General features: G+C 33.4%; 5 protein-coding genes across 6 annotated transcripts; 4 read left to right on the forward strand and 1 right to left on the reverse strand.

Annotated features, from left to right (window-relative positions):
- Positions 1-10,583: 10,583 nt before the first annotated feature.
- On the forward strand, positions 10,584-33,270 carry LOC144835992 (integrin-linked kinase-associated serine/threonine phosphatase 2C-like). Of its 2 annotated transcripts, none has more exons than XM_078691154.1 (9): positions 10,584-10,707; positions 11,256-11,465; positions 12,284-12,401; positions 12,907-13,107; positions 13,592-13,679; positions 30,318-30,439; positions 31,056-31,175; positions 31,386-31,467; positions 31,567-33,270. In XM_078691154.1, exons 1-9 carry the CDS (start codon positions 10,671-10,673, stop codon positions 31,702-31,704), a joined length of 1,116 nt encoding a protein of 371 aa, XP_078547280.1. In that variant the 5' UTR covers positions 10,584-10,670; the 3' UTR covers positions 31,705-33,270. The 2 variants fall into 2 exon arrangements, with proteins under 2 accessions (XP_078547280.1, XP_078547281.1); XM_078691155.1 differs by having other exon boundaries at positions 10,653-10,707; positions 11,262-11,465.
- A 463-nt stretch (positions 33,271-33,733) lies between these two features.
- LOC144835360 (uncharacterized) lies at positions 33,734-42,316 on the forward strand. Its single transcript, XM_078690445.1, has 8 exons — positions 33,734-33,809; positions 35,957-36,118; positions 39,666-39,935; positions 40,294-40,562; positions 40,718-40,885; positions 41,130-41,300; positions 41,634-41,738; positions 42,149-42,316. The coding sequence occupies exons 1-8, from the start codon at positions 33,734-33,736 to the stop codon at positions 42,314-42,316; spliced, it is 1,389 nt and encodes a 462-aa protein (XP_078546571.1).
- A 499-nt stretch (positions 42,317-42,815) lies between these two features.
- Positions 42,816-46,891, forward strand: LOC144835021 (glutamate receptor 2-like). Its single transcript, XM_078690031.1, has 8 exons — positions 42,816-42,854; positions 43,099-43,270; positions 43,869-44,047; positions 44,208-44,340; positions 44,431-44,711; positions 44,891-45,029; positions 45,441-45,601; positions 46,146-46,891. Exons 1-8 carry the CDS (start codon positions 42,831-42,833, stop codon positions 46,395-46,397), a joined length of 1,341 nt encoding a protein of 446 aa, XP_078546157.1. The 5' UTR covers positions 42,816-42,830; the 3' UTR covers positions 46,398-46,891.
- A 1,142-nt stretch (positions 46,892-48,033) lies between these two features.
- Positions 48,034-53,632, reverse strand: LOC144835988 (translocation protein SEC62-like). The gene is made up of 8 exons (XM_078691147.1): positions 53,540-53,632; positions 53,059-53,173; positions 52,329-52,434; positions 51,517-51,817; positions 51,324-51,404; positions 51,135-51,195; positions 50,537-50,656; positions 48,034-49,727 (listed from the first exon to the last, which is right to left on the reverse strand). The coding sequence occupies exons 1-8, from the start codon at positions 53,582-53,584 to the stop codon at positions 49,309-49,311; spliced, it is 1,248 nt and encodes a 415-aa protein (XP_078547273.1). The 5' UTR covers positions 53,585-53,632; the 3' UTR covers positions 48,034-49,308.
- An 11,386-nt stretch (positions 53,633-65,018) lies between these two features.
- Positions 65,019-68,867, forward strand: LOC144835990 (antigen WC1.1-like). The gene is made up of 4 exons (XM_078691153.1): positions 65,019-65,315; positions 65,895-66,221; positions 66,882-67,202; positions 67,533-68,867. The coding sequence occupies exons 1-4, from the start codon at positions 65,204-65,206 to the stop codon at positions 67,982-67,984; spliced, it is 1,212 nt and encodes a 403-aa protein (XP_078547279.1). The 5' UTR covers positions 65,019-65,203; the 3' UTR covers positions 67,985-68,867.
- The last annotated feature ends 3,222 nt before the right edge of the window (positions 68,868-72,089 follow it).

A 72,089-nucleotide genomic window follows, 5' to 3' on the forward strand; every position in this document is an offset into this window, starting at 1 on the left:
CACGCACATATTTACAGAGTATCATAATAAAAGTGGGACGAACTCACACAAGACAAAAAAATAATAATGTGATTTGATATATTATATAAAATACACAGTTATTAAACAAATAATAAGATAAGATAGAAATCTTACACAAAAATTAATACATTATTTAGCCGATTGGATATAACAATAAAAATACATACAGTAGAAATCAATAAAAAGAAAAAACCAAATAATCATAATTATTATTATCGTTAATAATTAATACAAAATGGATATCATACAAAATGGATATCATAATAATTATGATAATATATATTATTCAGGGAACACCCATATTAAGGGAACACTGTTTTAGGTCCCAAAGGTGTAGCGGTTCTACTGTATTCGAGAACCATCTATGGGGACGACCTAGATGGTACGTCTAGTTTACATAATTAAATGAGTTAATTTACATAATATGTAGCCGAAGTGTTACTTTTAAAATTCTGTTCTCAAATGTGTATACTTATCTAGAGACTAAAATAAATTCTTTGCCTACAGTAGTTATGGAGACATGTAAATCATGTGGAAATTATCGAAACCATTTGAAAATAAGGTCACCGGGTCAAATGGCGTTTTCGGTAATTTGTTGAAAGGTTCTTGTTATATTAGAAGAATTAGACTTTGAGTTATTTTATGAGCTACATTTATCTAAAAAAAATGAATATTGCAGCTAATACTGCAACACCAATAACTTCTATAATTAGTCTTCCGTCGAAGGAAGTAGAAGAGTTATTATCCGACGAACGGTTATAACTGTAATTAGGTGGTGGTTGGTTCGAAGAGGAAGAATTAGTATTCGAAGAATAAGAAGAAGAAGAGCTATGCATACTTGTTAAATATGGGTTATTGTAAGGTGGTTGATTTGAAGAGTGACTTACTGAAAATGGGGTACTGTATACATGATACGGTAAAATGGTATAAGTAATAAGATATTCTGGATAACTCTGATCGTTATCAAACACTACAAAAATACTTGGATTAGCGACATTATCAACACAAGAATCATAGAACCCCTTAGACTTATCTGCCGGGTCTTTAAATGGCGGCCGGGGCATATCTTTTTTACCAACTGTGTAGCTACCAACAAGAACTCTTGCAACAAATATCCTCTGTCCACCAACACTGTCTTGTTGAGCATAATCGTTGGAATACTTTGCTGACGTTGCAAAATAAGCTCCTTTTCCATAAATATGACCAACTCGTGTCCCGCTCAATCGAAAGTCAAAATTATCACGACAAATGTCTTCAAATTTATTCGGCGGTGTTCCGTGAAACAGTCGACGCTCTTCAACCTTTCTACCAGACTTTTCCTTTTCCATGGCTCTCTTTTTCCTTGTAAGATTAAAAATAAATGTTTTAGTTAGTTACACAAATAGAGGTGGATTTATCTTTACCAACACCAACGTAAAGTCACCGTAGGCTTATGTCGACCATGAACTGAAAGTAACTCAACTGAAAGTGCACGGACCCTTATCGACTTTCCAGCAACTTAAATGGAACGAGCTGAACAGATCTAGTACGTACGAATATGTTAAATAAACTCATTATTAGATAAGAATTTACAATTGCCTTTTAGATGAAAATATGAAATTGTAAATTGAAAGAAGTTTTAAAAATAATAAGAGAAGATACGGTATTAATAATAAAAGAATATATTAGGTGTACTCAGTACGGTGGCCTATAATTGTCAAGCAGGATACAAACGAGTATATGTACACAATCGCAAAACTAAAAACGATTGCGTATTTTAAAAAGCTCCGCAACAAATTCAAACGGACTCGCACAATAAAGAGCTCCCCAACAAACTAAAAAAGGCTCGGACACGTACGCTTCGTAACACTTTCAAAAGGGCTTCTACAATTTATTGTGGAGCTCCGTAACAAATTCAAAGGGTCTTGCATTATTTATTTGAAGAGCTCCGCAACACATTTAAACTGGCTCGCACAATTTGAAGAGCTTACGCATCAAATTCAAAAGGGCTCGCACAATATTGAAGAGCCCCGTAACAAATACCAATAATATAATAATTAAAATGATATATTAAGAACCTTATCTTGCATTTTACTAATATGAACATTTCATTATACAAAACCAAATCAGGTTTTCACATTACAGTATATAGCGAATGTCAACTTTGAGATATCATGCAAATTTTCTTGAAACTAGATGATCTGCTTTTTAAAGATCGTGCTACTCAAAACAAATACAAATAACCAAGTGTATAGTTTAAGATATATATCGTAGTAAGTAATACATCACAGTAAAAACAATAATATCAGATATATTTCAAAATACCTTGCAAATGCTTTACTGCATCTCGAATTTTTAACCCGCTCAATCGTTGTTATTGCTCCTTCTGGAAGAGTTGCTCTAAACATTTCTGATATTTCTTTATATTCTTTATTATCTGTTCTCTTACTAACAGTCGTAAGTCGATACCGTCTTGTGTTATTTGACCTGCAATGCAAGATGATAATTAAAAGGTGAGACATTCATGGGCTAATGATCGTCCAAAACACCAATAATTCAGGTTTATTTCCATTGGAGTCCTTGAAGTAATACAACCATTTAAAATGTAGATTTAAATTTAGATGATATGTCATAAGATGCACGATTGTTTTTGACTAATTTCTGACATTTTATACACTCTCAGAAAAATCCTCCAAGAGGGCGTCCAAAATGGCTGCCATTTTATTAGTATATAACTTGGTAACCGCTTGTTGTCATAGAGTATTGGTTTTGGTGTCATATAGTTCACAATATGTACATTCCTATTCGTTATAACAGAAAATGTTGTCACAAAATGGCTGCTACTTCAGTTTCTGACAATTTGACCTTTGACCTGGTCTTATCATATCTCGGTGATTGCTTGTCATAGACCAGGGGCGGACGCAGGGGGATTGCCCCCGTTACCCTTAACTTCATGCTAAATGTTTTTTTCTGTCACTAAATTAAAATTTAGATCCCATGTTATCATATTTTTAAATTAACCAGCATTACAATACCGCGCACAATTTACCGCCGGCGTATTATTTTGTGTGTATATTATTTCTGAACATGCTCAGATTGAATTTCTGACTGTTTGGATTGCGTGTGTGCGTCATGAGATTTGTCCATAATTATTGCATTTTGCGGGAGATTCCCTATCATTTAAGTATATCCGTAGTACCTTATTTATCTTCATCTCATGTCCGTAATATTGGGCCACATTTCCGTAGTAATTTCCAAACTGTGAAATAACAGTGTTTAACTTTTTGTAAATTTCGATCATAGTTTCTTTTCTGAAGTGTAGTTTAAGCAACACTGTTGTACAGTTTATAGTGGATAATTGAAAATGAATTTTGGAAATTGTGGTCATATGGCCGAGCGGTTAAGGCAGGGGCGCCGTTTATCGTACCTAAAGAGCCAACTAACATCGGCAAGGGTTCGAGGCCGACTCGCTCCTAGTTCTGGTGGTGGAACAAGTCTTCTCGGATAAGGACTATAAACCGTAGGTCCAGTGTACACAGTTATAACCTGTGTGTACTTTAAAGAACCCAGTTCATTATTCGAAAAAGAGTAGGGGGTTACCCCGGTGAACTGGTTCACACAATAGCCTCTGTATCAGGGGGATTACCACCTATCTGATAGGACAGTGATTAATTCACTATTGGTAATCCTTGGCCACAGTGCCTAAAGACATAAAATAAATAAAAATAAAAAATATTACTGACTTTTTGATCCAAATAATACAATTTAACGTTTTGCTCTATATTTATAGCAGCAGCTTCATATTTTGTTGTCTAACTTTTTAAAATTATTAATTGATAATAATTAATTAAACAATGTGCTACCATTTCAGACTTTAAAGCTCAACTCACCAAACATTTGATCTCAAAATATTGAACTATTTTATATTGTTTATTCAATGCACCTTATTCTTAATTGGTGTATTTCATTATAAAGCTCTTTCTACACTATCAAATATATATATATGGTCATGATGATGTCATATCACTACCATAGTTGGGCACATCACTCTTTGTTTGTCAAACTAGTTTGATAAGACAGGCCTGGCCTAAAGACCCCTTCCCTGCAATTTTGGACGTTTTTTGGAAAATAATACATATATATCACTTTAAAAACATTAAACCATGTCATTCCTTGTCTTAAATGTACGTTTTATGGTAAATTTATTATGATAAAAAGTGAGAAACAATGCACTACCTAAGTAGCTCGCGGCGATCGACCTCTCGTGGACGGTCTTAGGCCTAGTCTAGCTAGGCTTAGTTTTGTAGGCCTAGCTGGTAAACATCGGTAACGTACGAACATCGTACACCAGCTATATACCTAGCCTGACGTTGTATAGTTGCTGCATTAATTGTCTTTCTATTTTTGCCAGACTCCGTTGATACAAATTGGGGAAAACCCGGTATTTTCGCTGAAAAGTTAGGAGTCTTCCATTTGTTTTGGTCTCACGATCGATCGAAAAGTGGGCGAATTACAGGTGAAAAACAAAAATATCAATCCGCGCGCAATGCATTTTGGGATTTATAGCGGGCCGCTATAATTATTAGAATCGACTTATTTTTCACATTACCGTTTAAAGACGAAAAAAGTTATCGCAATAGGACCATATAGTATTATTTTTACATTAAATATAGTTTGTGATCTTAAATTAGATCTAAAAAACGTAGGGAAGGGGGTTTTAACTTTGTTTTGTTTTTAATTAATTTGTACTACTTAGTTTTTTGTATTGTATAATAATAATGGAGTAAGAGCAGTTTTTTTGTTTGGGCTCATGCCTATTCTTGCTCCTGGCAAGATGAAATGTAAAACGTACTTTTAAGAACTTTTGCCGAATATAATAAATATATAGTATTATTTATAGAATTTATTAGCTTACCGGAAGTACCTTCGTCGGGGACTCTGACGTTAAAAATGTCCGGCCGAAAAAATAGGCGGGATACGATGGTATTACTATTTGGTAGCCCGATATAGAGTGTCATTTATCGTGAATTTTACGTGCGAGAGTACCATTTCCGGCCATCTGGGAGTGTCATTTAGCAAAATTCGCTTCGCCACAGACCCCACCATGGCGGGCATGTGGCGCAAAAACTCGTTATGTGCAGTGGGAAACCCCCTTAAAATAGTTCTGCGACCGCCCCTGATAGAGATTGAGATTAGGCCCAAAAACATGTATATTTTTATTTGGTGTATGTAATGAAATATTGTATCCCAATATGACCGGAAGTGATGTTATTGACCTCTTATTGACCTATCTATATATCTTTTACCGTATCTCAAAAATATTTACCAATACTCTCTGTCGCCGCTTCGGACAAGATAGGTCATGGTTATGTATACTTACATTTTTCCTATCGAAACACTTGCAGCACGTAGTAGTTTGTCACGGTACCCTGTAAGTTCACTTCAATGTTATTTTGCTCACGAAAATAATATAGTTGTTTACGGCATTAACTTAAAACCGGCAAATGTGACACATACACATCACGATCTTATAGGCACACAAGTATCTCTATAATTAACTTATTTGTATCCAAAGTTTGGTCTATATAAATGATAAGATAAAGGGGTGACGATGAGCTACTTCTGTAGGCATACAAATAACATGACATAATCAACAAAGATATTAACAATGGATTTTTTAAAGAAGATCAACACAACTATCTTATCTGACTTATCTCTCCATGATATAAATATAGGGTTTTTCCAAAATTGTATTTGTAAATCATAATGATAGGCCTAACTAATATATAATAACATTTTTATAAATAAGCATATATGATATCAGAACTAGAGGTTAGTTCATTATTTAAAAAAATATATATAGCCATACAAAATAGAAATTTTAAAGATGAAACAAAGTAATGTGATAATAGTAATATTGATGTGAGTTATGTTGAGGATTCCAGCAGAAACGAATCAACCTGAACTGCTCCGTCGTCATGGGCCCAATTCCAGTCTGATTCCGTCAAGATTTTAAGTAGTAGCGACAGCACCCGTTATGTTTCACCTCCTGGATTCCACTGAATCGTCCCAGTAAGCTTGGGTCTACTAGTCCCAGTCCTGCTGTGTAGTACCCCAGGTTTGGTCGGGTTGAGTATCCGAGGGGGTAACTGTTGAGAGCTAAAGCCGGGCTCCTGATAGGAAATGAAGAGGTCACCGTAAACTCTGTACCTGAACAGCAAAGCATTTATCTTATGTTCAGATTGCAGAGGTAGTAGAGTAGAAATAAGGTTTCACCTCAAAAAAATTGCAACAAAAGGTTTTTCAACGGATTTTGGTAGTATTGAGTGTACTAAATAACAGAAAAAAAGTCTCAAGAATTTCGACCACCGGAAAGTGTTTTTTTTCAAGATGGCCGCCAAAATAGATAAAAAGTTAAAATGTCCATACCTCCTAAACTACTTGGTCTATTGATATGATTTTGGTACCAACATACTCAGAACATACATATTTATATTCGCTATAATAGAACATTTTGGCCAAAAATGACCGGAAATACCATTTCTGACAATTTGACCTTTGACCTTGATATGTTGTATCTTGGTAACAACTGACCGTAGGGAAACAAATGATGGCTCAAATTGTTCAGAATGTACATATTTACATTTATTGTAATGAGACATTTTGTCAAAAAATGGTTGGAAGTAAAGGTTATTGACCTTTAACTTTATCTGTGTATAATTTCCATATCTCGGCAACTATGTGTGGTAGAGATTTAAAATTGGGCTCTAAATACTGAGAATATACTTATTTATATTTACTCTAATGAAACAGTTTGACAAAAAATGACCAGAAACGACATGTTTGACCATTGACCTTGATATGCTATATTTCGATAATGACTGACTGAGATACACCTTTTATGGCTCAATTTGTTCAGAATATAATTATTTTTTATTTCGTATAATGGTCTAATCTACTTATGAAATAGAGAGCTTTCCTGGGAATCAAATAACTGTAATATTTATAAAGACCTTCAGAATATGAGTTCAAGTTCAAATTGTTCAGAACATACTGTATACAATCTTAATAATAATAGTAAATAAAAAACCGAAAAGTAAACAAAAACAAATATAATAATAACTTTTAAATTTCTAATTATGGTATAGCAGCAATTGATTAGATATTGTGCATGTATTTAGTATGGCATCTTAAACAACTGTTCCAACTTCGTCTTCATCATCGTCATCAATCTCTCTATCTACGTTGTTCCATTCTTCTAGTTGACACACTCCCCAAACTGAAGTACATGCCAATCCATAGCTTCTACAACTGCAACATACATCCAGTAGTTACAATGGATGATTTTATATCCTAAAACAGATTTCAATCTGGTTACATTAATCACTCTAGTAGGCCCATCTTTTCCTTTGTCTAATCTGAAGTACATTTCTCGGTTTGTTGTATTTACATGATACAGTAAAAGTACCAGTAAGTCCATGTCTTCTCCAATCAAAGTTACTGTATTATGTTCAGAGACTTCAACTGTTGCCAGAGCAATGTCAACATCGTTTTTTTTGGTTTTTTTTAAACCATATTTAATGAGGGTGATCCATCCAGCTATTGCTGATCATTAGGGACCCTCAGAGGTTCACAAGACAAACATATACACAAGATGCTCTACGTAAACAAAGTCTTATTACAAGTCTTTGGGAGTGGAGTAATTTGGTCCTTAGAAAAAATCCTGACATGTGACGGGACTTGAACTCAGGACCCTTGGAGTGGTAGCCAAGCATCATAACCATCAAGCCACAACTCCACTCTTTTTTCTATAGCTCATATGAAAGCATGTTGATAAATTTGTGTTTGTTCTCATGCCTTGACAGGAATTCTTCTTTCTTTCCATCAAATTCAGTTAGGACAAATCTCTCTAGACGATGTAATGAAATATGAAGTCCGTTTCCACCCTCACTCTTCAAAGCCTAAAGACATCTTTAGGAAGGCAAATAAATCAATAAATTGATAGAAAGTAACCTAGAATATGACACTGATGTGTGCCGATAGTTTCACTCAACCGCATCAGAAACTTCAAACTATCGAGGAGTTTGGATTAAAGGCCATGTCTATTCGTTTTGGAGCCAAGTCACTGGATTTCCCAAATAGCTACAGATGCAAGCTGTTTAATAAGAAAGTTGCTGAGGGTAAATAATTTATCAAACCTCAACAACTACTACCACCAACCTCATCTGCTACAAAATGTCACAGTCTTAGAGTATACTATCAAATCATGCAATGGATAAAGAAAGATAATACCATGGATGCTACTAAGTCGGGGAAGTTTTTAATAAAACATTTGTGCCAATAATGACGATTGAAACTGCTGCTTCAGAAGAACTTTTGAAAATCATCCATTGTAACTGTACTACTGGATGTAAAACTGTATGTTGCAGTTGTAGATGCTATGGATTGGCATGTACTTCAGTTTGGGGAGTGTGTCAACTAGAAGAATGGAACAACGTAGATAGAGAGATTGATGACGATGATGAAGACGAAGTTAAAAAAGTTGTTTAGGAAGCCGTACTAAATACATGCACAATATCCAATCAACTGCTGCTATACCGTAATTAGAAATTAAAAATTATTATTATATTTGTTTTTGTTTACTTTTCGGGTTTTTTATTCACTATTATTATTAAGAATGTATACAGTATGTTCTGAACAATTTGAACTTGAACTCATATTCTAAAAGTCTTTATAAATATTACAGTTACCCAGGAAAGCTCTTAATTCCATGGGTAGATTAGACCATTATACGAAATAAAAATAATTATATTCTGAACAAATTGAGCCATAAATAGTATGTCTTAGTCAGTCATTATCGAAATATAGCATATCAAGGTCAATCATCAAAAAATGTCGTTTCTGGTCATTTTTTGTCAAACTGTTTCATTAGAGTAAATATAAATAAGCATATGCTCAGTATTTAGAGCCCAATTTTAAATCTCTACCACACATAGTTGCCGAGATATGGACATTCTACATAGATAAAGGTTAAAGGTCAATAACCTTTACTTCTAACCATTTTTTGACAAAATGTCTCATTACAATAAATGTAAATATGTACATTCTGAACAATTTGAGTCACAATTTGTTTCCCTACGGTCAGTTGTTACCAAGATACAACATATCAAGGTCAAAGGTCAAACATGCAAGAAATAGCATTTCCGGTCATTTTTGGCCAAAATGTTCTATTAGGGCAAATATAAATATGTATGTTCTGAGTATTTTGGTACCAAAATCATATCAATAGACCAAGTAGTTTAGGAGGTATTGACATTTTAACGTTTTATCTATTTTGGCGGCCATCTTGAAAAAAAACCACTTTCCGGTGGTCAAAATTCTTGAGACTTTTTTTCTGTTATTTAGTACACCCAATACTACCAAAATCCGTTGAAAAACCTTTTGTTGCAATTTTTTTGAGGTTGGCCCCTTTTTTTCATTAGTTCTACTCTACTAAGGGTACTTCAGTTATCACCTTAACCTAACGTTGGTCCGTCAATTCTGTAGTAGTAGTAATCTCCGCTCTAGTCGACCCCAAATCTCTTGCAGCCTGTTTACAAATAGCTCGATCAGATCCAGTTGTGACTGACGTCACTGGACTGTTACATACTCCAAAACTGGCAGATCGGATATCAGCAACAGGAAGGGCGGATACCACAGCTGGTCTTTCTTTCGAATAATAATATTGATTGTTGTGAATTATGCAATATTACTGTATAATAATCTTGTATGGTATGGCAAGCAGAATACACCAGTGATGTTCCATAGACATCGGCACCTAGTCGGGGTTCCAGACGTTTTGACTTAATATTAGTAAAGAAATTTTGGCACATATGACGTTTCATACGTATACTACTTGAGTATTTCAGAAACTTCATCGAAAAGCATCGAAATAACAACATACTTAGGGAAAGTTTAATCGGGAGCCAAAAATTGTTGGTTAGCTCAATCACGAAATAATAATATTAATTTATTCATGGTTCAATTAATGTGGTGTATCCTTCTACTAGCGTCACATCCAAAATATCAAGGCATATTATAGACAATTTTATCATATTTCAATGACATTTATATTTATTTTCTTTGTAATAATTAAAAAATAAAGATAATTGAGGAATTTAATGAAGACAGAAATTATGTTACTATTCTTGAACAGAAGAAAAAAACTGTTCTTAATTATCAGATGAAGGTGATCTTAGTTAAGTACCGTATGCTACGACTCGATCAGCATTCACCTAATATAAACCTGGACGGCCGGTAGAGTTTTCATCATATTGTTATAAACTACACGTTACATGTTAAATACTATTTCGATATTTTAATTGTTCGTTTTATCCAATTTATTTATACATATAGTAAAAAACTGCCGACTAGACAGTCCGCGTCCACCGGGCGCCAGCGCTAGCGGGCGCGTTTTTGTTGACGAAGGATGCTATAATATTTGTTTCTGGTAGAAACCGAATTTAACATTTTAATTATTTTTATTTAATGGGATTTGTGTATCTTATCCGCTCGTGTGAGGGCGGGCATCCATGCTCTGTTGAAAATGTGATACACTGCTGTGTAAATGTCTAAATGTAGGCCTACTGTAGGCTAGTTTTATATTTAAAAAGAATAAAAGCTTTGCAGAAATGGATTTGTTTTCAGATCTGCCAGATCCAGATAGAGGTATAGTTTTAGCTAATACTAGCTTACTAGACTAGGCCTAGCTAGTAGGGTTTTAGTGTTAATAATCAATAGGCCTCTATCTAGGCCTATCTAGCTAGGCTCTCTAGGCTAGGCTTACCTCTAGGCCTAGTAGTAGACTAGTCCATGGAGGGCCGGCCAGGCCAAATGCCAATCCTCACTTCTGTTCTGATTCATTTTTCACGCAACACATGCCCACATATGAATGCCATACATACAGGCCTGAATCGGGGACGTTTCGGCCCACAAGCGGACAAAATGTCCACTTTTGATATACGTAACATGTTAGTTCATCAAGTTTTCAAAGATGTTTGAACTGAACAATTATGTGTTCTGAATGTAAATTTTTCATCCATAACAAAACATAAGTGCTTATTTATTACTTATTATATTTATAAGTAGGCCTATAGGTTATAGTATAATATAGATAAAAAATAACCATACATGTACAAATATGATATATTAATAGGCCTAGATTATTTAGTGTTGTCTGTTTCATGTATACATATTGTGATTTTTTTTTATTCCAGCTGAAGTTAATGTTAAGCCTAGTTGTAGTTCTGTTACAAGTACAACAAATAATACATGTCGGACAGAACAAGACAGACTAAATGAACAAGTTGTACCTTCTACAGAAATCAACCAGAAAACACCAGAGGAAAGAAAACGAAAATTAGAATGCAAGACTGTAAGAAAAGAAGATGCATCTACAGATAAAAAGACAATAAAATTAGAACATGGTAATTAGGCTGGGAAGAAATAATTATGTGGTTCAGACTCGTCAGCGCCCTCTAAAAATTGTCATTACCAGAGAGATTTTAATCGACCGATCATGCATGCAAACTGTCTCAGCGCGTTACATCTGTCAGTCGTTGTCATGTGTATTTCACATGACTTTTTTAAAATTTTGATTTTCCAAATGACTGATTGTTTATTTTTGAGTGATGTGTTGTAAAAATATACATTAAGAAATGAAAAGATTTATTTAATTTCACCGATCAGTTAGATATAATTGCAACATATGAAAAAGGGGGTGCCAGGAGAAGTTTGAGGCTGTTTCTTTATTTCTTCTTTAAAACTATGATGAAAGATTTTTTGTTCGAGCGCACATAAGCAGCTAACGTGAACCTATTTCATCAATATACCATGGCCATACAGTGACAAATAGATCGGTTTTTAGAATTTCATATCATAAAGTGTAAATAACATTTTGTATTTATTATTGAACTTATTCTCACAAGTGAACTTAATTTGTTACCTTTTAATCCTTAGGTTAGGTGTAATGGCAACATATGAAAAAGGAGGAGGGAAGAATTAGTTTTTTTGTGAATATAGCACCACCTACCAACATGTTACCATGTCGACTGGGTGTCTTCCCCGGATGAACATTGATGATATTGTAATATTTGTTATATAATGGTTTCATTCCCAAAGACTTTTTGCTCTATCTTCTAAGCTTATTTCTAAACGATGGTCTAAATAAATGGATGAGCATTGGCTAGTTTTTTAAAATATAATCTGCTATGACTGGACCAGTAATTCATTCTTATTTTTGCAGGGATTCACAAGTTGAAAGGTCATATAAAGGAGATGAAAGGTGAACGTGAAGAAATGCAGGATGCACATGTGATCATTGATGACATGACCTCTCAGTTTGATAGCCTCCCCTCCAGCATGTTAGTATTGACACCAGTATCGTTTATTCAACTAGTGTTTTAAAAAAGGGGAATATATGTAACAGGGTTAGGTGTCTTAGAAATGTTTTAAAGAATATATTAGCTGGACAAAATTTTAAAAAGCATGAAGCAGATTGCAAATTACAGTATAGTGTGTCCAGAAAACTCAGATCCACCCTGCTAAATGGATCATTCCATTATTAATCCGAGGGGAATTTCCTAAAATATTAATTAGGGTACAGCTTCTATAAAATTGTTTACCAAATGGAAAATTACATTACCATTAATTAGATTGAATGGGAAAAAAGTTTTTGGGCGAAGATTCACTTTCAGGCTAAAAATAATCAAATTTGACAGCTGGACATTTACGAACTCCCTGCAGAGCATGGATCCATCTGAGATCTGGCGTTTCTTAATACTCTAAATTGTTCTCCATTATCATTCCTTCTTATAACCCCTTCTTTTCTTGTTATCTATTGTTTCTTTTATTATCTGTTTTTTATAGATCACGGATAGCCTACTATGCTGTGTTCGATGGCCATGGGGGCGCTAGAGCTTCAACGTTCGCTGCAAGCAAGCTCCACAGCCATATTATTCAGAAATTTCCAAAAACAGATGTCACCAGTTTGGATAAAGAGGTTAAACGATGTCTTATTGATTCTTTCAAATTGACGGATGAACAGTTTCTCAAAGAGGCATCGGCACAGTGTGTATTATTTAATATACTTTATTAATCTTCCTATGACAAACTACAGTAGATCCCCTATTAAGGGGACACCTTAGGGAACCATGAAAGATAATTACTTTTTTATCTACTAGCAAACCTTTGATAATTAAAAAAAAAAAAATCAAACTAGCAAAATGAGCAACCCAACTAGCATGAAAAAAAATTATTTTGTTAATTAATTAATTAATTCTACAAAAAGTTTACAGATATTAGATCAAGTCTCAAGTACTGTACCTTTGCTAGACTAAAAGTAATTTTTTTTGGTCAAAAATTAAAACCAGTAAACATTTAATTAGCTAGTTTTGAAATTTTCAACTAGAAAATTATGAAAATTCCATCCATCCAATCCATATGATACCAGAGTCTTGTGGAAGCTAAGTTAGGAATCATATTTGTTGACTATCAAAATGAAAAAACCGAAGTCGAGTTAGAAATAATTTGTCATCTTTTTTTTTTTTAATAGAAAACCAATTTGGAAAGATGGATCAACAGCAATCTGCATTCTCGTTGTGGACAGCGCCCTCTATATTGCCAACTTAGGAGATAGTAAGGTTCTCATTTTTTATAAATTCATTTTGAATATTAATTGTAGAAATGGAGAAAAAGTATGGTCGCCATATTGGTGGTCTTCCTCCACCCCTTTTATTTTTGGTTTCTATAGAAGAAACCGTTGCAATATTTGGCGTTTGTGTTTTTGGTTTGTTGTGATTCAATTCTTAATTAATTTATTTAACAGCGGAAATCGTTTATGAAGCTTGATTCCCACTAGCGACACAACGTAAGCCAACCATGGCAACATAAGAAAATGCCCTTCCAATAATTGTGTTTTCCTCAGCAGTGTTTGCAGCACTTTTGCCATGTTGGTTCGCACTTTTGATTACGTAATACAGCACTTTGCGTCAATACGTCGTTGCATTGTTGAAAAAGTGCGATGCTAACGCACGAAACGTTGGTAAGTTTCAACGTTTATCTTTACCTTCACTAAAAACGAAAATTTGATACCAAAAATATTTTGGGAAGGAGATGAATTTTTTTAAATTTTAATAAGATACAGTAGTTGAAAGTAGAATAGGCAGGGCCGTAGCCACCAGTACTGTTAGTAAGGTTTGAACCTGACCACTTTTTCACAGCGGCCTTTGACAACCCAGTGGCTTGAACAGAGATTGTTCCCTTTTCTTGCGATCACTTTATTTCTTGTGGCTACATCACTGATGTTAAAAGTCAACCATATCCAGTATTCACCGGGCTACAGATTCCACTTAATCTTAGAGACGATAGATAATTATCTCTATTTATATACAGTGTATTTTTAAGTTATAAGCAAAGTTCAGAGTTCATCACTTTGACCCCCTTCGCTGTTTCCATTTACTGGTAAAGAATGACAATGCATAAAATATAATACGCGTTTGATTCCATTCCTCAACTCTGGAATGCGCCACCAGTATACGATGGGATTTAAAGCCGAATTCATCATCAGAAGCGGTAAAGAAATGTTATAGCAATGTCCCTCCCAGTAACAACTGTAGAACCTATAAGATAAATGTTGAAATTCTAAATGAATAAGCATCAATATCTGGTTTGGTATTAAACACAGGAACAGAGAAAAGACCAGAATGCTAAACGTGATAAATACTGATCGTAATCGTTTCTGTTTAGCACATGCGGCTGATGAGTGTCCACGGTTAGTTGCATATTTTAAAATAAAGTACATCAAAATATACACCAATCCCACAATGATTGTCAATGTGAGGCTCAGCTTTACAACAAACATATATGTCCAAAATTGAACGATTACAACACACAAAACAGATACCCATAAGAAAGTACATAGTATTGCTAATCTTCTTCCTGTAACAATGTATCGGTATTTTATCGGAGCAGCAATAGCTATGAAGCGTTCCATACTCACAGCTAGGACAAATACTAACGAACAAGTCATTATGATTATCATCATTAATACAATGCTTGCAATAAACCCATCTAGCCATAAAAAAAGAAAATATAAACTGACAAAGGCACCCAAAAAATCAGCGACTGCCAAGTTAACAATTAAAACATTAGATTTCTTCCTTAGTTGACGGATACAGCAAACAGCCAAGATAACAATCAGGTTTTCAAATATTCCTGCCACACTAATGATGCTAGTAACAAAAACAGTGATAACATTAATATCGATATCATCAAAATTGCTTGAGTTATCCATCTCTGTTCATTTTGTCGATCTATAGATTAAATTTTAAATAATGTAGAGAAGGTTCCAGGATTACAAATATAGATTATTGGTACCAGCTCATTTGCCAAATTGTATAAACTAAATGCTATAGGCTCTTGCAAAAAACATATTCACATTATATATGTATTATTGCAGTTAAAGATTGTTGCATCAAACTTGTTTCCACGATTTCACAACAAAGTTTGCCGCAATGTGTACATGGTTTCCTTTATATTGTCTGATTCAGTGTTTAATGAAGTTATTTTAAAAGAAACTAGGTATTCAATTACTTTATTAAAGAGGCTATACATTTTAACATTGGCATCCTTGTACATTTTTCCAATTTACCATACTATTTATAGGTTAATGCATAAAGTATTTGATGAACAATATTCTATCATCAATTTTTAATGGTGTAAAACTGTAATAGAAACTTGGTACCATGTTATTCAGTAATAAACTGCTGGTACAATTGTTGTTTCAAAACACCACATTAATTGCTTGTTTTCTGATACCACATAAATTCAAACCTAACATGCTAAATAGTAAATGAATTTTTGCGACGTGCCTTTGGGCAGTTTATATTCAAGAGGACGAAAAGAATTAGGAAACTGTATCACGAGAAACCTATAGTACTACGGCTTGACAGGAATGAGAATTTGTAAACACGGACTGGTAATGCAATGTACTGGTTTTTGTTGGGCACTGATTTATTACGCCTATGGAAATTGACACTTGAAATTGGAATGTTCCATTCATCGCCAAAAAATATGTTTGCATAAACGTATATTAAATATATTAAAATAGTACTTTTTAAATAAAGTTGGTTTGTTTTCAACATTATGATGCTGTACTCGAGCTGTTTAATCGGTTTTCAGCAATTTAAAAAAAATTTTGTTGAAGGAGATAGATACAGCCTCGTATTCTTGCGTGCAAGTATGTTTCAGCATCGACAACCATTAGACAGTGTATAACACATTTGGAAAACATCCCTTTTCAGGGCAAATCGTTTATCCTAAATTCATTTTATTCGTCAATAACTAAACTTAATTAGTAAAGAAGGTTACATTAGGTACCGAAAATAACTACAAACTTTACTATGCAGTACCATTGAGTAAGCATTTTGAAAGTTATGCGCGATTTACCAAATTTTACCATTAAGTAAATTTATATAGAAACTAAATCAACTACAGAAAGACACTGAATCTAATCATAATCTACATCCTCAAAACAATATGTATTTAATAATATTTAATAGGCCCTGCTTTATAATTAAATAGAGCATTTTAGACTATATTTTATGTTACATTAAATGTTAGCCTACTGATTGACAAAAATAAATGATAATAAATCATTATTTTCTTAAAGTATTAAATAGAATATCAATTTTATAAAAAAACATCATTTAATGAAGAAAGAACAATAATTAAAACTGTTACGTCAAAAAGTCGAGCGGCATTTTTTGTAAGAAATATATCTTGTTTAAATAATGGCATACGATAAGTATGGTATGAATTTTGTTATATGGCTAATGACATGTTACTCGTCCATATAACAAGTGTTTTTATGCCTGGAATTTTAATGTTAATACCATATCCTCGGGTGTAATCCCACTTCTAGTCTAATCCCACCCTCTACTTTATGTCTGCTTTCACAAAGAACAGTCATATCCCCGGGTATAGTCCCAGTATTTTGGTCTGTATGTAGGCCTCTCTCTAGCAAGTTCAAATGAGTGTTCACAAGAAATGCTTAGGCCTACCAATCATTTTTTCCCCTGAATTAGGACAGATGTTTTCCACTTAACGACAAAAGATAATTATTTCTATTTATATACAGTGTATTTTTAAGTTGTAAGCAAAGTTCAGAGTTCATAGGTTTCAGCAGTTTGACCCCCTTCGTTGTTTCTATTTTCTGGTAAATAACGACAACACACAAAATATAATATGCGTTTGATTCCATTCCTCAACTCTGGAATACGCCACCAGTATACGATGGGATTCAAAGCAGAATTCATCATCAGAAGCGGTAAAGAAATATTATAGCAATGTCCCTCCCAGTAGCAACTGTAGAACAAATAAGATAAGTGTCTATATTTTAAATGAGTTAACAGCAATATCTGGTTTGGTATCAAACACAGGAACAGAGAAAGGAGCAGAATGCTAAACGTGACAAATACTGATCGTAATCGTTTCTTTTTAGCACATCCGGCTGATGAGTGTCCTTGGTTACTTGTATATTTTAAAATAAAGTACAACAAAATATATAGAAATCCCACAATGATAGTCAATGTAAAACTGAGCTTTACAACAAAAATAGAGGAGGGTGTCAAGAACTGAACGATTACAACGCACAAGACAGATACCCATAAGAAAGTACATAGTATTGCTAATCTTCTTCCTGTAACAATGTATCGGTATTTTATCGGAGCAGCAATAGCTACGAAGCGTTCCATACTCACAGCTAGGACAAATACTAACGAACAAGTCATTATGATTATCATTATTAATACGACGTTTACAATAAACCCAAATGAATACTGCCATGCAAAAAGCAAATATAAATTAAAAACGGCACTTAAAAAATCAGCGACGGCCAAGTTAACAATTAAAATATTTGATTTCCTCCGTAGTTGACGAATACAGCAAACGGCCAAAATAACAATCAGGTTTTCAAATATTCCTGCAACGCTGATGATGCTTGTCATACAAACACTTATAAAATTAATATCAATATCATCAGAGCGATTAAGTAAAGAATTATTATACTCCAACGACCATGTTTGGCTTGAACTATCCATCTCTGTTAACTTTGTCGATTTATAGATTGAGTTTTTAAAAATGTAGAGTTTCTAGAAAGACTTGTAATATCACAAATCTGCAAAATATGTCATTGGTATAAAATTACCAGCAATTCCTATTCACCAAGTTGTATAACCTAAATACTGTAGGCTTTTGCGAAAAACATAGTCACATCATATTTAGTCTGGTTAAGTTTGTTACGTGTCAAATGATTTCACAACCTAGTTTGCCGCAATATGTACAGGTTTGTACTATTATTATATATTATCTGATTCGATATTTAATGAAGTTATTTTAGAAGAAACTAGGTATTCAATTACTTTATTTAAGAGGATATAAACTTTAACATTGCCGTGCTTGTACAGTACATTAATACCAATACCATACTATTTATAGGTTAATGCATAAATATGTGTGATTTTATTACCAATAATGTTTAATTATTTCATAGAAGCTTGGGTACCAATTCATCCAGTAATAAATCTGCTGGTATAATTAAAAAACAAGAACATTTATTAATTTCATTAATGGCAAAATAATCAATACATGTATTGATATGTATATCAATACATATGATATAATTTAAAAACCATATTGGATATCCTGTATTAGAAGAAAACAATGTTTCTTGTCACATGCAGGTTCACAAAGAAAAGTTGGAGTTGTGGCTTGGTGGTTATGATGATTGGTTACCAATTCAAGGGTCCTGGGTTCAAGTCCTGTCATATGTCAGGATTTTTTCTAATGACAAATTACAACTCCACTTCCAAAGGCTTGTAATAAGACTTTGTTTATGTGAACAGGATTGCCACCTTTAAGAAGGATAGTGAATGAATTTGCTTATGGTTATTCTTGGCAATTTGCCTAAATATATAATTAAAAAAAATTAAAAAAGGATAACAAGAACAACAACTACAATTGTTGTCTCAAAACACCACATTTAATCGCTTGTTTTCTGGTAACACATAAATCCAAACATAATGTAACATGCTAAATAGTAAATTAATTTGTTAATAATGGCATTCGACAAGTGTCAGAATGTATTTGTTATGGCTTTGTTGAATGATGGACTACTGATTTTGGGTTCGAGTCCAACGCTCATTCCATTGCATGTATCCTTAGGCAAGGTATTGTACTTCCTTTTGCCTCTCTCCACCCTTGTGTACAAATGCGTACCCGGATAGATCAAGACACAACTTTGCACAGATTACTATCTGCATTATCGGCATATTTTTCCATACGTGTTTGATCCATAAATGACCGGAGTACAATATGTACAGTGCTTAGAGGTTTCACAACATTAGGTGCTTTATAAATCCAGAATGTTTATAATTATTATATACATATTTTTCTGCTTAAAAAGCTTGAGCTTGGGTATCTAAAGGGTCTTCCACACACCTGCTTCGGTTCAGCTCCCGTTCAGGTCAAATTGAGCTACAGCAGTAGCAACTTTTGCTTTCCGACGCGGCTACTCTCATATCGAGTAAAATGATTGGTGCATGAATCGTCTGGAAAACGAAACATTGAGATGCGATTTTATTTGCTGGAGCAGGTGTGAAAGGCGCTTTACACATGTTGCTCATCTTTCTGGTTCTCCTTGTTGTTTAGTCTATTTCCTGTTACAAAACGACAACACACAAAATATAATACGTGTTTGATTCCGTCCCGTAACTCTGGAATGCGCCACCAGTAAACGATGGGATTTAAAGCAGAATTCATCATGAGAAGCGGTAAAGTAATCCAATAACAATATCCTTTCCAGTAACAAGAGTCCAATTCAAAAGATGTAAATTCAAGTTTAATATGACTTATAAGCAGTATCTGGTTTGGTAATAAACACAGGAACAGAGAAAAAAGCAGAATGCTAAACGTGATAAATACTGATCGTAATCGTTTCTGTTTAGCAGATCCCGCTGATGAGTGTCCATATTTTAAAATAAAGTACAACAAAATATACACAAATCCTACAATGATAGTCAATGTAAAACTGAGCTTTACAACAAAAATAAAGGACGTTTTCAAGAATTGAACGATTACAACGCACAAGACAGATACCCATAAGAAAGTACATAGTATTACTAATCTTCTTCCTGTAACAATGTATCGATAGTTTATCGGAGCAGCAATAGCTATGAAGCGTTCCATACTCACAGCTAGGACAAATACTAACGAACAAGTCATTATGGTTATCATTATTAATACAACGTTCGCAATAAACCCAAATGAATACTGCCATGCAAAAAGCAAATATAAATTAAATACGGCACTTAAAAAATCAGCGACGGCCAAGTTAACAATTAAAATATTTGATTTCCTCCGTAGTTGACGAATACAGCAAACGGCCAAAATAACAATCAGGTTTTCAAATATTCCTGCAACGCTGATGATGCTTGTCATACAAACACTGATAAAATTAATATCAATGTCATCAGAGCGATTAAGTAAAGAATTATTATACTCCAACGACCATGTTTGGCTTGAACTATCCATCTCTGTTAACTTTGTCGATTTATAGATTGAGTTTTTAAAAATGTAGAGTTTCTAGAAAGTAATATCACAAATCTGCAAAATATGTCATTGGTATAAAATTACCAGCAATTCCTATTCGCCAAGTTGTATAACCTAAATACTGTAGGCTTTTGCGAAAAACATAGTCACATCATATTTAGTCTAGTTAAGTTTGTTACCTAGTTTGCCGAAATATGTACAGGTTTGTACTATTATTATATATTATCTGATTCAATATTTAATGAAGTTATTTTAGAAGAAACTAGGTATTCAATTACTTTATTTAAGAGGATATAAACTTTAACATTGGCGTGCTTGTACAGTACATTAATACCAATACCATACTATTTATAGGTTAATGCATAAATATGTGTGATTTTATTACCAATAATGTTTAATTATTTCATAGAAGCTTGGGTACCAATTCATCCAGTAATAAATCTGCTGGTATAATTAAAAAACAAGAACATTTATTAATTTCATTAATGGCAAAATAATCAATACATGTATTGATATAATTTAAAAACCATATTGGATATCCTGTATTAGAAGAAAACAATGTTTCTTGTCACATGCAGGTTCACAAAGAAAAGTTGGAGTTGTGGCTTGGTGGTTATGATGATTGGTTACCAATTCAAGGGTCCTGGGTTCAAGTTCTGGCATATGTCAGGATTTTTTCTAATGACAAATTACAACTCCACTTCCAAAGACTTCGTAATAAGACTTTGTTTATGTGAACAGGATTGCCACCTTTAAGAAGGATAGTGAATGAATTTGCTTATGGTTATCCATAGCAATTTGCCTAAATATATAATTTAAAAAAATTAAAAAAGGATAACAAGAACAACAACTACAATTGTTGTCTCAAAACACCACATTTAATCGCTTGTTTTCTGGTAACACATAAATCCAAACCTAATGTAACATGCTAAATAGTAAATTAATTTGTTAATAATGGCATTCAACAAGTGTCAGAATGTATTTGTTATGGCTTTGTTGAATGATGGACTACTGATTTTGGGTTCGAGTCCAACGCTCATTCCATTGCATGTATCCTTAGGCAAGGTATTTTACTTCCTTTTGCCTCTCTCCACCCTTGTGTACAAATGCATACCCGGATAGATCAAGACACAACTTTGCACAGATTACTATCTGCATTATGGGCGTATTTTTCCATACGTGTTTGATCCATAAATGACCGGAGTACAATAGGGAGGTTTCGCAACCTTACGAATACGATAACGAAAACGGATACGTCATACATTTGTGAAACTTTTGAGCTGATCCCCATTTCATATTCGTAAAGCGTATTCATGTTGACGAATATCACCAGTCATATTCGTAACTACAAAACGAGTTAGTTTTTGATCTATTTGCACATTTTGCATTTGAATCAGGAATGATTCATGATTATAATATAATTATAGATTTATTGAAAGTAATTTACTAAAGTAATTTACTAAAATGCCAAGTCAATTTTGATAAATAGCAGTTTTTAAAGTCCTCACTCGCTTTGATGTTACGCTAGGCCTAGGCAGCCAAGCACCAAGCAACACATACCTGCGCTTCGCTCAAATTTACCGCAGTCATATTTTGGACGCGCCTCAATATTTCGTTGCCATGCGAAACAGATTTTTTTATGGCTTACGAAAACGAATACGTGTGCGTGACGTATCCGTTTTCGTTATCGTATTCGTAAGATTGCGAAACCTCTCTATTATGTACAGTGCTTAGAGGTTTCACAACATTAGGTGCTTTATAAATCCAGAATGTTTATAATTATTATATACATATTTTTCTGCTTAAAAAGCTTGAGCTTGGGTATCTGAAGGGTCTTCCACACACCTGCTTCGGTTCAGCTCCCGTTCAGGTCAAATTGAGCTACAGCAGTAGCAACTTTTTCTTTCCGACGCGGCTACTCTCATATCGAGTAAAATGATTGGTGCATGAATCGTCGGGAAAACGAAACATTGAGATGCGATTTTATTTGCTGGAGCAGGTGTGAAAGGCGCTTTACACATGTTGCTCATCTTTCTGGTTCTCCTTGTTGTTTAGTCTATTTCCTGTTACAAAACGACAACACACAAAATATAATACGTGTTTGATTCCGTCCCGTAACTCTGGAATGCGCCACCAGTAAACGATGGGATTTAAAGCAGAATTCATCATGAGAAGCGGTAAAGTAATCCGATAACAATATCCTTTCCAGTAACAAGAGTCCAATTCAAAAGATGTAAATTCAAGTTTAATATGACTTATAAGCAGTATCTGGTTTGGTAATAAACACAGGAACAGAGAAAAAAGCAGAATGCTAAACGTGATAAATACTGATCGTAATCGTTTCTGTTTAGCAGATCCCGCTGATGAGTGTCCATATTTTAAAATAAAGTACAACAAAATATACACAAATCCTACAATGATAGTCAATGTAAAACTGAGCTTTACAACAAAAATAAAGGACGTTTTCAAGAATTGAACGATTACAACGCACAAGACAGATACCCATAAGAAAGTACATAGTATTACTAATCTTCTTCCTGTAACAATGTATCGATAGTTTATCGGAGCAGCAATAGCTATGAAGCGTTCCATACTCACAGCTAGGACAAATACTAACGAACAAGTCATTATGGTTATCATTATTAATACAACGTTCGCAAGAAGCCAATAGAAATTTGACGGTGCGAAAAAAAAATAAAAACTAAAAACGGCACTTAAACAATCAGCGACGGCCAAGTTAGCAATTAAAATATTTGATTTCCTTCGTAGTTGACGAATACAGCAAACGGCCAAAATAACAATCAGGTTTTCAAATATTCCTGCAACGCTAATGATGCTAGTCATGCAAACATTGATAAAATTATCATCTATAAAATTAATAGAATAATCATTCGTTGATGATGTCCAATTATAGTAGCTGGAGTAATCCATCTGTTAAAGGTTTATCAGATAAACTATTATTATTGAATAATGTAGAAGTCCCAGAAAGACAATTGACTACAATATAAACCTACTCGCATCTGAAAAATAGATTGTAATCAGTATACCAGAATGCTTATTTTTCCAAGATCTCTACAATTCAATGAAATTTATAGGTACATGATCAGACCATTGAAATGAAACTTGTTACTTGTTTCCACAATTTCACAAAACCAAGTTTACCGCAATTTATACTGGGTTTCTTTTATATTGTCTGTTTAAATCACCAATTACAGAAAAGCTAATGTTTATGATGTTATTCTAGATGAAATAAGTAACTTTAAGAGGCTTTAAACAATAACATTGTGCGCAATTTAATTACCAACAATCAAGAAAAATCATTGTTTAATTATGTAACAGAAACTTGGTATTAAACTGCTGGTACTACATTGTCTCTAAACATTTTGAATTTATTAGGAAAAACAACATTATAAAAAATACATACAAAGTGATAAACATAAATTGCTGACATATAATACTGTATAATAATTAATATCGTATTATTATTATTAACGTTTAGACATTATTAAAATTTGAAATAAATATGGGTTTCCCCACAAAATAGGAAAAAAAAATAACTGATATTACAAATAATTACATTTATAAAAGATTTTCCAGGCCGCCTTTTTCTCCCTAGCATTTTCAACCAGGTACTCATTTACAGCTGAGTGAACTGGGAGTTAGTGTGTGTGTGTCTTTATTTGTTTATACAATATTAAACAGCGGATTTGAGCTTTTGCTCTTTTGGCAGAATAGATCCATAAGCTGTTATTGTCATTTCTTCTTTTCATGGCAGTGTTTGTTCAATTATCGGTTAAGGAGAAGACTAGGTCTGTTCTGCATGCTGATCATTCTTGTTTCAGGATGTTAATTTTGTTTATAACAGTTTAACCATTGTGAGATGATCTGACAGCATTACCATGTCTTGATGAACTCATTTCAGGCAGCTAAAAAAATGGTGAGAAAATATTTCCTTTCCCCGAAAATTGTCATGTTAGTTCTGTCTGAGCTCGCTCTTGTTTGATCATTCCATCATTTAGGAATACACGGTCAGTTACCTTCATGTATTCTATATTTTAGCTCTTCATTTTTTATCATCAGTGAAGGTATCCGTTTAGTAAGATTTGTTTGTGGTGTTGTTTGTGGTGTTGTTTGTTTGTGGTTGTGATAATGATCTTTATTTATGTACATTGTATTTGAATGTTAAAGCTCTGTCTACACTATCAAGCTTTATGTGACGAAAATATGTGATGTGCCTATATATGGACATGATGATGTCATATCACTACCATATTTGGACATATCACTACCATTTGGACATATCACTACCATTTGGACATATCACTGATAGTGTAGACAGAGCTTAAGTCCATTCTGCTGTTTGGAAGCATGAACTTGGATATCTATACACCTGTTGCACATCTACATCCTGGTCACATTTGTTGTTTCTATTTTCTGGTTCAGAACGAGAACACAATATGAAGCATGGTACGCGTTTGATTCCGTCCCTCAACTCTGGAATGCGCCACCAGTATACGATGGGATTTAAAGCTGAATTCATCATCAGAAGTGGTAAAAAAATCTGAAAATAATAATCCTTAGTACCTGTATATTCAGCCTTATAACAAATTATCATCAATAGTTGATTTGGTATCAAACACAAGAACAGAGAAAAGACCAGAATGCTAAATGTAATAAATACCGATCGTAGTCGTTTCTGTTTAACAGATTCAGCTGATAAGGTTCCGCAGTTATTTGCATATTTTAAAATAAAGTACATCAAAATATACACAAATCCCACAATGATAGTCAATGCGAGACTAAACTTAAGAGAAAAAGTAGGAATGAATTTCCAAATGTTAAGATATATACAAATCAATACCCATAAGAAAGTACATAGTATTACTAATCTTCTTCCTGTAACAATGTATCGATATTTTATCGGAGCAGCAATAGCTATGAAGCGTTCCATACTCACAGCTAGGACAAATATTAACGAACAAGTCATTATGATTATCATCATTATTACAATTGCCATAATCTCCTGATATGGCTGTGCAAATAAAACAATAAAGCTTGAAACCGCACTTAAAAAATCTATAAGAGCAAGATTAACAAGTAAGACATTAGATTTCATTCTTAGTTAACGGATAGAGCAAACAGCAAATATAACAAGCAGGTTTTCCAATATGCCGGCAACACTGATGATGCTTGTCAAACCGGCACTCAAAAAATGAATATTTTCCCAAGAATAATAAGGATACTCTGTCCAATTGTAGCTTGAGTAATCCATCTGTTAGAGGTGTTTACTTTGTTTATAGATAAAAAATATTATATTATGTAAAGGTTTCAGAAATAGACTTACAGTACTTACAAATCTTCACAGCAGATAATTGGTATAATAATGCCAAGAATGCTTATTTATATTCTATAACCAAAATATCATACATTAAATTTAATATTGTTACACGTCAAACTTGGTTTGTTGAAATCATTAAACTTCCACGATTCACCGAAAAAAAAGTTGACACAATAGTTTCATTTTAGATTAGATCACCAATTTTAAGAAAAGCTATCTTAAATGATGTTATTCTAGATGAAACAAGTAATGGATATTTACTTTTAAAGAGGCTTTAAACTTTAATATTGGGATTGTACGTTTTATACCAGGTATATACTATATTATTTATAATGCGCAATTTATTTACCAACAATCAAGAAAAATCAGTGTTTAATTATGTTACAAAAACTTGGTATTAAACTGCTGGTACTAAATTTTCTCTAAACATTTTGAATTTATTAGGAAAAATTATAAAAAATACATACAAAGTGATAAACATAAATTTCTGACATTATAATATTTATATCGTATGATTATCTTTTTAGACATTGAAATTGGAAATAAATGTGGGTTTCCCCCACAAAAGAGAAAAAAAAAATTACTGACATTACAAATAAATACATACTGTAGTGTGTATGACTTTATTTGTTTATGCAATAATAATAATTTGAGCTTGGCTCTTTTTGCAGAATAGATCCATAAACCTGTTATTATTATTTTTTCATTTTCGTGAAAACTAGGTCTTTGCACAATGATCGGTCTTGTTTCAGGATATTCATTTTGTAATAACAGTTTAACCATTGTGAGATAATATACATATAGGAATATATAAATATATAAAAATATAGAAGTCTCAGATATTAAAACTATTTGGGAAATAAATACGTTTTAAAAAGTCGTTTAAACAAAACTATCGATTCAGCCATTCTAATTTGTGCTGGAAGAGCATTCCAGAACACAGGGCCATATTTGAAAAATACACGATCACCTGAAACCTGCCTGGTAATTGGATTTTACAGAAGTTACTTTGATTAATTCTAGATTTTAGCTCTAAATCTATAATCAGTCTTAGTCTTAGTAAGATTTCAATTTTAAACTTAAAAATTCAATAGATTGGTTTAATTTCTTCATTTGTCCAGGTTGGTGGTTGTGATAAGGATCTCTATTTATGTACAGTGTATTTGAATGTTAAAGCTTTATCTACGCTATCAAACTTTATGTGACAAAAAAAATGTGATGTGCCCATATATGGACACAATGATGTCATATCACTACCATATTTGGCACATCACACTAGTTTGATTGTGTAGAGTCCATTTTGCTGCTGTTTGGAAGCTTTTGATTGGATATCTTACACCTGTTGCTCATCTACATCCTGGTTACATTCGTTGTGTCTATTTTCTGGTTCAGAACGAGAACATAATATGAAGCATGATACACGTTTGATTCCGTCCCTCAACTCTGGAATACGCCACCAATATACGATGGGATTTAAAGCAGAATTCATCATCAGAAGCGGCAAAGTGATCTGATAGTAATAATCATTCCAGGAACAACTCGAAATATTTGATAAATACATACATTCTAAATGAATTAACAACAATATCTGGTTTGGTATCAAACACAGGAACAGAGAAAACACCAGAATGCTAAACGTGATAAATACTGATCGTAATCTGGCCTGTCTAGTAGATCCAGCCGTTGAATGTTGGTTAGTTGAATGTTTTAAAATAAAGTACATCAATATATACACAAATACCACAATGACAGTCAATGCGATACTGAGCCTCACAGTAAAATAACTAGTCATTATACAAAATTTAACAATTACACACACGACCAGTACCCATAAGAAAGTACATAGTATTGCTAATCTTCTTCCTGTAACAATGTATCGATGTTTTATCGGAGCGGCAATAGCTACGAAGCGTTCCATACTGACAGCAAGAACAAATATTAACGAACAAGTCATTATGGTTATCATTATTAATATAATGTCCTCAACCATTTCATATGACCATGCGAACATGAAAAAGAAGCTACAAACAGCACTTAAAAAGTCAGCGACGGCCAAGTTAACGATTAAGATATTCGGTTTCTTCCGAAGTTGACAAATGCAGCAAACAGCCAAAATAACAATCAGGTTTTCAAATATTCCCGTTAAACTAATGATGCTTGTCAGTCCAGCACTTAAAAAATGAATATGTTCAGTTAATTCAGGTTCAAAATTCATTTTTCCACTATAAGTAGAAATTGTCCAATTTCCGCGGCTTGAATTATACATCTCCTAGAGTTTTTCAATTAAATGTTAATTTATTAAATTTAAGCGTAGAAATGTCAGAACAACTTTAATAACAATAGATGGCAATATTCTTGAATCTTCAAAGTACTGTAGTTTGGTATGAAAGGTCTTCAAAGTAATGTAGTTTGGTAGGAAAGATCTTCAAAGTAATGGAGGTTGGTATGAAAGATCTTCAAAGTACTGTAGTTTGGTATGAAAGATCTTCACAAAGTACTGTAGTTTGGTATGAAAGATCTTCACAAAGTACTGTAGTTTGGTATGAAAAATCTTCAAAGTACTGTAGTTTGGTATGAAAAATCTTCAAAGTAATGTTGTTTGGTATGAAAGATCTTCAAAGTACTGTAGTTTGGTATGAAAGGTCTTCAAAGTACTGTAGTTTGGTATGAAAGATCTTCACAAAGTACTGTAGTTTGGTATGAAAAATCTTCACAAAGTACTGTAGTTTGGTATGAAAAATCTTCAAAGTACTGTAGTTTGGTATGAAAAATCTTCAAAGTAATGTTGTTTGGTATGAAAGATCTTCAAAGTACTGTAGTTTGGTATGAAAGATCTTCAAAGTACTGTAGTTTGGTATGAAAAATCTTCAAAGTACTGTAGTTTGGTATGAAAAATCTTCAAAGTAATGTTGTTTGGTATGAAAGATCTTCAAAGTACTGTTGTTTGGTATGAAAGGTCTTCAAAGTACTGTAGTTTGGTATGAACTGTCTTCAAAGTACTGTTGTTTGGTATGAAAAATCTTCAAAGTACTGTTGTTTGGTATGAAAAATCTTCAAAGTACTGTTGTTTGGTATGAAAGGTCTTCAAAGTGCTGTAGTTTGGTATGAACTGTCTTCAAAGTACTGTTGTTTGGTATGAAAAATCTTCAAAGTACTGTTGTTTGGTATGAAAGGTCTTCAAAGTACTGTAGTTTGGTATGAAATGTCTTCAAAGTACTGTAGTTTGATATGAAAGGTCTGTATTTGCCAAATTCTGTTACCTAAATGCAAAGGAAATGAATGAATGTATGAAAACTAAATTTTGTGTCATGATGTCAAACTTGTTTCCTGGATGTGTGGAAATCCCATAGTTTCACAAAACCAAGTTTACCACGATATGCACATTGGTTTCTTTATTTATTGTCTGATTTCATTACCAATTTAGGAACATTATAAACGTTATTAACATACTTATCTGACTAATATACTGCATGTCAATGCACTGGCAGTCCTACAATTATTAAATGAATTCTGAAAACCACATTTTACATTATTAGTAATATCCAAAAAAGGAAAGATTTTATATATGATGATACAATAGTACTAGGCCTAGAATATATACTTCATAAGCATAACAATATTCATTCAAATAGTTTTTATCCTTTTATACCCCAGTACCCAAACCCAGCCCTACATCAAATTTATATATATATAACGATATCAAATAAACAATTTTTTTTCCATCAAAAAAGGACCAAATAATTATATTCATTGATTTATATCATTATTAATACAAAAAATTATGATACTTTTTCATTGGTTAAACGTTGGCTGCTAACGTTTCAATTTTTCTCAATTTCTTGAATCCAGATCAATTAGTGTTCAATTTGATAGTTTTAGTGTACCCCTATTTAGAGGACACTCTCTATACAGGGGACCATTAGTTGGGTCCCAAAGGGCTCCCTTAATAGGGGTTTTACTGAATTACATTATTACGATTTCAAATTCTTTTTCACGTATTATTAACATTCTTTTTTGATTGAATCCTTTATTAAACCATTAGTTAAAATGGACAATGGGATTATTATACTGTAGGAAATGGAAAAAACAACTTACAGAATATAACATATAATCACCAAAAATACACACTAAATGTATGTGAGAAAATGATTTAAATATAAAATGTTTTTTCCCTTTATTATAAAATAATGAATGTATACTGTACAATGTATGAGTTTGATCTTTAATGACCAATTTACTTTGTACAGGTATTAATCATTGTTATAAATATCTGTGTGCTTAATAAACTTCATAATAATTGTAAATTAACACAATAATGCTATTATGTTGATAGGCTTTGTTATGTCGTTATAATGAAGACTCTAAAGTTGATCACTTCCTGCCGTTGTCTAGAGACCACAGCCCCACACAGTATGAGGAACGTATAAGGATTCAGAAGGCTGGAGGCAAAGTTACGTAAGTTGGGCCTAGAAAACATGTCAAGCCTTTTAAGGCGAGCGAGTGCGATCACTTACCTAACTCACTCCTAAACTGCCCTTGAGGAGTGCGATTTACAACACGCTTAAATTTGGTAAACTTCTACACACCAAAATACAAACAGCACACCTACAGCATCCCTGAATGTATTGAGGAGTGCAATTTGTAGCACACCTATAATTTTCAAAAGACAAGGCCTGACATGTGTCTTGTTGTGTTGTACAAATATCTTATCATACCAAGAATATATACAAACATTTAGGGAGTGAGTGGCCGAGCGGTTAAGACAGTGGAACCGTAATCTATTGCATTATGGCAAGGGTTCGAGGCTCACTCGCTTTATGGTTATGGTGGATTAGGACTACAAACCGTAGGTCCAGTGTACACAAAATGCTCATGTGCTAGAACCTAGAACATCTTTCGAGAAGAGTAGGGGATTACCCTGATGTACTAGCACGCACAGCCACTGTTGTGGACAAAACAGCGCTGTAGTTGGCAGCACCGACAGGACGTGAGAAGCATGTATAGTTGAATAGTGTAAAATCTAAGTTGTTTGTGAAATGCTATATAAAACATTTTCTGATTGCTTATTTAGAGATGGACGTATAATGGGAATTCTTGAGGTGTCTCGTTCAATAGGAGATGGCCGATTTAAACATTGTGGAGTCACTTGTATTCCTGATGTTAAGAAATGTCTTCTTACTGATAAAGATAAGTAAGTGAGAAGGAGCAGTACGCACTGAACTGTGATTATAATTTTAAAAATAATTTATAGTTTATAAAGTTGCTTGTACTGTACACCTCTTTCCTTGTTTAAAAAATGTTTATTTTTAACAAATGTTCCCTTTCCTTTAAAATAGTACTGTAATTAATTTTTTTGCCACTACAAAAACTCTTATTAAAAACTCTTTAAATCTTTTTATAGATTTTTACTACTGGCCTGTGATGGCTTATGGAAAGGATTCACTATAGAGGGCGCTCTGGAATTCATTAACAATATATTGAAGGTTAAACTTATAAATCATTTTATAGTCTTATGTCTCCAATTTTCTTGTTAAATATCTGATGTTGGTAAATCAATGTTTATGTCCATTTCTTTCTTTCAGACTGACGAGACGGGAGATAATAAAACTGAAAACATTGACGCTAAGCTTGAAGTTGCTTGCAGCCGATTGGCTGCGGAGGCTATCAGACGCGGTAGTTCGGATAATGTTACCGTTATGCTCATTAGTATAACGACATAGTTTTTTTATTAAGTCAATAAAGGTTAATCACAATGCACAAAATGGTTTCATATCTTAAATACATTTTGATATAGCTTTGAGTTCCCTGGTTGGATTCAAACCCACATCTTGTCGCTTATAGGAAGAGTGCCTTAACAACTAGACCACAGAAGTTCTTTAAAAAGTTATTTAAATTTAAATCAATAAAGGTTAATTGCCATGCACAAAATAGTTACATAACTTAAATCGATATCGATTAATAGCTCTGAGTCCTCTGGTTGGATTCAAACCCACATCTTGTCGTTTATAAGAAGAGTGCCTTAACAACTAGGCCACAGAGGTTCTTTAAAAAGTTATTTAAATTTAAATCAATAAAGGTTAATTGCCATGCACAAAATAGTTACATAACTTTAATCGATATCGATTAATAGCTCTGAGTCCTCTGGTTGGATTCAAACCCACATCTTGTCGTTTATAAGAAGAGTGCCTTAACAACTAGGCCACAGAGGTTCTTTAAAAAGTTTAAATCAATAAAGGTTAATTGCCATGCACAAAATAGTTACATAACTTAAATCGATATCGATTAATAGCTCTGAGTCCTCTGGTTGGATTCAAACCCACATCTTGTCGTTTATAGGGAGAGTGCCTTAAGAATTAGACCACAGAGGTTAATGACCACATTTAATATTTGATGTAGGTATATGTAATAGTTCAAATGCACTTTTTAAACATTGAATGGTTGACACAATATTAAAGTAATAATTTTCTAAATAATAATTCAAACATTTTGCAAAAACTTAATGAATTCACTATACCTCTTCAGAATATAACATTACCTCCAAACTTTGAAGATATATTGTACCCCTGAAAAATAATTTATATATATTTTATTTACCTAAAAAAACTGTAATTTAAAGCAAGAAATGGTCAAATTGGCTTCCAGCCAATGGATTTTTGGTTGAATTTAACCATTTATTATGTTATTTTTATAAAGTCTGATTGAATTAATCTTCATTTTTCATGTTTTTGGGGGACAATACATCTTTAAGTACTTTCACATCATCGATATCTGGAGTTTTTAACTATATTTTTATTTATGTAAGGTTGACATTTTCTATACAGTATATTGATTGTAGCAATATGATTTCTACATAAAAGTGTCTGAAGTTTTTTTATTCGATGACGTGATCATTTTGGTTTTGTATTCATTGAGAACTTTTAGCTCTCCCGATATTAAATAGCATGAGTCTCCTGATATTTCGTGTCACCTCCCGAAATTAATATTTCGGCCCATATTGAAGGTAGAGATAACTCGAGTTTTGTGACCAAAAACAACGAGAATAAGAAATGTGAAGAATTGGAAATATTTCTATAAATATTGTAATTGAACTTTTAACTATTTTAATTAATTGTTTTATTTAAGAAGTAGTTAACTTAAGTTTGACCTTGTGGGCCTATCGTACTTTGTACATAATATACTTATTTATTGAACACAATTATTGAAAATTTTAATTTAATTGAATTAAAAAAAAAAACCCTCTATAGACGTGAAGACAGCCGGAGTCAGAATAATGAAATAAGGAACCAATAAAATGGCTTAAAATCGTAAAATTAGTTGTATATATTGTATAAATGTTTTTTTTTTAAAGTCAAAGTCATACCACCCGATGGAGAAGTAAGTTTGAACATACATCTTTCTCCATGACAGTTAAACAGTCTTAAAGCGTAGTGAGGATTTGGAAGATGGAAACATGAATACGTATGCGTGCGTATAAGCTGACGCTTTCGATTCGCGCGAACAAATTCGCCTAGTGAAAAACTAGGAATCGAAAAAAAAACAAAGAATCGAACCGCACCGTTTCCTGAGACGGAACAATTCCTGTGAATGTAGCTTTGCAACAGTAGGCATAATCACTGAAATGTTGATTTAGTGACGTCATTGTGTCTGCGCATTTGACCTTGGACGTGTGAAGAAGAATGTTAGGTTCGCCTCCTACCATTGAGAAGAGACATCAAACGAGAAAGCATTTTCATCTACGCACAATACATTATGGAGATATCAATACTTTTGTCTTTGATTTTTCTTCCTTTTGTCATCAAGTCGGAGGATAAAAATATTACAATTGGTGAGTACACTATTTTTTTCATCACTTTATCATTTCTTTTATTTAAACATAGACAATAAGTATATTTTGCTCACGTATTTTATCTAATTAGTTTCTGCTGAGATATGACATGAAGATGTTTAATAATGAAAACCAAAAACTTTACGAGGTCTAGGCCTCTAAAAGAACAAAGATTTTGTATTTTTTTTTAAATAAACACATTACTGTATTATTCTGTATTTTACAGAATTCACCAGAAAAATATCTTTCTTATGGTTTAAATTCGGGGTTTTTGCCTAATAGAATTATATAGGCCCTTGCTTAATAACTATTTTGAATATTTTGTGTCTATAAAAATGTTGTTAGAAATATCAAAAAGCGTGAGGTTTTGTAGCGCATGTTCTCGCATAGTTTTCTAAAAAAGTTCCTCACTTTTTGCACGTATTTCACATAGACTCACGCAGTTAAAAGACATACGCCCGCTTTTTATGCATCGAAAGCTGAGATTTCTTATTGAACTATTCAACATGAATAAGACAGTTATTTATCATTAATAAGACGTGCATAATTCACTAATATAATGTTACTTTCACCTGCTCGACCCCCTTCACTTGGTGAAGTATCGGACATCCAATGTGCGACATTTTACTAGGCGGGAAACTTGTATCACGTGATTCGTGATATAGGTTTCGTTTCCACATCTTTGCTGGATATATCTGTCAGTACTAACTCATCGGAGAACTAGATACATTGAGCGATGTAATTCAACAACACCATCTCCTTCCATACGGTATATTATTATATAGAGGAGCTGATAAAAAATTATTCAATCCGTACTGCCAAAATCGGTCCTAAATATCAAATATTTAAAAGAAATTCATGCGGATCAAAAATTTGACGCGTGCTTAAACGTCGTTATAATATTTCTTCTGACATCAGAAAATGTTGTCCTGAATTAGTCTTAATTACTTATCCCTCGATTTAATCCTATAGATCCCTGAATAATCTGCTTAGAAACGTTACAATACTTTTTTAAAAATGTTCTTCTTGATATCTTAACTATTTATTTCCTATAGCATAAATATTTCTCTACACATGAATTCCTACTATTTTATTGTGAATTATTATCAAAGAAAATTGTAATTGCAATGATAGGCACCAGTTCACACCAGGGAGTGAATTAACACCACGTGAGTGGCGCGTGTCGCATTATGTTCACACGTTTTTTGAGTGTACGATAGTTTACTCACTTGAAGGGGTGCATGTACGTATAGCTATGTAAACTATTTACGGTAATAATTTATAACATGTACACGAACACGAAAAGAATTCACCAGAAAATTTTCTTTCTTATGGTTTAATTACGGGTTTTTGTCACTGTTCTTGCCTATCTACTCTATAGTCACCGCCATTATCTTCATCTCTCGCATTACTTTGTAGATTATTGCTTCATTGTCAAGAAGGAACATGGCCTAACTTCTTCTACAAACTATCGTTTGCTGCAGTTTGCTGAAATCTACGCTTTGACAAACTTTAGAACATATTTCTTTCCAAATTTGAACTTTGCCAACTTAAAAAATAAAAAATAATGTTGCGAAATAAGAAAACATTATTATATTTATTTTTTGTTTGTTAACTGGTCTACACTAGCAAACTTTGAAAAACTGTTTTTGAGAAGCTCGAAGTTTACAAATTAAAGTTTGCTAGTGTCGACTTTCTACAAACTTGTTTTCTCTTGTTCTTTCCAAAGTTTGTCAACTGGTCTACTACCAACTTTCTTAACAAACTCGAATTTCCAAACTAATCCTAGTGTAAATTTCTGTACAGGTTTTTCTTTGCAATTTTCCAAAGTTTATCAACTCGTTCACACTTACAAACTTTGAAATTATTTTCTTTACAAACTCACCAGAATTTGCAGACTAAAGTTAGCTTGTGTAGACTTCTACAAACTTGTTTTCTGCTGTTTGCCAAAGTTTGTCAACTGGTCGACTACACTATAGCAAAGTTTGGAAATCTTTTCTTGGTAAACTCTGAGTTTTCCCGAATTTGCAAACTAAAATATGCTAGTGTAGATTTCTGTAAACATATTTTAAAATCAAACTATAGCTTGTGTCCACACAGCAAACCTGTAAAACTTTACCAGTGACTATTTTTATTTTTTCAATAAGGTGTTCTATTAACGCAGGAAAATCCACCTCTTCAACTAAGAGCAGTGGAGTTGGCGTTTTCAAAAGTGAATTTAGATCCGGATATTTTACCTGGATATAGAATGGTTCCTTATCCAATGTACACCCATTCCAGTTTAGATGCTTTTGGCAATATTCAAAATGGTAAGTTTTGGCATTTATTTCAAATGTATCGTTTTAAATCAATTTTTGTGTGTGAGTGATTGTCTATTTTCAGTGTATTTTCAGGTTAGACTGATTTTTTTTCGTACTATAATACTGATACCCCACACATACGAACCGAGCACTTTAAAACTTTTATTTGAAAAGCTCGTTTTAGTACCGTTTATCCGTATCGTTGTACCGACGCGTAGCGTGTTGATTAAAGCAGGAAAGTGTGGAATTTCACTCTTTCCTGATTAAAGGCAATATATTTAATTGTTCAGTTGTTACCAGAGTGAATTCAATCCATCCAAAACTTTCTTTTTGGCAACGTTCAAAACTTGATATAACAAAATAAATAATAATGTTGACAAATGCTAATTAAAGTAGGTCAGATGGTTGTCTTACTACTCAATATGCCTTCATGTGACGTATTTGCGCGTACTTTATTTATAATGAATAATATTCGCTATGGTTCCCGGAATCAAAATAACAAAATGAAACCTATAGACGACAGGTGGCGCTGTCGGCGGTAACTTGGTCATATTAAAATACCAATTGAGAAATTAAGATTACGAATTGATCGAAGATGTCATGGGTGAGTGTAAAAGCCGATGGTGTCCGTTCGCTAGTTCAATAAGTGACCTAGAGAGTGCATCTACTTCTGTATAGATATGTTGAAGATATGATTTGTGTAAATGAGAGTTGCTCATTTGCACTATAGGTACAGGATTTTTTTTTTCCAAAACTGGCCAAAATATCAAGTTGTTTAAATTCAATTATGCGATAATTCTGCTATGATCTTATATTGCATTATCATTGTCTTATAGGGCCATAGAAACCGGTTATGTTGAAAAAAAGGATCGCAATTTTGGGGTTTTTTGGAAAAAATCCATGGATTTTTCGAAAAATGGCCAAAATATAAAGTTTTAAAAATTAAATTAGTATGCGATAATATTGCTATATGATCGTATATTGCGTTATCATCACGTTATAGGGTCATTGAAACAGTCATGTCGAAAAATAAAAGGGTCGAAATTTGGCAATTTTTTTAAAAATCTCTTTCGAAAAATGGCCAAAATATGTTGTTAAAATTCAATTATTATGCGATAATATTGCTATATATGATCATATATTGCGTTATCATCATCTTATAGTGCCATAGAAACCAGTTATGTCGAAAGAAAAAGGGTCGACCTTTGGCCATTAAAAAAAATCCAGGTACAGAATTTTTTTTCTCGAAAAAATGGCCAAAATATCAAGTTGTTTAAATTCAATTATGCGATAATATTGCTATATTAATATGATCATTATATTATATATATGACTATATTATTATATTTTATTTTTTTTATACATAACTGGTTACTATGACCCTATAAGGTGATGATAACGCAATATATGTGCCTATATGTCAATACTATTGCATAATAATTGAATTTTAAAAAGTCGATATTTTGGCCATCTTGTACTATAAGTACAGGGAAATTCGTTTTATCGAAAATAAAAAGGTCGATAACTGGTTACTATAGCATAATAAACATGCTCAGAGTCGAATAATGGGTTCTGCGCATGTCAATTATGCTATAGTAAACAGTTTTTATTTTTTTTATATAAATGGTTACTATAGCATAATAAACATGCGCAGAGTCGAATAATAGGTTCTGCGCATGTCAATTATGCTAAAGTAACCAGTTTTATCGAAAAATAAAAAGGTCGATATTTGGACATTTTTGAAAAAAATACCTGAACTATAGTACAGGGAAATTTTCGAAAAATGGCCGATTTTCGACCCTTTTACTTTTTTACATAACTGGTTACTATAGCATAAGCATGCGCAGAGCCGAATAGTAGGTTCTGCGCATGTCAATTATGCTATAGTAAACAGTTTTTATTTTGTTTTTATATAAATGGTTACTATACCATAATAAACATGCGCAGAGTCGAATAATAGGTTCTGCGCATGTCAATTATGCTATAGTAACCAGTAATATCGAAAAATAAAAAGGTCGAAATTTCGCCATTTTTTGAAAAAATCCCTGAACTATAGTACAGGGAAATTTTCGAAAATGGCGAATTTTCGATCCTTTTATTTTTTTTACATAACTGGTTACTATAGCATAATAAACATGCGCAGAGTCGAATAATGGGTTCTGTGCATGTCAATTATGCTATAGTAAACAGTTTTTTGTTTTTTTATATATAAATGGTTACTATAGTATAATAAACATGCGCAGAGTCGAATAATAGGTTCTGCGCATGCCAATTATGCTATAGTAACCAGTTTTATCGAAAAATAAAAAGGTCGAAATTTGGAAATTTTTGGAAAAAAATCCCTGAATTATAGTATAGGGAAATTTTCGAAAAATGGCCAATTTTCGACCCTTTTATTTTTTTACATAACTGGTTACTATAGCATAAGCATGCGCAGAGTCGAATAGTAGGTTTTGCGCATGCCAATTATGCTATAGTAACCAGTTTTATCGAAACATAAAAAGGTCGAAATTTCGCCATTTTTGAAAAAATCCCTGAACTATAGTACAGGGAAATTTTCGAAAATGGCGAATTTTCGATCCTTTTATTTTTTTACATAACTGGTTACTATAGCATAATAAACATGCGCAGAGTCGAATAATGGGTTCTGCGCATGTCAATTATGCTATAGTAAACGGTTTTTATTTTTTTTTATATAAATGGTTACTATAGCATAATAAACATGCGCAGACTCGAATAATAGGTTCTGCGCATGCCAATTATGCTATAGTAACCAGTTATATCGTAAAATAAAAAGGTCGAAATTTGGCCATTTTTGAAAAAAAATCCTTGTACTATTAGTACAGGGAAATTTTCGAAATATGACCGAATTTCGATCCTTTTAATTTTTGACATAACTGGTTACTATGACTCTATAAGGTGATGAAAAGGCAATATATGTGCATACTGTATATGTCAATAATATTGCATAATAATTGAATTTTTTAAAAGTCGATGTTTTGGCAATTTTTTGAAAAATCCCTGTCCTATAGTACAGGGAAATTTTCGAAAAATGACCAAATTTCGATCCTTTTATTTTTTGACATAACTGGTTACTATGACCCTATAAGGTGATGATAACGCGATATATGTGCATATATGTCAATATTATTGCAAAATAATTGAATTTTAAAATGTCGATCTTTTGGCCATTTTTGAAAAAATGACCAACAGGGAAATTTTCGAAAAATGACCGAATTTCGATCCTTTTATTTTTTGACATAACTGGTTAATATGACCCTACAAGGTGATGATAACGCAATATAATTATGTGCATATATGTCAATATTATTGCATAATAATTTAATTTTATAAAGTGGATATTTTGGCAATTTTTGAAAAAATCTCTGTACTACAGTACAGGGAAATTTTCGAAAAATGGCCAAAATATTGTTTAATTTCCAAATTTCGACACTTTTTAATAATTTACATGCGCAGAATCACATTGTTTTCTGCGCATGTTACCTCAATATATATTAACAATCCAATATTTTGACCCTTTTTTACCCTTTTGCAGTATGTGAAATTTTTACGAAAAAGGTTGGAGCAATAATAGGACCGATGAGTTCAACTCCAGTAAAGGCTGTCTATCCAATCTGTGAGGGTGTACATATACCTATGATTGCCCCAATGGCTACGGATCCTACGTTTTCAACGACGCCCTCATCGTACAAGTATCTTCTAAAGATGTTACCGCCAGATAACGTTCAGAGTAGAGCACTGGCTGACATTATGGATCATTTTGGTTGGGAGAAGTTAGCCATTCTTACGTCATCGAGTGATTATGGTAATTTATGTAAATTATCCATTCCTATCTTCAATAACCAATGTTGTTGATACTATCATCTAAAGCGTGGTTCCCACTAGAGACGCAACGCAACGACGTACGCCCAACGCACGCGAGTTTACCAAGGACAAGCCACTGTTCGAATAATCCATCGCTTGCTTGTGATTGGTCTAATCACTTACGTTGCGTTACATCCTTGCGTTGCGTCGCTGGGGGAACCAAGCTTAAGTCTGAGCCGTGACTGTCACTAATAATATGGGCATGTTCATACTTAGTTATCAACACGAGTAACTAAACTGGTTTCATAAACACAGTTATCTTTGCTAATCCTGAAAAAAACTAAAAATTTTTTTCAAAGGAATAAATTCAGTTCGAGAATTTGTGAAAATTGCAATTCAACGAAACTGGAAGATAGTAGCGCATGAGCAGTTTTACGCTCCGCAGGACACGCGAACCGAGACGGTAGACGCGGACAGTCAGTTACGATCAATAAGGAGCAAAGGGGCTAGAATCATCCTACTCAGTTGCCTAGCAGAACATGCAAGAGTCGTATTGGCTGAGGCTAAGAACAAAGGCATGACCCAAAGAGGATGGGTGTGGCTAGTTACAGATGGTATCACAACAGACGTAAGTGTTTCCAATTGTTTCTGTTCCATCGTGGCGGGTTATCATAAGTTATGTGTAGAGAGTATCAATTAATTCAATTGTGAGGTCTCGGAGCCTCGGTACTTTACACCTACTGCTAACTCAAAGATCCTCGCTTCCAAATTATTTCATTACAGAATCTTCTATTTGACGAAACATGTGACAAGCCAGAGGCTCACTTGATTGGTTTGATTGGAACACGACCTACGATATCTGGAGGCGAGTTATACGACAAGTTTTCTGAAGATTGGTCAACTGTCTTAGAAGTCGATAACACTTTGCCCAATTGCACTTTAGATTATCCGGTAAGCAAGTTTTATGCACATAATAACTTATGAACTATCACCAGCACTAACTATAACTAGACGTCGTGCGAAACGAATTATTAAACCAAAAACAACCTTGTGCCATTTAATAGTAGATAGTCCCGTTATCAATCATTTGCATACATTGAAGCATTGCTTTCCTCTGATTTTATTGCTTGTACATGTGGACGGCTGCTCAGATTTCCACAAAATGTCCCTAATAAGAGTAATTCTGACTTTTTAGGTGGATGGAATGTTGCTCTACGATGCTGTGATTGCGTTAGCATACGGTCTTAACGATTTTGTCAATGCTGGCAACAAAATCGAACTGAGGCAATTTCCAAACAGACTATGCTCAATGGAAGATGTTGAACCATGGGAATCTGGTGAATTGCTAATGGAATATATTAGTAATGTAAGTACGTGAAGCTATCAGGATACTCTGTATATATGTGAGGTGGAAAGTTAGATCCAAATAAATAATTCCAATTCAGAAAGTGGTATTCACAAGATGGGTCAAAGTTTAAGCTAGTATCGGTGATAGGAGAGAGGGAAATTAAAAAACAAATGAACATGGTTTTATAGTGCAGTTGATGTTTAAATCACTGGTAAAATAATGTTATATATTTGAATAATATGCAGAACAGAATCAGAAAGAACAGAAAGTATACAACCACAATAAAAGAAAACAAACAACATAGAGAAAATATTTATAAATAAATATTATATAAACATTTTGATTTTACAGACCTCTGGTCCTGGTGTTATGAACATGATAGCGTTTGACAAATATCGAACCCCTGATATTGGAGGATACGATATCGTTAATATGCACTCAACCGGGTTCAAAAAGGTACAATAGTCGTCATATATTATGCAACTACTTTCTTTGAATTGGTTATATCAACCTCATTGTATCAACTAATACATTTTTTGTCAAGGTAGAATATTATTTGCCCATTTACCGTAGTTATAACAATTAAATCGAATCTCAAAATATCCACCAAATCTCAAAATGTCACATAGGCCTATCTCATGTCACCAAATCTCGAAATGTCGTCTCAAAATACCACATTTCGATTGTCACAGAATTCCAAAATGTCACCAACTTTAAAATGTGACCAAATTTTAAAAGGGAAACCAAATCACAAAATGTAACCGAATCGCAAAATGTCACAAAATCACAAAATGTCACCAACTCACAAAATACCACCAAATTAAAGAGATATTAAGGTAAAAATTAAACGTGATCAAATCTTTTAGATTGGAGAATGGTATTCAGATGACAACTATACGTTTTTTGATGACCAAGAAATCAGCTTTATGGGAAGATCTGCCGATTTGCCAAAGGACAGCTCAAATGACCTCACAAACATTACTCTTAGTATTACCACTATTTTGGTGAGTAATATCTATGATCAGTGTAAATAGTAATACTAAAGCCCTGTCTACACTATCAAACTTTATGTGAAAAAAATGTGATGTCCCCATATATAGTAGAGATATTTTCAAATACTAGTATAGTGGTGATATGACATCATTAGGTCAATATATGAGCACATCACATTTTTTTGTTACATAAAGTTTGATAGTGTAGACAACAGAGATTTATGGTTAATGGAAACACCTTTTCTAATAAAAATTGTCTCCAATTAATTATATTCGCTCCTAAGTATGACTGTCTATAATGTTTTATTTAATGTACCGTAATTTGGTATTATTATTATCACTTAATTATTTTATATTTTATTTCAAGTAGGAAAAGCCCTTTGTGATGGAGTTAGAAGGTCCGACCATTAACCCAAACTCGAGCGACCGTTTTTATGGCTATTGCATTGACTTACTCAACGAACTGAAAAAGAGCATGAAATTTGAATACGTCATTGAGGTAGTTCCAGATGGTTCTTATGGTAATATTGACCCGTTTACTAACGAATGGAACGGTATGGTTAAGCAGCTTTTGGAAGGGGTAAGTTTAAAGGTCAACAGATTTAAACTCTTTCCCATATGCTTGTCATCTATATAATGTACATTTTTCAAGATAATTAGTTAAGGTGTTACGTTTTTTATATTGTGTTTTAAATGGTATTGTATCTATGTTTCTAAGCTCAGAAAAACAAATTTCATGTATGTAATATTATGTGACAATAAATTGAATCTTGGAAAAATTTTTTTTTAGCTTAGGCTTATCATTAGTTTGTTTCACTTCACAGAACGCCGACGTAGCTGTTGCGCCGTTTACCATCAGCTATGAACGAGAGCAAGTGATAGATTTTACAAAGCCTTATCTTGATTTGGGACTGACGATACTAATGAGCAAATCCAAGAAGGAAAGTGGACTATTTGCATTTCTTGACCCTTTTAGCATGGATCTGTGGCTTGCTGGTAAGTATTGATAATGCTTATTTAGTCGCATCGACATAAATCGTGGCTCCTGCAAGGACCTGCTTGATCGACTAACAAAACTGTACTGTGTGAAACATAAAGCAACAGTAAGCTCATTTCTGTACCAATTTTTACTCGGTTGATGTTTGCTGGTATGTTTCACGAATCAACAGCTTACCAATGAGCCGCATCCAACGAAACCACGGCTCCCGCAGGGATCTGCTTGATCGACAAACACAACTTTACAGTTACTATACATTTCTGTACCAATTTTTACTCGGTTGATGTTTGCTGGTATGTTTCACGAATCAACAGCTTACCAATGAGCCGCATCCAACGAAACCACGGCTCCCGCAGGGATCTGCTTGATCGACAAACACAACTTTACAGTTACTATACATTTCTGTACCAATTTTTACTCGGTTGATGTTTGCTGGTATGTTTCACGAATCAAAAGAAAAAAAAGAATCAAAGACTTCCAATTTAGCTACATCAATATTATCCACGACTTCTGCAGAAATTTAAAGAAACAGCATGCAAGCTGCTGAAGTCATAATAAACCATGATTTTCACTCTTCTTTACTTTCCTATTTTATAGTGATATTAACTGTTGTGCTTGTTGGATTTCTTATTGCTGGTTGCAGCTACTTCAGCCCAAATGGCTATTGCGGTGAATACATACAAAGTCCAGAGAAGAGGAAAGATGAATTCGTCGATCGGAACAGTATGAACTTATATAACGCCATGTGGTGGTCTTTCGCGGCAGGTGTACAGCAGGTAAAGTTATTTTAATGTTGATAGATTGTGAAGAAGCCATAATTGGTCTGCTTTCAATCATTGGTAATAGTTCCGACTCTTTGCCGTGACGTCACGGATTGTCCGACTGACCAATATATTCCCTCTGCTAGATAGTTGACCTTTATTTATTTATTTTTAGGGGGCAGAGAACAATCCAAAGTCGTTGGCAGGACGAGTGGTTGCCACGTTCTGGTGGCTGGGCGTCACCATCATCATCGCAACGTACACGGCCAATTTGGCTGCATTTCTTACCGTTTCAAAGGCCAGTGAAGGTAATATCACAATACACGGAGTTTTGTTTAGTTGTGAATGTGTGCGGAATAACAAAGATGTAATGATATATTGTTGCAATTTCTCAACAGGAATCAACTCAATAGATGATCTGTCACGTCAGACTGCAGTGAAGTATGGTACAGTGGAAGACAGTCAACCTCAAGCGTACTTTGAAAACGCCAAAGTAGACCCGTTCCAGAGAGCATCTCGGTACATGAATAGTCAACAGTCACACGTGACCTCAGCAGCGGAAGGTATAAAAGCGGTCCGTGACGGGAATTACGCTTTTATATTTGATTCAGCCGTTCTTGACTACGAGGCCAACGTTGAACCGTGCGACGTTCGAACTGTCGGACGACTATTTGGAAAAGTAAATACTTTTAAGTTTCTTGTAAATATATTGAAACGGTTACTATAAAGAGTGCTTGAGCTTTCCAGCACTGGTGCCGACAGAGTTCAATAATTAACAGAAGTAGAATAAAAATATGTCATAGGCCTACTATTGTTATCATTCTGTTATAAAAAAACTGACATGCTGTTTATTCACAGATTGGTTACGGGTTAGGTCTTGCTCGTAACTCACTTTACACGGAACCATTTAGTTTGGAGATATTGAAGCTTCGTCAATCAGACTTCATGGACGGATTACAGAAGAGATACTTCTCTGGTGGATGCGACGGCGGTGCTGGTAGGTTAACGTTTAGGTATCCTTTCTATCACATAGTTCCTCAATTAGAAACGCAAGGAGTCGGGTGGTCTGTGTATATAATGTTGTATGCAAGTCCAATATCACTGATGAACCATGTCAAAACGTGCACAATGAATATTACATGATATAACTTGTTCCTACAATAGCTCCTAGATCATAAGGTCGAAAATCTCAAGACCTCATCTACAATTTCCTTTTAGGTGGTCTACAGTATGTCATAGCAGTTCTTATCTTTATTGAAGCAGTCAATCGTATCAACTCTTTTTCTCCTCTTGTTTACGTTCCTCCTTCCATGATTGTTACCACAGGAACTCCTCCTAAATCTGTCCATTTCCGTCAATTAGGTTATTAGTGCAAACACTTTTAGAATACACTTCTCTTTAATTTCAGCAAGCAACGCAACTCCAAGTAAGATCGGTATAAGTCAGATGCTAGGAGTGTTTTACTTTCTGTTCGTTGGCATTGGTATCGCAATCGTTCTTCTGGTTATTGACTGGATCGTGGCGTCATTAAAAGAAGCTAGAAACTCTCGCCGAAGCACAAGTGTAAATGTAAGTAAATCTTGCCTGATGAGATAACCATACTTCAGTTCATTAGTTCATCATTCACCCTGGTTAGCGACGAGGGCGTATCCTCATACTTCAGTTTGGGAGCTGGTGTGAACTCGTCAACTTTTTCTCCATTTTCATTGATCTTGTTTAAATACATTCATAACCATTAACTTGGGAGAGTAGAGTAGGCTTAAAATAGACTTATGGCGTTTTATAATGTGGACAAACACCAAGGTTAATAAAGGACGTCAAATTGTAGGCATACAAATCTAGTGTTAAAATGAAAATATTCGGTAAAACATGCAAGTTTGTTGATGAACATATCCAACTACGGGGCAACAGTATCTTCAGCATTCTAAAATCTATAGGGCAACAAATTGGGCAAGTTTTCAAGACGTTTTATGACATTCAATTTGTAGTTCCTTTTAGTTTGTGTGTACAATTAATAAAAGAGGTACAGTTGGGACAATTAAATGATAATTATGTAATATTCTTCTACTGTTGGTATTATGTAACTATTGTAACTACATTTGTTTTTCTGTAGAGTATCTCCGCGTGTGGTGCATTTCGACGTAGAGTACATATCACCAAAAACGACGTTTTCAAATCCTGCAAGACAAGAGATGACTACGATGACGATGCTGACTATGCAAAAGATATACCAATGAAGACATCATCTGGCAAAGGAGATTATGGCAATCCTAAAAACACCACACCAGTGTACGCTGGCAATGATTACGATGGAGAACGCAACCACTACGGTTTCAACCATCATGATGCAGACACCACTGCTTGAAATGGAGCAAGTTGTATTCTTGGTACTAGATTGTACGATGTGAGATATTTTATGCAAGTAGAAGGAAGGCACTGTAAGAGACACTGTTACTGAATTACAATTATTTAAATGGACGGTTTTTTCGTTAAGGAAACAAATCAGTTTGTACGGAATTGTCCGGTATTCCGTCAATTTGCGCGGTATTCTGTTACGAGGCGGAATGTTTTCGCGAGTGTTATGTGGAATGATGCCTTTCTTCCGTGCGATTTTAGTGTGCGTCCAGGACACAATGTGCTGATTTTTGTGAGATTACGCGAAGTTCCTAGTAACATAGGGAGGTCTGTTGACCTTTGCCAAGTGTTGACACTTATGAGGTTATACTTGCCATATTTGGGGATGACTTTAAGCAAATGCAAGTAAACTTGTCCATCATTAACGTGAATAAGTACGGTATGGTACGCTTCATAAGTACAGTATGGTACGCTTCATAAGTACGGTATGGTACGCTTCATAAGTACGGTATGGTACGTTCATAAGTACGGTATGGTACGCTTTATAAGTACGGTATGGTACGCTTTATAAGTACGGTATGGTACGCTTCATAAGTACGGTATGGTACGCTTCATAAGTACGGTATGGTACGTTCATAAGTACGATATGGTACGCTTCATAAGTACGGCATGGTACGCTTTATAAGTACGGTATGGTACGCTTCATAAGTACGGTATGGTACGCTTCGTAAGTACGGTATGGTACGCTTCATAAGTACGGCATGGTACGCTTCATAAGTACGGTATGGTACGCTTCATAAGTACGATATGGTACGCTTCATAAGTACGGCATGGTACGCTTCATAAGTACGGTATGGTACGCTTCATAAGTACGGTATGGTACGCTTCATAAGCACGGTATGGTACGCTTGTTCGCAGATACATCAGTGTAACCTGCCTAGTACATGTCGAAGACAAGTTTATATGGAACTTTGATTTCAGATACAGACTACAGTAATTAAAAAAAAGGATAGTGAAGTTTTACCAATGCCAAGAAATCATGTTATGCTACAAAAATAATGTTCAGTAACATTGCGTTTGTTAAATTTCATTTTTTTGTAGTTTAGCCTAATTTTATATTTGATTTTTAAACATAAAATTGTATAGGCCTATTGAAGGAAAAATCAATGAGTTGTGTCTAACAATTTAATTTAGTGTCAATTTTATTGTTATTCTGGAATAACGTATGATTTAATTGGTTTAGAAATGTATAAGTAAATCACTGCAATAAACAGTATGATTATCAAAACAAGTTTGCTAATTGCATATTAATCAGGTTAAAGAATGTAGTTACTGCAGTAGAATAATTGATATCGTCAAATAGTATAAAATAATGAATGTTTATGAGTGTAATGGTACAAATAATGGCATGTGGTGCACAATGAAATGTTATATATCAACGAGGGGACGCGAACAGAATTTTTTTTCGCACACGAAAAAAAGTACTATTAAACGATCGTTTAATAGTGCGTACTATTGCACGCTATGTGACCCACAATCGTCCAATCGAATGACAGGAATTTATTTAGGTGTTATATAATATTTAAAATAAAATATTTATAGTACTGTAGTATATTGTCGTATAACAAAATTAAGCGTAAAATACGTTATAGTTTGTCATCTTCGAGCATTTATTTTCTATTCATTTACCACTCACTATAGCACAATTGGAAACTCTAGAGTAAGCGCAGTGATATTATAGACGGTGGTATTATATACATTTATAATTATTTATAATTAGTTGCTTAAATATACGAATACAGTAAACGGTATTTCGACAAGTTAGTTTGGGTAAAACTAGAGAATATGTTTACTAAATACTTTTATATTTATAAATACTGAACAAAATGAATGAAATAAATGTGTAATTGTAATATTATTAAACAAGTATTATAAAAATAAATTGTAATTTGATTTTAGTAGCTATTTTAATCATATACACCTGCTGTATAAGCAACTATTTTTATAATTCATTAATTTTAAGTTTTTTTTCAATTGAAAGATTTTGATGTTGATAATTTTATTAACATGAAATCTCATCAGTGTTGGTGATATTTATGTAGAAAAAAATTTACACTTTTGATCACAACACTGGTAAATTTACGTTTGAAACGTTGATCAGAATAAAGCTTGGTTCCCACTAGGACGCAACGCGGGGACGTAGACGCAACGTATATCGACGCAAAGTGCAGTAAAAACGTACATTTTATCTTTAGGTAGCCAATACAGTACTCAATAGATGCATTAGAAAGTATAATAACCACATTGAAAACAAATAAGGTGAAAGAAACTATGTGAAGGACGCACCAATAAAACTCGAGCGTTGTACAGTAAAAAGAAAAACTTTAAACAAAATTAGCACAGAGGCGCGCCAGGAAGTATATACAGCCTTAATTTTAAAATGTTTTGTATGGCGGACTGCAAAAGTTCTACCAGGGAAGAGTGAAATTACGAACCTGATATTTCAAACAATGATCACAATTTTTAAACACAAACAATTATTATTATAATTATTTGAATAGATTGAAAAATAACGTTAAAACATGCATTTTGACTTAATTTCATAGTTTAGACATGGAGGTAAATTTTTTACCTCCATGGTTTAGACATCTATTTTTGAAAATAGATTTTTTAGTGTTTGAAAGATTTCAAATAGAAATTAGTCTGGCTGCCTGGTACATGAACAAATTCTAATTGCATTTTTGGAAAGGGATTGACTGAAATCAACATTTTAGAAAACAACAGATATCTTGTGATTAATAAATAATTACTGATACTACTACTGTATCTCTGTTATACATTTTGAATGTCTATTGTTTTTATATACATTTTCATTGCCGTGTAATACAGATACAATAAATAAAAACAATAATAGCTCATTGTTATTCTTCAACAGCGGAAATCTCCTCTTTTTCGATAACTTCAAAATCATTCTGGCTTCCTTCTTTTTCCGATCCATTATTTTCTTCTGATTCAGTTTTATCTCCTTCATCTTTGGAGTCTTCTTTTTCTTCGTTATTATCTTCCTGCGTTTCAGCACCATCTTCTTTTTCATCATCTTGTTCATCATCTTTTTCATCGTCTTTTTCATCATCTTTTTCGTCGTCTTTTTCATCATCTTTTACATCATCTTTTACATCATCCTTTTGGTCATTTTCTTTATTTTTAGCACGCCATTCTTTTGTGTAAATTGGTTGGAATGATTCCTGTACACTGACATCTTCAAACAGATTTGGAAACAGCCAAAAGTAAAGTTTTCCAAATGTAACGGCCCACAGAATTGAGAAAAGTATAAAACGAACTGCAAGTATAGAAATTAGTGAAAGAAGATGGAAAGAATATCCATGATATAGGATGTAAAGGAGTTTCTGTCACGACTATTTTCCAATATTAAATTATTTTCAGAAGTCTTAATAAAAAAATATACGTAATAGAAATTGTCAGTAGCTTTTTACGCATACGTACATGTTTCTGAGCATGAGCAGAATGATATTTTGATATTTTGACAGTACACTTTAGTTACTTGGTGCATCATGAAAAATAAAGGGTACCGCATTGTTTTTGACAAAGAAAAGTCACTACACTGTGTTTTAATTCTCTTACGATCAAGGCAAACTAACAACAAGATTCTGAGATCAGGAGATCAAAGGGTTTATCTGTGGCTGTGACACAATCAGTTCCACACCCCTTAACAGACCCTGCACACCGCCGAGAATATGTACAAGGTACAGTAGTGTTGGTGTTTGTCGCAGCCAGACATAAGATCAAAGGATTGTTACAACATCCTATCCTGTTGTTTGATTGCCTTGGTATGACCAGGAAAAATCCCGGAAGCAGGCCTTTTCGTCGTGTGGGGTCGTTGATTTGTTCATTAATATTGTCTTTTGCCAAGGTTTCCCATAATTTCAGGCCAAATTAATTTTGGATAGTTTGTATGTTAACCGTAGTAGATATCTTCAATTCCGTACGTCCATAATTGGGCAAAATATCTGTAGAATTACAGACGTTTCGGTAATACTTCTCCCTCTCTTTCCCCCCGATTCAACAGTACCATTAAAATATATGCAAGTGATCATCTAAGTTGGAAAAACAAGTGAAAAAAATACTTACGAATACCAAGAACGACAATACTTCCAACTAATCCGACGCCAACCAGACTCAAGTAGTATGTTCCAATTTTGATCTCCGGTGGCCACAGTGGGTAAATACAGATACCAATTGCAGCAATCACTAATAAAAAAAAACACGGTTTCTACATATTAAATATCTCACCATCAAGTTCCTTTCCAAAAAAATTGTTTTATAAAGGGCATAACAGAGCAGTGACAATAACTGAAAATGCAATTGGTCAAATAAAAATATCCCTTAAGTTGCTGAAAAAAATAAATCACATTATAGGCCTTTAATTTGCTGGAAAAAATCACATGGGCCCTTAAGTTTCTGAAAAAATAAATTACATTATAGGCCCTCTTCAGGTTTAGTCATTTACCTAGGTACGTTATCGATAATTGGTTCATAAAGCCAATTTAGCAGGTAAATAACTAAGTCTAAAGCGCTGTCTACACTATAAAACTAGTTTGCCAAAAAAAGTGCCCAAATATTAATACTTTAGGTCTTTAAGATATAGAGATAACTCTTCATTATTACATTTGCAATGAGTGCTATTGGGTAAGTTTGATTTCATTAAATAATTTAAATTTACACTTACCAAGAGTAAAACCAAGTATATAATGGGAAGTCTTAATAGGGTCAAACACCCAAACATATGCCTGAAATGAAAACACATTGTTTTATTTATAGTTATATATAGCATGACAAAAATCAAATCAAGTATACATAAATACGTACATTGTATCTGGCTTCATATGTATGTTAGAATAAAAAGGAAAGTACTCACGTCTAAATTATCTTTGAAGATCTGTTGATCTGTCCAGTCCAAAACCACTTTTTTCTTTCCTTTCTTTGTTTCATTTTCTTCCTATAAATAGTAATTGAATAAGGAACTATTTTATCTAAAGGGTGGGGAGGGGGACGGTTTGGAACGAGTACCCTTTTGTAATAAACTTAGCTACACTAGTTTGTATACATACTTTACTTTCTTCCTCCTCCTTGTTGTCTTCTTTCTTCTTCTCTTGCTTTTTTTCTTTCTTTTCATCCACTTCTTCCTTCTTTTTAGCTTCTTTATCTTTTGATTTTGTTTCTTTATCTTTTGATTTGGTTTCCTTATCCTTTGATTTTGTTTCTTTATCCTTTGATTTTGTTTCTTTATCTTTTGATTTTGTATCTTTCTTCTTTCCATCTTTCTCTTTTCCTTCCTTGCTTTTGGCATCTTTTTCTCGCTTTCTCTTCACTGTTTTTATCGTCCTATAGAACATCCGTTTCTTTAACAACCTAAAAAAAAACAACTTAAATTTAAATGTATTCCATCATTGTAAAAGAATAATTTGTAAAACCTAATGCATTCTCTTTAGAGAAATAGGCAATAGACGAAATAAACACTAAATACATTCCCAAAACCATACTTAAATGATTGTTGTAATAACACAAAATAAAGATGTCAGTTGTTACTAGGGAGCTTTTGATTTGAGATGACCATTGACCTCTAGGTCATGTCAATTCATTGTGCGCATGTGGGGAAGTTGGCATTCGCTTCTTCGCTCTCCACCTCAAGTCCAGGCAATGACTGGCTGCTGACACATAGATTGACCTGACCTAGCTTTCCTTCTAGGTCGGGTCATTGCAAATTGAAAGATTCCCAATTGATTGGAGGTGAGACATCAGGTTCCCTTCTTTGCTTCAGGCAAAGATAACAAATAAATATACCATTAATTTAATAAAGTAAAATAATTTACACAAAAATTGAAAACTGGATAAACACACTAATATCATACAATTTTTTTACCTGTTCATGTAAGCAACAACGGATTGCCTGTTGGTGAATAGTGCATCGGTACCCTTTTTACTAGTTGCCCATTTTGAATCAAGAAGAAAATCCACAGCTTTGGAACCTAATAAAAAGAATAGTTAAAAATGTCTTAAAATGTTGATATTATTTTGTTTTAGAATTAGGTCACCTGTCTTGCATGTGTACCCAGTGTAGCATAGCATCAGAACCGGTGGATTTCTGAATTATTTCTCTCTTGAAATTTTATTTAAAATACTGATTGAATTGGAAAAATTTGAACTGTATTTTTTTGAATCATTACACAGTAGAAATAGAAAAACAAAAACAACTAAATGAATAAAACACAATAACCGTTTTTGATGTTGTATTGTTTTATGTTTCAAACTTCAAACTGACTGGCATCTTTGAGGTCCCTAGAGGGAATTTTGGACTGCTCCAGGGAGAGATGCGTCATTTGTACAAAATGCATCATACCTTATGAATACCATAAAAAAAAATAATATTTATTTAAATATGGACTTACTTTTAGGTGACGTCAATTATTTTTAAAGGACGCATCCATGACGCACCTCTCCCGGGGGTCGTATAGTGGGTCATTAATTGACAAGTGCATAAAATTGAGTATTGGATCTCTAACGTTGGGAAGTTTGCATTCCTACACTTGCTAGGCCTAGTTCCAAAAGAAAAACAAAAACAAACAATCTATATAATGAGATAGGTTCTGTACCTGTGAAGTACTCTACCGTATCCTGCATGAATGTTGTCTTCTTTGTTGGAAGTTGAAATCTTAAATATTTAGCAACTTTCGTCTCTTCCTTCGTGGGCTTTTCATGGTCAGTTTCCTGAAATAAATATTAGGCATACTAATACTAATGAAATTAAAATAAAGAAAAATATCCACTCCTCAGATCGATTTTAGATACCGAATTGCCATATTTTAATTGATGATAATGTGGTACGAATTGACTAGTAAGTGGTACGAGTTGACTAGTGAGACATAGTTAGGTAGAACCCGATTGGAGAATACGACGTCGATTCGTCCCATCTCGTTTTTGTGGGGAAATCACAGATGGTGATATAAATTGTTGTGCAATTCCTAGTCAAAGTTATTATAAAACATTCTGTGATAACTTTTATTTAACTTAGTAATTCAAATAAACATTATTATCTTCAATTTTAATATTATTCATCGTATTTTATGTTTTTACCTCTCGTTTCTTGGTACGTTTTCTCACTCCTCCTCGATCAGCCATGTTGTTGACGTTGTACGGTGGCGGACTAGAGAGGGCGGGTAGTTACTGTAAATTAAGGTGTCGTCGATAGACGGATTGATACGTGCTCATTTCTCATAAAGAAATTAAACCATTGATTTAGAAGTAAAATTAGCGTAATATTTAATTACTGTAATATTTTTGCCTTTCATAATGGTGTAAAGAAAAAAAGTAGTACAAAGTACAAACTATGTTTCTTACTCAGACGTTCGGATAAAAAAAATTCCAAAAAAAAAAAAATAATAATAATTTTTATTCAGTTTGATTTTTGTCTTTAAATTACGAGATTCCAATTTTCGGTCAAAGATAATTACGTTACATTAAAGATGTTTTGTCCCTTAAAAACAGGAAATAAAGAATAATAAATAATCAATTTTAAATAATAAAGTTTTCACAAAAAAGGGAGCAAAAAAACTCATTATTTCCAGTCAAATATTACTATTTTTTGCTTTATTACAGTTTTTCAGGTAAATAATTTTTGGTCAAAGTGATCAAATGGCATTCAACAAAAACATTTGTTCAGGGGTCAAATATCTTTAAACGTTGCACCAGGCATGTCTTTTTGAGATCGGGTCATACGATCCGATATCAGAACGGGATTCCTCCAAATACTCCTGCACTCTCCTGCGCTTTTAATTTAAAGAGATATGGGATTTAAAATCAGGTACAAAGGCCGACGATCCCAACGAATTACATGTGTTGAAAAAATCGGAAACAGAGACGGGCCTTAACGTAATATTGAGCAGTTTTAGGTTTTCGAAACACCCCATTGAATGGTCGTTAACAACGCATTATACACAAACAGATATTTCATCAAGTTCCTTGTCTGAAAAATAAATCGATCTATCGTATGTCAATACGATTTCTTTTGGGACAAATAAAATTAACAATGAATTAACTGGAATTGAACAAAAGGAATTGATTTTCAAAAATACATTTGCCAAGTTCAACAATACATAGTTATCATAACAAAGTTGCTAGTTGTGAAGGTTTGTGCATGAATGTAATGTTATATCGCATACAACAACCACACACTCCTGCAGAACTATAAACTTTACGAAGAGGAATTATATTATATAGGCCTACTATCGACAAAACAAAGGTTAGTTTACAAAGTTACAAGTTCTTCCACTCAAACATAGTGGTTTTTAGCCAAATTAGTTTCAGAATGCAGTTTTGAGTAAGTTCTGGATATCTGATTTTGGAATGCGAATTTGTACCATATTGTGTAACAAAAAGAGTAAATTTAATAGTAATGTAAAGGTTCGCAGTATCATGTGATTCCTAAAAAATAAAATAAAGTTAAGAATGTTTTGATAATCTGGTTGATGTTTTACACAACCGAGTAATTTAAAACACAATAGAAAAATATGCCGAAATACTATTTGAAAAAGATTCTGTATTTTTACAGATGTCAAGTCAAGAAATACACCGCAAATGCCAACACCATCCAGAACACAAGTTAAACATGTTTTGTACAACTTGTAGCAAAAGTGCATGCAAGGAATGTGAGAATTTCATAAATTGTTATGATAATCATAATACAGAACCGATAGAACTTGCCATAGATAATTGTAACCAAAGAGTAGACGAAGTTCTCACAGCCGTGAATGACATCAAACTGGAATTAGATGCGACATACAATTCAATAATGGAAAATAAGGGAAAATTTACATTACATTCAGAATACACAAAAACAGCTATTGAAACGCATACAGAAGCTACTCTTAGGAAAGTTAGAGAAGAAGGTAAAAAACTATTGTTGGATCTTGAAAAGGAATGTAAACAAAAGAATTACGCCATTAAAAGTCATGTGGAAGAGCTAGAAAAACACCAAATGGAAGTGCAAAGTTTGAAGACATCAGTTACAGCAATGAGAGACTTCCCAGGAAAGGTAAACAATCTCGATGAGTTCAGGTCGAATATCGATGAAGTTAAAGAAAAAAACAAGGACATTAAATCAAGAAATATCAAAAGTCTGACAGTTACACCAACCTTCGTAATAAACACGCAACTGGATGATGTTATCATGAAGGGTTTTGGTAGAGTTCAAAGTGTCAACAACAGTTACATCATTGATGAAGATGATAGATCCATTACAGTAACATATGGACAACCATTTGAAATTAAGGTAAAAAATCTGGATGAAAATGATACATGTAAGGTAGCTGCTACCATGATAACCCCGTCAGGTGAAAAAAGTTTCACTGAAGAGGTAGAGTACATGGGATGTGGAGAGTATAGGATAAAAGGTAGATGTAATGTGACAGGTGACTGGAAGATGGAGGTCACTGCTGATTTAGTCAATGTCCAAGGTTCTCCAGTGAACATCAACGTGGAATCGCCCGGACTGGTGCATTTCATTGACACTATTGCATTCCACAAAGCAGCACATAACGAAGACAGAATATGCGATGTAGAATTAGATTCAGATGGCTGTATCTTAGTTTCAAGCTGTAGTAAAGAGTTATTGAAGTTTGATCAATCGGGTAAATTTGTAGGTAAAAAAGAATGTGAACATGACGTCAACAGAATGTATTCAATGAGTAATGGTGACATTATGTTTAGTGATAAAGTAGGAAAGTGTGTTAGGACGCTGAGAGCGTCTACTGAGTTTGGTAAAGGAATATTAAAGTCTCCAGAGGGTTTGGCAATAAACAACGAAACCAACATGTTGTATGTTGCAGACAGTGAAGTTCATTGTGTTTTTAAATTTAATATTGAAGATGGTAAATTGATGGCTAAAATAGGGCCAATGGGTGTTTTTTTTTATGATCTCATTGAACCACAAGATGTCACCTTAACAAAAGAAGGCAATTTGCTGGTTACTGATACTGGGAATAATAAAATACAAATGTTTGATCCAAACGGTATGTTACTAAAAACTGTTGTTAGGTGTGGTTATGGAGATGGAAAGGTTTGGCGCCCTCATAGCATCACAATGGATATGGATGAAAACATAATAGTATCCAGTGAGCAAAAACTTCAATTATTTGATAAAAATGGAGTTTTCATAACAAGAATAGATGATGTAGATGATGGATTAAACTGTCCTAGAGGAATCACAGTAATATCTACCAAACCAAGACGAGTAGTAGTATTAAACTATAAAACAATTTTTCAAGGCGTAAAATTCATAGGAATAGAACACGATAGAAAATGTGTCCAAATATTTAACTATTAATGCCACAATGGATTTAATTCATCTCAGTAATCATGTAAACAAACCTGTTTCGTTTGCTAACTGCCAGTCCAATTTTGTCCAAAAAATAGTATGTTTGAAAGAAATGTTTGTTACCAGTTGCAAATATACACCAATAACAAATTGTTTCATATAACTGTACATTCCTTGTACATTATATTCATTATTCCTAATTTAAAATAAACTTGTTTTCACATGTAAATTTTTTTTAAATAACTTATTTTAAAAAAATAAAAAAATGTATAAATTGGGCTTGCAAGAAATGAATTTAGTTGATGCTATTAAGATTAAATACTACTATTATTTATTTCGGTATAAAAAATATAATACCAAAAGCATCAACAATGTTGTTATGGTTACAAGATCACACACAATAGTGTTTAGATTTTATCAGATGTATGTATTTTGTACTTTTTCCACACCTTTAGCCTTAAACATGTTTAGATATGAACATGTTTAAGTTCTAAATACTTTCTAAACATGTAGTCTGTACCAACTCAACACATCAGTGACGTGTTGATTGTTAAACATGTGGAGCAATATAAAGACACGTTTAGGTTTTAAACGTGTTTAATTTACCATGTGTGGAGCTCATGTGTGGATGCTTTCTCCGCCACAGTAAAATCGTATGCACGCAACCCTAAACACGTAGGCCTACCAAACATGTTGCTGAACATAATAGTGACATGTTGACTGCTAAACGAGTGAAGGAAAACAACATTTACCTATAAACAGATTTAGGTTTTAAACACGCTAATGTAACTACGTGTTTAAAAGCTAAGCGTGTGGAAAAAGCGTATACAAAGCAGATGTTTTTAAAAGATCTAAACACTATTTTTAAAGTATAGCTACTGTATTTTGTATTAATATTGTTTTATTTTAGTATGGTGAATTAGGCATATAAAAGGAATGATTTCAGTTTTTAATTATTGGATAGTGTAGTTTTTAGTTAAAGGAGGACTTATCTCAAGCAATACATTTGAATTAGGCCTATGGTAATCCAAAAAACTATTAGGCCTAATGCCACAATGGATTCAACTCAGTAATCATGTAAACAAACCTGTTTCGTTTGCTAACTGCCAGTCCAAGATTAAGGGTGGCTGTTGGGTAAGAAAAAATAGGTGGATAGAAAAATATGAAACTTTGCGCCTACACCAGGTGTAGTACACTTCAGCAGTGGATTGCATGTTTTGCTGCTTAGGCCTATGGCAATTCCCAATTTAAAATCATGTGTAAAAATTGATGGTCACCAGTGCAGTTTCAAAGAGATGCAAAGAGTAAGTAAGTAAGGCCTAGAATGATGAACCCAGCAAGTTCACTTGTTCTTGATTTAAATAAAAAATAACATTAACTAGTAACATAAAAAAATTGTTATAATTAATGTTATTTAAGAAAATAAATCTATACTTACGAAATTTAGGTAGAGTTTTGGAGTTCCTATATTGTAATGTGTTTTTTCCCTTTTCAAAGGAGCCTAATATTGTAATGAAATGAAAAATGATATGCTTACTTGTTTGTTGCCCATCTGCAAAGGCTATCACATCACAATGATAGTAATGTGGTCCCTTAAATAGTATTCTTCAAGTTTAGTCATTCTTTATTTCAAATAACAGTATTCATAGAATAGCAGGTCCAAGCTATTTGAAAGGTGTGACGTACGGGACAATTCAGATACTAAAATGTGCTTTTATTTTATTCAATCAGGAAAGAACATCATCTAATATTTGCTCTTCGCAACTTATTGGTACCTCTTTATTATATACGAACATCAAATAATCATCCATTAATGAAGTTGTTTGCTAATTAATTAATATATTTATGACGTGGGGACCAGAAGAAATTGTCACCAAAAAAACTGCAGTCAAAAGTCTCTGAAAGTAGGCGTGTATTTAATATATTTAAGAGGTACATGCGCTGATGCTACATTTATCAAGCTACCTAATTATGACAAAATATATTTTTAAATAAAAATTGAAATAGTGATTAGTAATGCCAGCAATTAACAAAACATACTCCTGTGGCGTACGGGGCATTTTGATCAGTCATCATAAATATGTTTTTAAATGTAATTATTTGATTTTTTTTCATTCAAAACTTGAAGGAAGTATTTTAATGTACAAAAGTATACTTTCAATAGTTATTTTAATAACAAATCAATTTTTTCTTTCGGATAAACAAAATTTTAAAAAGACAAAAAAAATAATAATATTTATTCAGTTTGATTTTTTTCTTTAAATTACAGGGTTCAAATTTTCTGTCAAAGATAATTACGTTACATTGAAGATGTATTTTCCTCTAAAAACGGGAAATATAGATTAATAAATAATCAATTTTAAATAATACAGTTTTCACAAAAAAAGAGCAAAAAACTCATTATTTCCAGTCAAATATTACTATTTTTTGCTTTATTACAGGTAAATAATTTTTGGTCTAAGTGATCAAATGGCATTCAACAAAAACATTTGTTCAGTGGGTCAAATATCTTCAAACGTTGCACCAGGCATGCAGTCTTTTTGAGATCGGATCATACAGGGAATTTCGATATCACGGGAGTCCTCCAAATACTCCTGCACTCTCCTGCGCTTTAAATTTAAAGAGATATGGGATTTAAAAACAGGTACAAACCGACGATCCAAACGAATTACATGTTCTGAAAAAATCGGAAACAGAGACTGGTCTTAACGTAATATTGAGCAGTTTTAGTGGGGCGGAAAGGCTGTCTGTTTTCGAAAACACCTCATTGAATGGTGGTTAACAACGCGTATATACACAAACAGCATAAAGTTCCTTGTCTAAAAAATAAATCGATTATGTATGTCAATATGATTTCTTTTGGGATAAAAAAAAAATAACAATGAATTAACTGGAAATGAACAAAAGGAATTGATTTTCAAAAATACATTGCCAAGTTCAACAATACATAGTTATCATAACAAAGTTGCTAGTTGTGAAGGTTGAGTTGTGCATGAATGTAAAGTTGCGCATATCGCATACAACAACCACATACTCCTGCAGAACTATAAACTATACGAAGAGGAATTATTTAATATCGACGACAAAACAAAGGTTAGTTTACAAAGTTATAAGTTCTTCCACTCAAACATAGTGGTGTTTATGTAGCAAAATAGTGTCAGAATGCATTTTTGAGTAAGTAAGGATATCTGATTTTGGAATGCGAATTTGTACCATATTGTGTGACAAAAAGAGTAAATTTAATAAGTAAAATTTGCAATATAATGTGATTCCTAAAAAATAAAGTTAAAGTTAAGAATGTTTTGATAATTTGGTTGATGTTACACAAACGAGTAATTTAAAACACAATAGAAAAATATTCCGAAATATATTTGAAAAAGAGTCTGTATTTTTACAGATGTCAAGTCAAGAAATACACCGCAGGTGCCAACACCATCTAGAACACAAGTTAAACATGTTTTGTACAACTTGTAGCAAAAGTGCATGCAAGGAATGTGAGCATTTCATGAATTGTTATGATAATCATAATACAGAACCGATAGAACTTGCCATAGATAATTGTAACCAAAGAGTAGACGAAGTTCTCACAGCCGTGAATGACATCAAACTGGAATTAGATGCGACATACAATTCAATAATGGAAAATAAGGGAAAATTTACATTACATTCAGAATACACAAAAACAGCTATTGAAACGCATACAGAGGCTACTGTTAGGAAAGTTAGAGAAGAAGGTGAAAAACTATTGTTGGACCTTGAAAAGAAATGTAAACAAAAGAATGACGCCATTAAAAGTCATGTGGAAGAGCTAGAAAAACACCAAATGGAAGTGCAAAGTTTGAAGACATCAGTTACAGCAATGAGAGACTTCCCAGGAAAGGTCAACAATCTTGATGAGTTCAAGTCGAATATCGACGAAGTTAAAGAAAATAACAAGGACATCAAATCAAGAAATATCAAAAGTCTGAAAGTTACACCAACCTTCGTAATAAACACGCAACTGGATGATGTTATCATGAGGGGTCTTGGTAGAATTCAAAGTGTCAACAACAGTTACATCATTGATGAAGATGATAGATCCATTACAGTAACAAAGGGACAATCATTGGCAATCAAGGTAAAAACTCTGGATGAAAGTGATGCATGCAAGGTAGCTGCTACCATGATAACCCCGTCAGGTGAAAAAAGATCCACTGATGAGATAGAGTACATGGGATGTGGAGAGTATAAGATGAAAGGTAGATGTAATGTGAAAGGTGACTGGAAGATGGAGGTCACTGCTGATTTAGCCAATGTCCAAGGTTCTCCAGTAAACATCAACGTGGAATCGCCCGGACTGGTGCATTTCATTGACACTATTGCATTCCACAAAGCAGCCGATAACGAAGACAGAATATGCGATGTAGAATTAGATTCAGATGGCTGTATCTTAGTTTCAAGCTGTAGTAAAGAGTTATTGAAGTTCGATCAATCGGGTAAATTTGTAGGTAAAACAGAATGTGAACATGACGTCAACAGAATGTATTCAATGAGTAATGGTGACATTATGTTTAGTGATAAAGTAGGGAAGTGTGTTAGGACGCTGAGAGCGTCTACTGAGTTTGGTAAAGGAATATTGAAGTCTCCAGAGGGTTTGGCAATAAACAACGAAACCAACATGTTGTATGTTGCAGACAGTGAAGTTCATTGTGTTTTTAAATTTAATATTGAAGATGGTAAATTGATGGGTAAAATAGGGCCAAGGGGTGTTTTTTTATATGGTCTCATTGAACCACAAGATGTCACCTTAACAAAAGAAGGAAATTTGCTGGTTACTGATACTGGAAATAATAAAATACAAATGTTTGATCCAAACGGTATGTTACTAAAAACTGTTGTTAGGTGTGGTCATGGAGATGGGAAGGTTTGGCGCCCTCATAGCATCACAATGAATATGGATGAAAACATAATAGTATCCAGTGAGCAAAAACTTCAATTATTTGATAAAAATGGAGTTTTCATAACAAGAATAGATGATGTAGATGATGGATTAAACTGTCCTAGAGGAATCACAGTAATGTCAACCAAACCAAGACGAGTAGCAGTATTAAACTATAAAACAAATTTTCAAGGCGTAAAATTCATAGGAATAGAACACGATAGAAAATGTGTCAAAATATTTAACTATTAATGCCACAATGGATTCAATTCATCTCAGTAGGCCTAATCATGTAAAAAACCCGTTGTTTGCTATACTATAACTGCCAGTCCAATTTTGTCCAAAAATATTATGTTTAAAAAAAATGTTTGTTACCAGTTGCAAATATACAACAATAATGTAACACATTGTTTCATAACTGTAGATTCCTTGTACATTCTATTCATTTTCCTCTTAAAATAAGCTTCTTTTCATATTTTAATTTTTTTTTTAATAACTTACTTTTTTTTCATGCAAAATGAAATGATGTAAAATACATCTTTAAAACAAGCCAAAAAATTAAATAAAATTAGTCGCCATATATAATTTACTGTAGCTATTTTGCATTAACATTTTTTATTTTAGTATGGTGAATAGGCCTAAAAATAATGATTGAATTAAATTTTTTTAAATTTAGTAGATAGTATAGTTTTTAGTTGAAAGGAGAACTGATGTCTGTACAAGAATACATTTCAATTATGGTAAGCCATTAGTTTAATTTGTCTATTAAAAAAAACATTATTGTACAGTTTAAATTGTGAATTCAAAATCTTCTTCACTTAAAAACCAATATGACATAAGTTGAGTTTCCAGGAACTCAGCCCCACCATGCGGTTGAGGTTGAGGTAAGAATATTTTTTAAAATAGAGCACTCTGAAAATGTCAGATTACAATATGTTTGGTAGAAAAATAGGCGAGATTTTGATACACGTTTGCTTATAAGGCAATTTCCAATTTAAAATCAAGTGTAAAAATTGATGGTCAACCGAGTGAGGCTTCATAGAGATGCAAAGAGTAAGTAAGTAAGGCCTAGAATGATGAACCCAACAAGTTCACTTGTTCTTGATTTAATTAAAAAATAACATTAAATAGTAACATAAAAAAATTGTTAGAATTAATGTTATTTAAGAAAATAAATCTATACTTACGAAATTTAGTTTTGGAGTTCCTAATTTATATTGTAATGTGTTTTTTCCCCCTTTCAAAGGAGCCCATAATTGTAATGAAATGACAAATGTTTACCTGTTTGTTGCCCATCTGCAAAGGCTATCACATCACAATGATAGTAATGTGGTCCCTTAAATAGTATTCTTTAAGTTTAGTCATTCTTTATTTTAAATAACAGTATTCATAGAATGGCAGGTCCAAGCTATTTGAACGGTGTGACGTACGGGATATAGAGACTAAAATGTGCTTTTATCCAATCAGGAAAAACATCAACAAATGGCCGAGCGGGTGAGTCAAAATGGCCGAGCGGGTGAGTCAAATGGCCGAGCGGTTGTGAGTCAAATGGCCGAGCGGTTAAGGCAGGGGCGCCGTTTACCGTACCTAAAAAGCCAACAACATCGGCAAGGGTTCGAGACCGACTCGCTCCTAGTTCTGGTGGTGGAACAAGTCTTTTCGGATAAGGACTATAAACCGTAGGTCCAGTGTACACAGTTATAACCTGTGTGCACTTTAAAGAACCCTCATTATTCGAGAAGAGTATAGGGGGTTACCCCGGTGGACTGGTTTACTTAATAGCCCCTGTGTCAGGGGAATTACCACCTTCTATCTGATAGGACAGTGATTACTATTGGTAATCCTTGGCCACATTGCCTAAAGACATAAAATAAAATAAATAAATCCCTAGTCTGTTTTTTTTTTTGCAACACAAAAACTTTACTTATACTTATTATTGGTACCTCTTTATATATACGAAATATATACAAATAATTTTTCATCTATTAACGAAGTTGTTTGCTAATTAACATATTTGTGACGTACGGTACCAGAGGAAAAAAATTGCAGTCAAAAGTAAGTAAGAGTGCATTGAATATATTTATGAGGACTCATATATGGACTCATAGAACCACAAGATGTCACCTTAACCAAAGAAGGAAATTTGCTGGTTACTGATACTGGGAATAATAAAATACAAATGTTTGATCCAAACGGCACCTTACTAAAAACTGTTGTTAGGTGTGGTCATGTGCTTTTATCCAATCAGGAAGAACATCATCCCTATTCTGTTTTTTTTTGCAACACTTAAACTTTACTTATACTTATTATTGGTACCTCTTTATATATACGAAATATATACAAATAATTGTTCATCCATTAACGAAGTTGTTTGCTAATTAACATAATTATTTGTGACGTACGGTACCAGAGGAAATTGCATTTTTGTCCAAAAAAAAATTGCAGTCAAAAGTCTCTGAAAGTAAGAGGGCATTGAATATATTTATGAGGTCACATGCATGCTACATTTATCAAGCTACCTTATGACAAAATAACATAATAGTGATTATGTAATGAAAAATTAGCAAAACATACTCCTGTGGCGTACGGGACATTTTGATCAGTCATGATAAATAGGTTTTTGAATGTAATTATTTGAAGGAAGTATTTTAAAGTACAAAAATATCATTTTAATATTTATTAATAACAAATCAATTTTATCTTAAAAAAGGGCCGGAGAAATATATTTTTATATCGTATCTATTGATCGATCTTCTCTTGCACAGTTTCATTTGAAAATTCATTTAAAATTAAGGACTTTACCGTAACTTATATTTTTTAATTAGGCTAGGCTACAATTAATAATTATCATTATCAAGATTAATTTAAAAAAAACAATTATTGATCCAATCTTAGCCCGACAGCAACATTTAACTTCAAGATAAAATTCATAAAGTACTTCTTTACACCATAGAGATATTATAGTTCACTAATAATAATATCTCTATGTCTTTACATCATAACTACATTACAATATTACACAATTCTTCATCATCATCAATAGACAATTAATTGTGAGTGAATGTCACTGATGTTATCAAAAGATCGATGCAGTAATTGATGTTTGGAGATTGGATATTAATGTTTAAATCATATCATAGAGTATCTCTATGTTTAAATTAATATAGGCTACAACACAATTGAAATTAAAAAGAAAGAATTTTTTAAACCAGCTAGAGAACGCGGGAGAAGTCGATACGCTCCATTGATCACCAGGACCACCGGAAATGTCAATCATCTATACAAAACAAAACAACGGGAGATTCACAAGGTCACGTATTTATCAACACGAAGACAACCACACATGTTGACCGAGCAATTCGCAATAACCTTGAAGTTTGACCTATATTTGTGGTGTAAATGAAATTTACATTTGATTTTCTGTAATTTTATTTACTACTTGTTGTATTGGTGTATAATTTAGGTCTACGATGTTATTTCCTTGGCTAGCTAGTAGGGTAGTAAAACAATGAATTTGGACTGTAGAAGAACAGCGAAAGTATTTTCCTTACCGTGGCTGTTTTGCTGGTTTTGTTTGATGAGGTGGTATGCTGAATCGGCGGTTGCTGAATATTTTCAGAGTAAGTTTGAGTCTACGCTAGCTAGGCCTAGGTTTTTCGGGTTACATATACATGCTTTGCATACTATAATATTATCAGGTGGCCATAAATCCAGTAATAATAGAACAACAGATGTATGTCTAGTCTCTACTACTTACTACTAGACCACCAAGTCTAGGCCTATGCTTACTTAAAGTTAAATAAAATAATAATATTTAGTTTTGTTTAAATAATAAAATTGATAACAATCTTTATTTTGCAATCATTATATAAAAAAAAGATATTTATTTTTATAGGCCCAGGCATGTGATAAATTCTACCATTTATAGCATACTGGCACTACGACCGCATCTTTTTTTTCTTGACTGTACCTCTTGATGTTTTCTTGTTGGAGATCCTTTTTATAATAAATTTAATATAGATTAATATAATAAAACTCCAACTGAGAGGGAAGTAATAATAATATAATATAAAAATAAACGTTTTAATCTTTATTTGATCAACGTTGGAGATTCTGTTTACACATCTATACTTTACAATCTATTTTTACATTAATTCCTAATTTTTGATTAAATTATTCTTTTTTTAAATCTCGCTTAGATTCATTGGTCGCTCTTACCCAGGGGACTTCTGACTTGAATGGGTATCTGATAATGAGGTTAGCCCCAGATACTGAATGGATATCAGTGTGCAAGCAAAGCTGGGCAGGATCATACAACGAGAATGCAGGAGTAGCCTGTCGCCAACTGAACCTAGGCCTACCCAAGAAGAACATGCACTGGAACAGTAGCCTGCTGGAAGCAACATCATCATCAACTCAATTTGCTTGCATTGGAAATGAAGATTCCCTTCTACAGTGTCCATACATTTCAATAACAAATTGCTCAAATGATAATCGATTGTGGCTGGAATGTTCAGGATTTGACGGTACATTATTAAAAAATAAACTTAACATTAAAACATTATCAATATCCATCAAGGAAAGATCCATTATAATCCAGGATTACTAACATAAATAATATATAGTCTATCAAAAATGTTTATCTATCATAATTTCATTTCAACTGTCAAAAGGGGAGCGCATTCCCTGGATCTGTCTCTGTCCATTTATATGGATTTATTGTTTATTAGGCTCGCTGGTACTAGGCCCAGTGAAACAACTTGGCCTAGCATGATGATTGGGTAAACTCCATGGTATGATGGTGGTGTGTTCCATTAACTGCTATAGTCAACAATAGTATATCTGCGCCTGAATGGGGAGGGACCTTTGTCTATACAGAAGATCTACAGTGTGTGCAATCAACAAGCCATTACACAAAATAAGAAAAAAAGGATTGATTTTAAATCACTCTGAACTAACTACAGCTTGGTAGATTAAATAACAGATTGCAAGGCCATTGTTGATTATTGTTTTTATAATGGTGCTTGCCTAAAAAAGATATTGGTTAGGCTTTTTCAAATTAACACGCTTCACTAGTTTTCTATTGAATGGAAAGTACCAATATTGGCAACGAGTCAATCTAATTCCCTTGGCATTTCAGTATAATTTAATAGTTGCTTTATCAGTTTTCTATGTTTTTTTTTTAGAAATAAAATTACGGCTCACCGGAGGAGCTCACTTTGAGCAAGGCCGCGTCGAAATATATCACGATGGCGAATGGGGAACAATATGCGATAGGGACTGGACGATGGCAGATGCAAATATCGTCTGCAAAACGTATTTAAACTCGCAAGCTATTAATGCGTATAAAAGCATGCAAGACAATAATGATGTTGAACGTCCGATATTTATAGAAGATATTAGTTGCACGGGTATGGAAACAAATATTTTGGACTGTGCATTTAAAGGTTTGGAAGAAACACATGATTGCTCACATACAGATGAAGTCTGGGCAGACTGTGAAATTAGTAAGTTTAATTTGTTACGATAATAAGTGTTTTCTTTTGTTTTCCAATTAAAGTTGTTTCTTGCTTTCAAACAATGGTAAAATGGTAACGCCAGGAATAAGTAGTTTTACAACATAAATTGTTGTAAACATTTGTACAACAGCTATTCGTAAAAAAAGGAAATATTTTGGCACACATGGCGTGTCATAACAATATTTTAGCTCCTGGTGGTTAGTCCCTTAAAAAAGACAAATCTGTAACAACCAATTCACTACTGCAGCCTTTAACATAATATAAAAATTCAAAACTAATAGTTGTCTAAATTAAGATTGTTTTGTTATATCATTTCAGATATCGTAATTTCAGGCGGACAAAGCGTTTCAGCCAGTCTAATTACTGCACTTAGTATAATGGTTTTAGTCTTCTTGCTCGTCGTCGAATACTTTGGCTTACGTCGTTATCAGCGTTGGAAGGCCGAGCGTCGTGCAAGAAGACAAAATTTAAACGTTAGATTCCAGCCGCTTGACCGAAGTGCTTCGCAGAGCACGCAAGACCAGTTGAACGTTGGTGGCACTGTTGACTTTCACCAAATCATGGGTGTTGACTACCCATCCAATAGGACTTCGTCGTTGCCAAGTGTGAACCAATCACTGTACAGCAATAATTTGCTACTTATACCAACATCTCAAATAATAGATGAACCTCCACCTCCGTATACCTTCGTAGCCCAGAACGGAACAAGCATCGTTAACGAAAATTACGGACAATCGTCAACAGATCCACATTCTTCCAACTCAACATAATCAAATCAATTCTATTATTTATTATTAAAGAAAAATATATATTTTTATATATTCAAATACAGGGTATTAAATAACAACAGGGTTATTCCATTATGTAATAGGTGAAATTATATTTATATTTGTGTGCTGATAGGGTCAGCAGTCCGAGTAAGTAAACCAGTCTCTGTGAAATGGTGTAGCTTGTTAATAGGGTAATAGAGCATGAAGCATGCAGATTATCTGAGCATGATCGTAAACTATTTGCTGTTGTGATAGGTAATTGCTTCTACACCAAATTCTGCTCTTCAGTCGTGCAATTAAAAATGGGGCTAACATTGCAGTACTTTAGTAGTAAGAAGTAGTTTACCTAAAATTCCAAATCAGTTAAAAATGTCTTATCAATATGTCCTTACTCTCAAATGAAAGCAGTAATTTTATACATTTTTAAATATATATGCAAATTACTCATTTGCATACATTTTAATTATGTACATAAATTGTATCATAAACACTACTATTTTACTATTACATTTAAATGATAATTTTGAACATTTTTTTTTAAAGTAAATTAAATAATTTTATGGAAAATAATTGTTTTAATTCCATATTTTGTGTATAAGTACAGTACTCATGCAATGTACAGGATTGAAATAGGCCTACCAGAATACAGTGATTTTAGAATTTTAAAGTCCATTTATAACAGGTACTCAATTTGAAATCATTTGAATGTAGAATGATCAACCACCTGGGGTTCTCGCAGCTTGCGGGCCAAATCTGGTACATGAGCACATTTTATATGCACTGCGAAGATCTAACCAATATCCTTAAAACCGTTGACTTTGCAGGGACAATTTGCACCCATGGACTCTGTAATTCTGGGGATTTGGCTGACAATATTAATTTTACATACCTGTAACAAACCGAACTCCTGTACTACAATTTGGTGTGTAGGGGTGGGGGGTTGGTTGTTAGGGTTAAGGTGTGGGGGGGGGGGGGGGTTGTGATGGGGGTGTTCTAAAGAGTTTTGAGTGTAAATACATTATACTGTACTCAATAAAGCAGCTGATAAAATGTGTGAATATTCAAATTTAATTTGAATTAGTAGGATAAGCAATAAAAATTGGTACAGCACCAAAGACTACAAAGCAGTGAAGCGTTTCCAACATCTGCACATGCTCAAAAACATGTCTGTCCTACGTGTTCCGGTATTTCAGTGACTACCAAAATTTGTTGTCATTTCTGAAGGTATCCCAACACTCAGTTGGTTGTGTCCCAACAATCGAGAATTTTATGTATTTCTAAAACAGCTGATAAAAGATATGATCTTTGATCTCTGAAATAAGTATTGTATATTTGTATTGATATATTTTAACATGGTTTAAAATTATATTTAAGAAATAAAACATTTACCTACTGTGTGATTTTTCGATGAGATATTTATCTAGTATTAAAGAATGATACAGTAATGTTATTAGATGAAATATACATGGCATTACTTTTGTAAATGTATGGTTGCTTGAAGCCTGTTTTCACACTCAAATCTAACAGGGAAGAAATCCTTTCCTAAAGCTCTGTCCACACTGTCAAACTTTATGTGACAAAAAAATGGAAATATATTACTACCATATTTGAACATATCACGACCATATTTTGGCACATCACACATTTTTGTGTGTTTTAGTTTGATAGTGTAGACAGAGCTAAGCGGTGATTGTTTGCACATTTTTCCACATTAAAAAAGTAGAAACTGGGATTGTGGGATGGAAATAATATCGGGTCACATGCCCACCATAAACTTCACTTTTAATTTGTCTAGTGAAAAACGGGCTTTCCGAGACCATATCCATTATGAACTATGAAATAGCACCATCAGAAAATGAAAAGCTCTAAAGCTAAAGCTCTGTCTACACAATCAAACTTTATGTGACAACAAAATGTGATGTGCTCATATATAGACATGATGATGTCATATCACTATTATATTTGGGTGTATCACTAACTATATTTGGGCACATCACACTTTTTTTGTCAAACTAGTTTGATAGTGTTGACAGAGCTTTACTGAAGGTTTTCTTGTAGGCTCAGGAAAAAAAGCAAATTTATTAAAATATTGTTTTACCAAGAAAATCATTTTGATATCAACAGGAGAAACTAATGATGACAATCACAAGGGTTATCTGCCAAGTGTAATATGGTGTAATGGTAGGATGTCTGCCTATCAAGCAAATGATTACGGGTTCAAATCTCAGTTGGGGTGGCTTATTCTTCTCCTAACAGATTTCCTTATCTTTACCATTTAGACATTAATTAATTTTCCAGTTCACTGCAGGGCGGTTTAGAGCTTCCTCTATGCCTGACTGACTGAATATGTATACATGTATTCAGGGTTTTTTTACACAAGCTTTTTGTAGCCAACCATCCCAGGTTGCCTATAAAATGTGATACTTTATTATGTAAGATTTTCACATGGTCATGTTTTATTGAGATACATGAAATAAATCAAACGTAAGAGCATGTGTTGCTACCCTCTTATTTCTCAAGTACATTGTAACATTTAATTCTGCATGTTCATTTTCCCTTGACATTTATGTGATTAATCAATTTTTAATGATACATGCTAGTACTGTATACTGGACTGGTAAGGCCAAAGTAAAACAAATATTAGTTTCACAGAACATGAAAATGATAGTTTAAAGGTGTAGTCTCTGTATACCTTGAAAATCAGGATCAAGCGTTTTTTTATATAAAATTAGTATTATTCATCACTGATCATTTAAAAATTAAACAACAGGTGGTGATCGTGCGTGAAACTGGGCCATTAAAAAAAATTACGTCCTTTCCACTGGTGGATGCATATTGTGAGTGCTGACTGTATTTTGATAAACTACATTTGTTGGGTGGGGACAAGGTGTGGTTAAAATAATCCCTCGTAGAGATGATTTCAGCTTTTGGGGGTGTGTTTCAAATGTGAAGTGATGTTAGTCGGGTGAGGTTTTTTAAAAGCTGTATATTCTGTCTGAATGTTATTTGTATATAATGCATAATGGTAGGTAAATGTCAATATTTCAATAGAGATATAGGTGTACTACTAACAACAGTGCTGTGGGTGACAGTGACAGGATCTTGATAGAGCTACTAAACAACAGCCAATGCAGTGGGTACCAGTGACTGGATCTCAATAGAGCTACTAAACTAAACAACAGCCAGTGGAACAGTAACTGGATCTCAATAGAGATACTGGATCTCAATAGAGATACTGGACCTCAATAGAAATACTGGACCTCAATAGAGATACTGGATCTCTATAGAGATACTGGATCTCAATAGAGATACTGGATCTCAATAGAGATACTGGATCTCAATAGAGATACTGGACCTCAATAGAGATACTGGATCTCAATAGAGATACTGTAAACAACAGTGCAGTGTCCAAATATGTTATTTAATTAATTACTGACGACTACAAAAACTATTAATACAGAAACGCTTTAAACAAATGAAAGATAAAAGACAAAATTACAATTACAGATACAGTTATATTGCAATTATTCAATCAACTCAACATTTTTGGAATATTTTCAATTTCAATTAATTAGTAATAACACACAAATAAAAAAAAACAAATGAAATATTAAAGATTTGTAAACATTTGTAATTAGCGAATGAAATAATATTTATGCAGATTTACTTGAATATAATTACTTGAAGCTGCATAAATAATATTTATGCAAATTTCAGCATAAATTATGCAGATTATACCTACATCTGCATGAAAATAGAATCTCCTGTGGGTGGCATAGACATATCCTGGGATCCAATTCAAAAAGATAGAACAATAAATTTAGCACGTTTTACAATTGATAGTGCCCTAAGGGCTCACCACCCACTAAACTCAGGAGGGGATTAGCCTGAACTGAGGATGGGATTAGCCTGAAATTAGGATGGGATTAGCCTTAAATTAGGATGGTATTAGTCTTAAATTAGGATGGTATTAGCCTTAAATTAGGATGGGATTAGCCTGAAATTAGGTTGGGATTAGCCTAAAATTAGGATTTGGATTAGTCTGAAATTAGGATGGGATTAGCCTAAAATTAATACCAGGAGCTCAATTGTAAAACATTCAATA

Source organism: Antedon bifida, chromosome 2, assembly GCF_963402885.1.
Source record: "Antedon bifida chromosome 2, ecAntBifi1.1, whole genome shotgun sequence".
NCBI classification, from domain to species: Eukaryota; Metazoa; Echinodermata; class Crinoidea; order Comatulida; family Antedonidae; genus Antedon; species Antedon bifida.

What these genes read in the sequence shown, in the direction of transcription:
- LOC144835992 (XM_078691154.1), top strand. Translation starts at nt 10,671, where the DNA reads ATGGATTTGTTTTCAGATCTGCCAGATCCAGATAGAG. An exon ending in GATAGCCTCCCCTCCAGCAT is followed by an intron (nt 12,402 to 12,906) that starts GTTAGTATTGAC and finishes TGTTTTTTATAG; the next exon opens with ATCACGGATAGCCTACTATG. An exon ending in AAGGCTGGAGGCAAAGTTAC is followed by an intron (nt 30,440 to 31,055) that starts GTAAGTTGGGCC and finishes TTGCTTATTTAG; the next exon opens with AGATGGACGTATAATGGGAA.
- LOC144835360 (XM_078690445.1), top strand. Translation starts at nt 33,734, where the DNA reads ATGGAGATATCAATACTTTTGTCTTTGATTTTTCTTCCTTTTGTCATC. An exon ending in CAGATGGTATCACAACAGAC is followed by an intron (nt 40,563 to 40,717) that starts GTAAGTGTTTCC and finishes ATTTCATTACAG; the next exon opens with AATCTTCTATTTGACGAAAC. An exon ending in ATTGCACTTTAGATTATCCG is followed by an intron (nt 40,886 to 41,129) that starts GTAAGCAAGTTT and finishes CTGACTTTTTAG; the next exon opens with GTGGATGGAATGTTGCTCTA.
- LOC144835021 (XM_078690031.1), top strand. Translation starts at nt 42,831, where the DNA reads ATGGTTAAGCAGCTTTTGGAAGGG. An exon ending in TGGATGCGACGGCGGTGCTG is followed by an intron (nt 45,030 to 45,440) that starts GTAGGTTAACGT and finishes CTTTAATTTCAG; the next exon opens with CAAGCAACGCAACTCCAAGT. An exon ending in GCCGAAGCACAAGTGTAAAT is followed by an intron (nt 45,602 to 46,145) that starts GTAAGTAAATCT and finishes GTTTTTCTGTAG; the next exon opens with AGTATCTCCGCGTGTGGTGC.
- LOC144835988 (XM_078691147.1), bottom strand. Translation starts at nt 53,584, where the DNA reads ATGGCTGATCGAGGAGGAGTGAGAAAACGTACCAAGAAACGAGAG. An exon ending in GTTGTTGCTTACATGAACAG is followed by an intron (nt 51,818 to 52,328) that starts GTAAAAAAATTG and finishes GTTTTTTTTTAG; the next exon opens with GTTGTTAAAGAAACGGATGT. An exon ending in TATTGTCGTTCTTGGTATTC is followed by an intron (nt 49,728 to 50,536) that starts GTAAGTATTTTT and finishes CTATACTTGCAG; the next exon opens with TTCGTTTTATACTTTTCTCA.
- LOC144835990 (XM_078691153.1), top strand. Translation starts at nt 65,204, where the DNA reads ATGAATTTGGACTGTAGAAGAACAGCGAAAGTATTTTCCTTACCGTGG. An exon ending in GGTTGCTGAATATTTTCAGA is followed by an intron (nt 65,316 to 65,894) that starts GTAAGTTTGAGT and finishes AATCTCGCTTAG; the next exon opens with ATTCATTGGTCGCTCTTACC. An exon ending in CTGGGCAGACTGTGAAATTA is followed by an intron (nt 67,203 to 67,532) that starts GTAAGTTTAATT and finishes ATATCATTTCAG; the next exon opens with ATATCGTAATTTCAGGCGGA.